Consider the following 72,089-nt stretch of genomic DNA (forward strand, 5'->3'; position numbering starts at 1 on the left):
AAAGAGAAAGAAAAAAGAATGATGACATTGAAATGAAAAGGCTGATAGCAGTGAGGGGCCTGAGTATCAGTGTTAAGAGATGGAGACTGTTTTTTTTTTTTTTAATCTTTCTTTAAATTTATTCTGTTGTTCTTTTTCTAATTTCTTTTTTTTTACATCTTTATTAGAGTATAATTGCTTTACAATGGTGTGTTAGTTGTTAAATTTTATTTTATGGTTATTATTTTATAATCTGAGTCTCTTTTTTAAGTCTCATTTTTTTTTTCTTTCTAGGTTTGGAAGCGTTCACGTAATGCTTGTCAAATTCTTATCTGAGAGTCCCAATTCTCTCTTTCTTCCTATTCCTCACAACTAGGAAGATTCACGTTCACCCACAATAGTGAATAAATGGCTTACTTACAACATGACAAGATTGTGCTCTTTTGCCCTGTCTCCTCTCTCTTCTCTGGTGCAAAGTCACTCTAGCCTCCTCCATCCCCTCTGCTCCATCTCACTTTCTGACCTGGCTGCACCTGGTACCCAGGAATTTATCTGACAATGTGTTGATGGATTTGATCATTCTGTGGAAACTTGCTGTTGTTCTGGAGGGACATTTTTTAGGAAAACTTCTGTTGTAGAAGTTTTGGTAGAATGATCATCTTTTTCCCCCCTATTTTAGGATTGTGTACTTTTATCCTTCACTTTCTAAATGACTCTCCCTTATGCACCCTGAAGCCATGCATTTGTTGCTAATTTATCAGGAAGGTCTCAACCAGCCAGCCTCAGCTGTGGTCATCACCATGTGAAAAATGGACCTGACATATTGAAAGACTCACTATGGTATCTGCTAAGAGTGAGTATAAATAAAACAGCTACAGGAGAAAGAAAATTTCTCGCAGCACTTATTACCCCTCATTGGTCTACAAGATTAAGAGTGATAATTCTTGTTTTCCTTTAGTACAGCTCTAATGTAATTTAGAAACAAATTTAAATCAAAGACAATCTATGTATCTATCTATCTATCTATCTATATCATAAATGCAATACATGTACTAGATAGGCAATTTGACATACATGTATTGACTGTCTCTGTGAGCCAGGATACGTGAAGGAGTTGGCAGTGACTCTAGCCCCAGAGAAGGTCCCCTCTGGTCAAGAACACACGTTTGTCAGGAAGTAACTCTATCACTTCATTCCATTTCTGAAATTTTAAAGATATAGTTTCTGATTTCAGAACACTGAGCAAGCACTCTGTGTCCACACTTTATAAAAATTTTTGTCAAAAGTAAACCACCCAAGTAATAAGTTAGAGTAGAATGTTGACTGTCTCTGAGAAATCAGGGCAGGGAGCCACCAACCCACCAAAGAGCCTGGAGAAAGAAATTGCCGATTTTAGGAAATCAGCACAAGACAGGTGAAGGAGCCTAGCTCTTGGAATTAGGAAGGACCGTGTTGGAATCCCTTTCCAACGTCTACTAGCTTTTAACGTTAGTTCAGTTAATGTCACTGACTTCATTTATGGCTTCTGTAAACTGGAAGCTGCACCATCTTTGTACTCCCAAGAGAATTACTGAAGGTAACATATGTAGAATGGCCAGCAGGACGTCATACCCTTTGCTTGAGCTGCTAACAATCACAAGGGACCACAGTTACTCTCTGAGGGGTCTGGTCTGTTTCCAAGTGTGTGTCTAAATTGCTCACCTTCGGAGGCACATCTGTATGTTACACCCTGCTCCAGCCTTCACCCCCGCACCCCCCGTGGGTGCCCTTCATCTGCAACTCGGTGATCACTGTACCCCTCGAAAGCTTGGTTTACCATCGAACCTTCCATTCTCAATTCCTAGTGACTTACTGTCGACACAGTGTTAATTTCTACATGGTTAAGTATTGATAACACTCATACAGAAAAATCCTTCGGAATTCCAATTGTTAAGAGTGCAAAGTGGTCCTGAGACCAGGAAGTTTGAACTGTTGATCTATTAGATCGGGTGTAAGCTTCGCTGGCCATCTGGACTGGGGATTCTTTCCTGTCCTTTATTCATTCTGTTATTTAGCAAAGCTAGCTGGAAATCTATTTTGTACAAATTATTTATCTGTATTTTGGGGGCACAGCAACCTCTTCGGGAGGCTGATGTGAGTTGCGGTGGACGGCCACCTGTCTGTTAGGAGATTGATGGCTTACTTTGCAGGGTGATGCTTAGCTCACAAAGCAGGCCCACAACCCCTCTGTCTTTCTAGGGAGCGGGCACGGCAGTTGAGGTGGTGACAAGGGTAACACACATGAGAGTAACTGCTGTTTCTGCTTTTCTACTTGTGGGGCTCCTTCGTGGAGGCCCTGGGTTAGCAGAGCCTTGCACAGAACGCCCACGGGTGTGCAGCCCTGCGATGCTGACCACTGACCACACTCCCAGCAGATAGCAATCTCCAGCCCCCCTCTACCTGGAACTAAAGTGAGCTCTGAACACATTTGGGTTCTGCGGTCTTAACTGGGTAACTGCTTTTCTACACTCTGCTCCTTTTCGAAACAAAGTCTTCTGGTGTTGGACCTTCAGAAGAATTGCCTCCCAAGACTGAGCTGTGCTCCTTTTACAAACCACTTCGGGTTCGAGAGGCCGCATGTGCTGTCGGAAAACTTCTCTTTTTACCCCTGGCTTGTTTTGTAGCCCCTTTCATTCTCATGTTGAATGCATGACCCAGTTTTCTTTCCTTTAAATTGGTAGCAAAGGGGAATAGGAACAAAGGGCATTTTCAATCATTTTATGAGGAAATTCAAGACTGATTGAAACTTCCTGTTGGTTTAGCCCATGGGACATTTCATCTTCTGTTGGTTTACACTGGATTTTCCAAGTAACTTCCAGGGCTTTAATATTTGCTTCCTTATTCAATAAGTGACATGATTTTACCCAAAATAGTTGTACACAGAAACAGATATGTTCTTGGGACCAGTTCTTACCTTCCATACTATTACTGTATCCTTTCGCAGGGAGAAGTCTTGTCTGATAAATATATTATTATATTATAGTAATTTACACATCCCTTCCCATTCTCAATAATAAGGATAAGAATAAGTTGCATTAAGGGTTTAGCAGTTTGCACATATGTCTTCAAAACTTTGAGTTTCATTTTACTTTGAAACCAGCACCAAAAATATAGCAAATCATATGATACCTCCTCCATGCCGGACTTGCTTAAAGCACTGTACTGATATTAATTCATTCACTCCTCATTGAAACCCTGTGAAGTAGAGTTTCTTCCCCCCATTTTACAGATGAGAAAACCGAGGCATGAGAGGTTAAATGACTTGTCCAGGTCACACAGCTGGTGCAGTGATGGAGCAAGATTTCTTTCCTCCGTCTACACCCCAAGCCCAGAGCATAACCATAAGGATTTGGAAGGGTCACCTAGTGGATCGCTGAGCACCTAGTGTCTTGTGGATCACCTAGAGGATCACGGATCCCTGAGTGGATCAGAGATCACCTCATGGATCATGGAGCCCCTGCAGAGCATCCCGCAGGCAGGGTCTGGGGGCGGCAGGTTAAATGTTTACTGGGAGCCGACAGCAAACAGGTCAGGATATTTACTTATTTTCAAGATCTTTCCCCTCACATGTACTGGGCTCTTCCCCTCCTCATTTATGAGCTAAAGTTGCTGAAACGATGAGGGTTCCCCCACGATGAGTTGGGTGGCGACAAGAAGAGGAAAGGTCCCCAGGGAAAGAGTGCTGGGAGAGGTCTCCCTTTCCCTGCACAGTATCCTCTGAACAGAGAGCTCACGGGCTCTGCTGATCACTGATTCTGGACGAACACTGGCCCCGGAGAGCTCAGCGAGGACCCCAGGTGCCAGGTCTCGAGCTGGGTGCAGGGAACCAGCCCTAACCACGAGGAAGGGCTCAGTTTTAGGGGCTGCAGGTGGGATTTTCCTTTCCTTTCTCACATCCCCTAATCGTAGAATAAAGAGAGCACGTGTGACATTTTTATTCTGTAAAACACTATATATTTAAAGGCCGCAATGGATGTGCTTGGCTGTGCAAACCAGAGCTGCGGCCTTTGGGCAGACCTGTATGCGGTGCACCCTCCGACGGCCCTGGTCACGGGGGCGCCTGCACAGCTGGGGCCACCTTCTCTGGTGAAGTCCTTCTGTGCGCACAGAAGTTCCTGGTCTGAGGCTCACGGTTTGTAGCTTGCTCTGCGTTTGCTGCATCATTTCTGGACTCCCCTGATTCCAGGGCACACGACGCCTCACCCGTCTGCTAGCTAAGAGCCTCAGCTGTCAGGGGCGCTTCCAACAGCTGCGCAGCCAAAACCAAGCTGGCTTTGCACCGTCACCTAGTAGACGCCCGCTCTCGCTCCCTCTTTGTTTATTTCGGCGCATCCACTCCCTTCTTTTTGATCAGGGACTCATGGTCCGGTGCAGAATGGCAACGCCTGGCCGCTGTGCGTCCGGATGCCGGGCTGCTAGGACAAGGGTGCCATGGACACCATGCTGGGCGTGGAGTGCCTGTGCTATCCTTGTCTATACACATGAGGAAGTCTAGGTCAAGCGAGGCTAAGTCTCTAAGATGTGGTCCCACAGCTAGCAGTTAAGTGGCAGAGTGAGGATTCCCATAAGCCCACACCTGGCGGTGGCACAGGGCAGCAGCCGGGTCCTTACGCGGGTGCTCCCAGAGCCAGCCCCTGTGGTTGGTGGTCGGAGCGAGGACCAGCGCCCTCTGGACTGCCCTCAGCACCCTGGGGGGCTGGTGCAGCCAAAGGAGCACAGGAAACTTGCAAAGAGGTTTTTCAGGATTGAAGTTGAGCTGGAACGTGGGCGGAAGTTCGTTTATCCAATTGGCAGCTCTGGGGTCCTCTGGTAACTCTGCATCTGAACCCTTGACTGCTGGTGCGGGAGGGGCAGGGGCCGCCAGCCACTCATCCCAGGCCTGTAGTAGGTGCTCAGGAAACACCTCTTCGACAAACCAGTTAATGAAGAGGGAAACCGGCGGCTGGCTTCCCTCCCAGGCCCGGGGATCCTGGACGGCGTGGAGGTGGCCGGGAGGGGCCCTGGCGGGGACGGCAGCCAGGGAGGATGCCTCCTCCAGCCACTGGGCACCCTCTGCTACTTCCGGTTGCCTGTCACCTTGCTCACCTGCATCTGTGCCCTGGGTTCAGTGCAGGCATCTAGTTTCAGAAAAAGGAGCCCTTGAGACAATGAGGCAGAAGGCTGGCAGAGCTGGAAATGTGGGTGTGGGTATGTGTTCAGTCCTCACGTGTCCACCCCTGAAAGAGAAGATGGGTGGTTTCTGGTCCACCTTCGACAAACAGGTGTTTCATTCCCTTGGGCGTTGGAGAGGTGACCCATCGCGGTAGCTTTTAGCCTGTTTGAGGGGCTGGTGAGAGCCATGGCAACTGTCTCTCCAAGAGAAAGACAGTCAGCACAATAATTTCAGAAGCCCTGTGGACCCCTGCACCCGTCTGGCTTTGGAAACTTTGCATTAAAGGCACGAAGTGAGGGGTTTACCGGAGGCCAGGTGAAACGAGCAACAGCTACACACAAGACTGTCAGGCTGTCGTCTTTTTAAAATTTGTATCGTTTAATGCAATTACGGTCTTCAGCATAAAAAAAAAGATCACGAGAATACCAGTACTTTCTACCAACAATTTTTTAATCCCTTTGGCCGAGCTAAAATTTACTTGGAAAAAAATTCTACACCCCTGATCTTAAAACCCATGAAAGGTCACCCAAAGGTCTCTTTGGTGGGAGGAGGTGACCAAGTGAGGTGGGGTCATGTCCCCTCACGCACGTCCCTTTTAGGGTCACGGGAGAGCAGCACATCTTCACTGAATTTCTTCAATTTCTTCCAGAAACCTGCCCGGTACCCCTGCTGATCATAGAACACCTCCGTGACTGTTCTTCAGAGATGTTTCTGAGGATTATCTAGATGCTTCTCAGCTAAGATAAAGGCTGGGGCTCAGAGACGCTGACTCACCCACAGAGCCACAGAGCCAGGCCAGGGCTTGGACATGGGACTTCCCAGAGCTGCCCCACGAAGCTGTGTCCATCCCTGGTCATTAGCCTTTCAGCAATAAGAAGTAATCAGGCAGCACAGCGCTGGCCCATGGATGGGTCAGGAGCTGCCGGGCTGGGCTCTGGCTGGTGGGAGCAGGGCTGTGATCCTTGCAGGGACGTTTGCCAGGCCACAGCTCTCCCCTACGCCTGCCATCTCACACGGAGTCTCTCTGTGGTCAGCTGTGGCCCTGAGGTCTGGCCAGCACCCCGGCCAGTGGGAAGGGCGGTGAGGACAGCCGGGCTGTGTGAACACACACCTGTGTTCTCCTCCCAGCTGTTGGCTTCACAACAGGGCTGCTGTTAGCGATTGCGAAACATTTTCACACCAGCCCCCCACCTATTCCCCACTGCTCTGTAACATGTGTTGGCACTCACCATCGGGGTTGAACCGCTTTATTTATTTTTATTTAAAAAGGGACACCAGAATTCTTTACGTCTGGGACTGAGCCAACCTGGCCCAGCGTTGAGTGCAGAAATATTCCATCTCCCTTCTGCGCCCAGAATTATTTTTATTTTCTTTGATACACAACCTAGATACGGCTACAGCAAGGAAATCAGTTGATTTGCGAAACCCAAACTCCTTTCCTGTTTATCAGCATAGAAAAAAAATTCCACTGTTGTCGATCGGCTCCAGTTTAGCTCTTGTGGGTGGTGTTGGATTCATTTTCTCTTTCATCTGCTGTGTGCTCCTAACATTGTACCAAAGGAAGTAGCTGTCCTATCTTCCGACCAAGATTAGTGAATGAACATGATTCTCAGGATTGATGCTAATCCCTGACACAGGAGGGATCTGGGAGTGGAAGGCACGCAGGCCTGGCATCCGCCCTGCTTGGTCCCTTGGGAGGGAAGTGCCACAGGTAGGGGGTCTGGACGAGCTCCCCGAGCCTCATGGGCTTCATTTGAAGGAAGCAGCGGGGACGCTCGGGCACGAGGGTGTTGGTCACCACCCTTCCTGACACTCAGTTGACTGCCTTCCTGTGTGTCATCTGCCCCTAGAATGTAAGCCCTGGAAGCCCAGGGCCTCCTGCCCTGTTCACTGCTGTATCCAGAGCATGGTGCGGACACAGAGCAGACACTCAGCAAATACTTGTTGAAGAAATGAATGGACGTGTGAATAAGTGAGTGAATACCAGCGTCTCTTTGGGAACGCAGCCTTCCTGAAGGGCGTTCTTTCCATCAGTAAAGCAAAGAGAACGCTTGAGGTCAAGTGTGCAGTGGGGGAAGTGGAAGTGCCCAGGTCTAGGAGGATTTGGTAACTCCCACCCTCTGCCACCTGCCTGACTGTTTATCCCGCTCCCTCTGATAAATGAGGCCATATGGGGGAGAGCCTGCCGCAGCAGAGGGCAGTGGAAGGTGCTGGAAAGGGCCCTGAATGCTTGCAGGCACCAAGGGCAAGGGTGCAAACGAGCGCTCACACGTGAACGATCTACATGTTTAAAACGATGTGTTTAGCTTATGAACTGTTGACTGGAGTAGTTTCTCTCCTCCTGCCTTGGATGGTCAGCTTCGAGTTTGGAATTCAGAGTCCGTGAGGCTCAGTGCCAGCACGTGGCAGCAGAGGGAGAGCAGCCCCCTGGCGCTCCCCCTCCGCATGCATACCCTCCCGTAGCACCTCCCAGGACCTCCCTCCGTCCCCCAGGGGCTCCCGTGAGTGTGGATGCGCCAGCCCTTGCATCCCAGCTCCTCTGTCCCCACCCGCAGGGGAGGCCTCAGCTTCCCTGGTCTCAGGGGTGGGCGTGCCACAGCGGATTTCCCCGAGGAGGACCTTAGCATCATCTTCTGGAAAATGGGGGTAACGACAACATTTACACCAGAGGATTGGTGAGCAAATTAAATGAAATAAGGTCAATGCAAGGCCCATGCAAAGCACACTGTGAATGTTAATTGTCATTTTGAGCTGCTCAAAACAAGCCGACCCTCTGTGACCCGATAGCTCTTAAATTTTTTTTTTTTTCTTGCCGTACGTGGGCCTCTCACCGCCGTGGCCTCTCCCGTTGTGGAGCACAGGCTCCGGACGCGCAGGCTCAGCGGCCATGGCCCACGGGTGCAGCCGCCCCGCGGCATGTGGGATCTTCCCGGACTGGGGCACGAGCCCGCGTCCCCTGCATCATCAGGTGGACTCTCAACCACTGTGCCACCAGGGAAGCCCTCTTAAAATACTTGATAATTGTTACCATATATTGAGTATCTTCCACACATCCAGATGTTGCCCACGCTCTCTCTCTTAACTCTGGCCTTTTACAGGAGAACATGAGGCTCCAGGGCAATCAGAAGGCAGATGTCTTGAGATGTCGTGCCCAAGCTGGTCCGATCTCAAAGTCCATACTCTCTCCACTACATGGGTTTGAACAACACTTTCATTCTTCCCTTTCTCCCAGAAACACCTGCCCCATCTTTTCACCACGAAATTTCTAGAGCTGACCTTTGAAGTGCAAAGAGGAAAGGACAGATGCTAACCCCAGGGAGTGGGTTTCACCAGGAGGGAAGGTGTGGACAGGGGCTGCAGGCAACCAAGAAGCCAGCTTACGGCAGGGGTTACCGCATAGAGCAGACCTCCCCTGAGGCGCCAAACAAGCAGAGGAAACTGACAAACTGAATTTAGCTTTGTTTGAAGGTGTCAAGAGAATGCCCGGCGCTGAGAGACATTTCCACCCAGCAAAAGACCTCGGGGGTGGGCAGCTTTCCTGATGCAGGAGGACGCAGACGCACTTCCCCTCTGAGATCACACGTCCTATGTGTTGGATGGTGTCTGGCAAGTGTGAGAAAGGCGGCCTTGAGAGAGTCCGATTGACATCTGGAGCGGGTGGGGTTGAGCCCCGCGTTCACGCCCTGCCGAGTGTCCTGTCGTGAAGCAGTGGAAGCACCGAGCGTTGATAGTTTTTCTTTTTGAGTTGATGAGGAAAGTGACTTCTTTCACCACCTCGGGTATGTGGGCACCTTGAGTGAGGTCGTGGCCTTCACTGTTGGCTCCTTTGGGGAAAGTGTGGCTTAGCTCCGTGCAATGCTCAGAGGTGACAGCCATCGAGGGGAACATCAGGACCCGCCAGACAGTTGTCAGGGTCATGAGGCTCTTTCATCATTATTAACCGGGCTAAGCTTGGCCGTGGTCTTCAAACATAGCACGGCATCCAGCCCACCTCTTGCAGCTTCGAGGAACATGCTTTCACTGGTGGCTGTAATAACATCTGGTGTTTTACCTATCTTTTTTTTTAAACACTTCATTGGGGTTGCTTGTTTAAATCACTCTTTAAGTAGCTTACTGAGATTTATGTCTCTTACTAAACTGAGATAACCAAAGGATATTTCCTGGACAGCTGTGGGTGGGACTTTGGAGGATGTGTGGAAGGTCTTTGTCAGCATAGGTAACACTATAGAGCAGAGTGAAATGCAGATGAAATTCCTAGTTGCAGTTTTTCAACTTCACTTTGGTATTTGCGGATTTTAGAAGTGGGATCATCCGGGTTCATCCTCAGAAAACTCCTTGTAATTGCAGATCTTTTGTTAAAAACTGTGCTTTTTTAAAAAATTAATAAAAGTGTACTTTGGTGCAAAAATATTTTGAAAACAGATCTGGATATGAATTTTGGTTTAGGTTTATAGTGGCAGTGGGACACCAGGTAAGGGAATTTCTGAGTTTCTATTTCCTCACCCATAAAAGGGGGGATACTAAAAGATACCTCAAAGGGTTACAAAGATCAGAGGTGATACGTGTGGAAAAGAGCAGAGAGCGCAGTTTCAATTAGTTTACTTTCACTGAGGCAGAACGGCTGGCGGGCCAGCGAAGAGTGAAGGCGAAGTAACAGGAAAGTAGGAGGCTGTGTTTTTACCTTAGAAGGAAGAATGAAGGCGCAAATCTGTCAGCGATGGATCAAATCACCCCGATGGTGAGAAACAAGATAAAAGCCCTGTGGGGCCCTGCGCTGATGTCTGGGGGCTTGGTTCAAAGAGAAGGACACCTGACGACATCTGAAGGAAACTGTACATTAGTAGCAGGCATGCATGCTAAGCAGGCTTCATCACTTAGACTCTGGATGGTAAATGCTTCTCTCCCCCCTGCAAATTCCAACTCACAACTGGGCATCACAGATGAAAGATACCTGCTTGTTCATTTTTACTAAGCCGACTGTTTAGCTTTCTGCCACCTCTCCTGAAGTGACATTGTTGGGGGACTTCCCTGGTGGTCCAGTGGTTAAGACTCCATGCTTCCACTGCAGAGGGCAGGGGTTCGATCCCTGGTGAGGGAACTAAGATCCCGTGTGCCGAGTGGCGTGGCCAAAAAAATTAAAAAGTGAAATCTTGGGTGGGTCTGGGAGTAAAAAGCTGTGGACGCCATTCTTGGCTCTCCCCAGATTCATCACTTCAGCCCTTGGGTTTATGTTTCCTCACTTGTGGGTGAGGGTTTGGAAGGGACGCTGCCTCAGTTCCTTCCTGCTCCAAGGGTCTAGCGTCTTCTACTCCAGGACCATCGCCCCCTTCACTGACTTCACCCAGTTATGAAGTCTTGCCATCAAAATGCATCCATTCTATTCCCTGTTACTAAGTAATTGCCAAAGTGAAGGAAATTAGCATCGATAAACATGCTTTTGAAAAATATAAAGACATCAGAAGAAACTGGGAGGGAGAAATTCATTATTCTTTTCACTAATAATAAGGGATGCTTAGTTTCCATGGGCAAGGTTCAGAAGCTGGTTAATACCATACACATACAGTATTTGATGGATATAAAGATTTCTGTTTACCTGTAGGCTGAAGATAATGATGTTAGCTTCAGACTTGGAGGTAAGACTTTTATTGTAAGAAAGCTCATGGACTTTTAAAAATTTGGTCAAGATTTTTAACTAATGACAATCCTGAAATTCAAAGTAAGATTCCCTAATGTTTGCTCATGGCTTTCAACGCTTTCACAGCACGTTCACAAACACAATCTTAGATCTTATTGCATTCCCCAACCTCGTGAGGCTGGGAGACTGGGGGAGTTCTACCCGTTTTATAGAATGTGATTCCCCTGAGTTAAAAAAAAATCTTGTCTATTTCATTCCCCATTTTGTTTTCAGCGGTTGGCATAGTGTCTGGAACATGGAAAGAACTTTGAAAATATGTTATATGAGTATGTGAATGCCTGACTGAATAAATGAATGAATGAGAAACTGAAGCACACACACAAAATTAAGTGATGTAGCCAAGATGATTTGGTATCAGTGCCAAGATTTTCATGAAAGAGACAAACATTTTGTACTCTTCAGAAATCAAACCTCAGAATGGTTCATGATCCTATTGCAACAATGAATGGTTAAACAGAACAGTTAAATAGTTTTGCCATTGTATTATTCCATTGTTGCCCAAATAATGCTGTAACAAACAGCTTTAAACTCTCAGTGGCTTGTAGCAAACACTGATGTGCTGCAGATGCGGGTCTGTGGGTTGGCTGAGGTTCTGCTGATCTTATTAGGTTGGCCAGGCTTGGTCCCAGGCTCAGGTCAGGCTCAGGCTTGCTCCATGGGTCTTATTCTGGGGCCCACGTTAAGGGGAAGTGACTATCTGGGCCATGTTCCCCTCATACTGCATCACAGGAGCACAAAAGGACAAACCAACCGGGCACGCTCATTGAAAACCTTTGCTCCCATCATGTTTGCTCACAGCCCATTGGAGAACAAGCAGCTGGCCGATTCCATAGTCAGTAGGGCAGGAACGTACGCTCTACTCCAAGAAGGAGGGGGAGTGACTATTTGCTAAACCATGATTCAATTTATCACTGTTAATCCGAAGCCAAGCAATTCAATTAAAAAAATTCTCAAGCTCTCCATCCGCTTTGTGGACCTCCAGTTCTTGTATCAAACATTCAAGGGAGCTCAGTCCTTCACAGGTAGGAACAGTCTGGTGCACCCCGGTCAGAGTTCAGGGCCAAGCGGGGACCGTTATCTGAGCTCTAGATTTAGCTGCTTGGTATTCACACATCCCTAATGATCTCGGAAAGTATAATGTGTTCTAACAGCTGTAAGGACAAGAGATTCTAACATGATCAACTGTATACCATATCCATGAAATTACATTGAAAAATGTAATGAAGTGCTGTGCTGTCATTAACACATTAAGAATACCTGATTTGCAAGGTTAATGAAATTGACAAACGTGTGAATCCTGCTACTATCATCAATATTACTTAATGACAAATCTCTTGCCTTCATTTATGGAATCATCTGAAAATGGAAGACCCTGTCACTATAACTATATTTTCCCCTAAATTAAAGAGTCTGCACAATATGTTTTGTTTTAATTTGAGTGTAGGTTTATAAAATATTTTATACTGTAGGTCTACGTGTAAATAATATATAATGTAATAAGACCATCATTATTTGAAATGGCCATTTTGTGGTTTTCCTGAGAAGGGTTACCCTTGCTAAGGGTGGGTATTTTTTTCCTTGGACAGATCAAAGACAGCATCAGGCCCAAAGACAACTGCTGTGGGGGAAAGAATCCTTAACAGCAGGTTGTGTTCCTGTGAAAAGACACTCCCATCTGGGTTAAAGGAAGTAGAGCTTTTCACCTTAAAACTGGGAAGAATGATATGAGGAGACTATTTCCTTTCTCTCCAGAACCCTGGGTAAGCTTTTAGTTTAAGTGATTGGTTTTAAGCAGTTGAATGTCTATAAATAAGCTAATGAATATCAAGAAAACTCAAACAGGCAGATGGGACCCACATTATTTTCATTCTCAGTATAGCAGCCCTCAAAGAATGAATATCATCTATGTTAAGATTTTCAAATAAAGAAAAATTTTAAATATATGTTGTTCCTCAGTGTGCAAGTTGCCTCTACGTCAGTAATAGGAATACGAATACAAATACTAATACTAGTACTACAAGCGCAACAAGAGCAATGACAGCATGGGTGCCTTTACACTATACGAAGCACTTTATATGCATAAGCGTTTGGTTCTTTGAGAAATCCAGTGAAATTATTGAGAAAACATTGCAACTCCACTTTGTCAATGGTGGAATGAGGTCTGGAAAGATTGTACGCGATTTACCTAAAGTATAATGGTCAAGATGTGGCAGGGCTGTGACTTGATAATTATGTGCTTTTCAAATTGTGCTTCGCAGCTTTGCCATCTCCAGGGTCTAGAAGCCGCGACTTCCTATTAGCCCTTTGTAGTTATATATCGTTTCTGTTTAAAATGATTATTATTTTTCTGACTACGAAAATGAAAAGTGGTCATTGTAGGAAATTTGAAAATATGGAGAGTTAAGGAAAAAATAATAGCCACCTTACTCCTGGAATCCAACCATGCAGGAAGAACACATGTTAACTCCATTCTATCTGGTGTGTGTGTGCGTGTATGTGTTTCTATGTGTGTGTGTGTGTGTGTGTGTGTGTGTGTGTGTGTGAACAAACTCCATTCTCCTTGGTTCTGCCACATGGTTGGATGTGACCAGTGAGAACCTTGGAGAGTACCAGGTCAGAAAACTGACCCCAAATCCTGAGCCTCATGGAATCGCAGAGTCTGGAGGTAGAAGAGACAAGATGTAGGAATTGTTGCAAAGTTCCAGGAAAATGGTCTTCCACCTTGAAAGCCCCAGATCGCGTGAAGCTTACTGGGAGTGGGCTGGCTGCCCCTCTCGTGGTTCTCAGGCAGCTATGAGGCTGCACTGTGGGTGGGGAAGGCTTCATGGAGGGTTCCGGACATTCCTTACTTATTCCTCAGACTCTCAGAGTCCCACTTCACAACAAATTTCAAGTCACGGAGCCCTTCCAAGCCTCTGCTTCTTCATCTATCACGTGGTGATATGAGCACAATTGATTAATACGTGGTCAGGACCTTGAATAGGACCCAACTGCAGTTCATCCTCAGTAAGTGTTAGTTGTTGTGACTGTGGTTCTCACGGTCAGTACTATTGTCACCAGCACCCTTTCATCCCCTGCCTGGCTCCTTTGGCATGAGCCGTGTTCACTTGTTCTCACTGGTCCCAGACATAGGACACACGTTGTACCTGCACATCTCATCCTGGTTCCTGTGGTTTCCACCCCAGAAGAGGTTCCTGGAAGACCTCCTTCCCCAGCCCGTCACCCACACAGAGGCGCCCTCTGCCCTCTCGGAGACTGTCACTCACCCTCAGGAACTCAGCTCCAACCATTTTGTCACAGGCATGCTGCCTCAGCTGGGAGACCAGTGGCCGGGGTGCGGGGGTGAGTCCAGTCCCTTAGAACTCTGCACTTTGGGAATATTTACTTAGCTCTGTGTGCCTCAGGGTTCTCATCTTAAACCAGAGACAATGCTTCTGGGAAGGTTGTTCTGAACACAAAACAAGACGAGATATTGCAGCTGTGTGTTGAATAACAGGCGTGTTCAGAAGACCGGTGGGTCGTTACCTCCTTCCAACACACTTCCCCACTTGGACCTCCCTGCAGCCTGGGAGGCAGGGATCACCACAGGTGAAAACACAGAGCTTTGGGGGAGAAGTGGCAGGCTCAAGGCCTCCCAGTTACTCAGGGACTGAACTCAACCTTGAATCTAGGACTTCAGACCTTCCATCCTACGTGTTATCTACTGTAAATTTGCAAGGGTATTGCTGCTTTATCTAGCAGGTTCTCAAACTTTCTCAAATTAAATCAAATCAGACAGCAAAATACTATTATATTCTGATTATTTATTTATCTAATTTATTTATTCTTATTGTATGTTGGGTTTTGGTTGTAAGGTTATCTGGAAAAATCATCAATACTTTTACTAGAAAGGAAAGAAATAGATGGATAGAGGAGTTGCTTTCTTGTAGCAGGGCACCAAAGGAAGCTTCCTAGGCAGCTTATGTTGGGGGGCCTTGAGACCCCAGATGTTGCAGCATATGCATTCAAAAGCTCAAAAAACAAAGTAGCCTCTTCTGACACGTTAATGATGTTTCCTGACACCAGAATCTGTGCATGAAAGAAACCACGATACATACATGTTGAAAAGTGCTTTACTCTGTATAGGATAACTTTTGCAGCTTGGCATGTTAGTTGATGTTAACCTGCCAGCAATACTGTGGGGTGTGTGTGTGTGCATGTGTGTGTGTGTGTGTGTGCAGTTTTCTGTCTCCAGCCGACCCTGGCTTTACCTTTCAGCCCAGTGGGGCTCTCTCCATCCCCAGATCTGGCGTCATAGCTCACCCTTCCACTTCCGAAATCACATCAGGTATGATTCTATCTCAAAGACTGAGGATCTGACTTGAAAAGGAGCCAGCTCTCGTAGCGTCATTCCTGACAGATTTCTTAATTAATTTGCTCAGATTGTCAATAATGTAATTCACTGTTGATTTAGAAACTAGTTATATGAGCACTGCTAGTGCCGTTGTGGGAAAACATCTGAATAATTCAGCTAATAGATGGGAAACTAACCCAGATTGCTGGGGCACAGGAAGAGAACAGCAAATCTGAATGAGATGAGCTCAAGCAGCGTGATTCCAGCAAATTCCAGGGAGCGGGGAGAGGTTGTCATATTACTGGGGGTGGCAGCTGCCTGGTTTAATTATTGTCATTTTGGTTTTTGGAAAAAAGAACATGTGCCTCACACTCTCTCAGGCAGAGGCCATTAACACGCCCTTGAGAAATACTGTGGAATTTCAGGGTAAAGTATGTGGTCTAGTTGATTATTAACTCTCACCTACACTTGTGCGTTAGAGGGTCTTATTCTTGCTATGCAATATTATTTTTGTATGATTCTCACTGAAATATGTGAATTTAGTAATAGGCATCATCAACGGAATATGAAAGTGACTTCTTTTTGTTTCTGGGGGATTCACGGTAATTCAGGTGTTTCCCAGAACTGGAGAGACATGCCTTGAGATTTTATGGTGATCACTCTTTTTACACCAAAACTTGAGGCTGTGTTGAAAATGAAGTTTATAGATTGGTGAGTCTAATTATGTGAAAAGTCTTACATAAACATAGAAACTCAATCACTTTTAGTTCTATACTTAACATTTCATTTTATTGAAAATAATAAAATTATATGGAGTTGGGCGGTTATACTAAATTTTTCTCTATTAGGATTGGGTTTGGCTGTCTGTGACAGAACACCCCGACTCACAGTGGCTCGAAAAAGATAAGGACTGTTTCTCTCTTCCTAAAGGAGTTGGTGCTGGCAGCCGAGGGCAGGGGTGGCCGCTCCACAGTCACAGTCACAGGGACCAGCCTCCTTCTGGCTTCCTGCTCCACCATCCCAGTACATGGTTTGCTTCAGTCTCATGGCAACCCCATGGTCAAGGTATCTGTGGGCGTTGGAGATATCACATCCATATTTCAAAGAGCAGAGAAGGGGAAGAGGATGAAAGGGCGGCCACTCCCTTCCCTTCTGCTTTTATTAAGCAGCCTTTCTGGAAGCTCTCCCTGGCCACACCTACACACATTTCATCTTGCACATCCTTGGCGGGGGCTCAGAGGACCACGCCTAGCTGCAGAGAGGCTGGCAAACGTTGTGCTTTCAGATGGGCATAAATAATACTGAAGTTGTGTTACAGGGAAGGAGGGGAACTGGATTTCTGATGATAGCCTGAAGCTAGCTTCTAAGACCTAACCGATTCCTGCAAAGAGTGGATGCTTCAGAACAAGCAGTTATGTTATCTTAGCTCTCATGAAAGCACAAATAAATGCTTCCTCTTTTTACCGAGTGCTAGAGTATTTTGAATTGAGAAAATAATTGGAAAAGACTAATGTTTAATGATAGCTTAAGAGAAGAGGACATGGATCATGGCTTGCTGTGACTTGCACTGTATACATTCCCAGCTCCTATCAGGGAGAGAAAGTGATGATAAATGCTCTCAGCTGTGGGTGGATGAGGTGGCAGGTCCCTGAGTTTCCTAATGACACTGGTTATTTGGAGAATGGTTGGTCTTTTACTGAGAAAAGCAATTTGTTGTTATTTATGTGTGTAACACTAGCATTCTCTGACCATATATTCCCAGGGAATCTAATTTGTAAATAATTACTTGACAGAATGGAACTGGCTGGAAAATTCTGAATATGCAGAGGCAGAGGCAGGCTCCCGAGAGGGGATTTTAGCTGAAAGGCCAAGCACCTGAATGGTCAAATCACAATTTCTCATCTTTCAGCAGTTAGCAGCTAATAAGGTCCCCAGTTAAAAAAAACAAAAATTCTCAGGCTGTAGACACAATGGATATAGGCAGTCATTAGCAGAGGTGCAGGGAGCAGCTGTCCCTCTGGGAGTGCTGATGAGATGCTTCTTCCCTTTCACCTCCCCACACCAGAGGATGGTGGCTGGGACAGCAGAGTTGTTCTTCATGTGTGTAGGGTTGGAAGTAGGGGGGTGTCTGGAGCGGTGGGGAAAGCGATGCTATAGACTGAATGTTTACATCCCCTTCAAATTCATACGTCAAAGCTCTAACCCCAGTGTGACTATATTTAGAAATGGGGCCTGTAAGTAAGTAATTAAGGTTAAATGAGGTCATAAGGGTGGGGCCCTGATCCAATAGGATTAGTGTCCTTAGAAGAAGAAGAAGAAGAGATACCAGAGCTCTCTGTTTGTGCATGCACCTAGGCAAGGTCACGTGAGGACACCATGAGGGGCTGGGAAGAGAGCCCTCACCAGAAATCTACCTGCCCAGACCATGGTCTTGCACTTCCAACCTCCAAAACTGAGAGAAAATAAATGTCTGTTGTTTATGCTGACCAGTCAGTGATTGGGTAGCAGCACAAGCAGACTAATGTGAGGTGGTGTAATCGAAGTGATGCCTCAGAAGGAAGATTCTGCACCATGGTCCTCCCCGGAGTTCTCCTGTGACTCCCCAGCACTAGTGCTCCTGTTCCTGCAGCTGTAAGCACAGCACCGGATGTGCTCTCTACAGGGAACGCTGGGCTTTCTCTTCCCTTCTTGATTCATTCTTTAGATTATTTATTTCAGCAGAGTCACTGAGCACCTACCAAGTCCCAACGTGGTGATACAACAGCAGGAAGAAAGAAACCGCCCAGTTCTCACGATGATCAGTCAAAGGGGTGAAAATAGGCAAGAGGGCCAGTGTTAGTGACCTCTTTGGGAGTGCTTGCTGTGGGCCAGGGGCTGTCGTAAGCACACAGGGCACACACGTAAAAACACTCAAGGCTCATAATAACCCTCTAAGTTAGAGGCTGGTATTTCCCTATTTTACAGGAAAGAAAGAGGCCCTGAAGGTGCAGTGGCTGCTCCATGGACACAAAGCTGGAAAGTGGCAGAGACAAGAGTCACAGCCAAGCAATCTGCACCAGCCCTACTACACTCAACCCTGCTGTAAAGACAGTTCCTTACCACTCAGTAGAGAGGTGCTTCCATGGCTCAAGCCCAGGACCCTGTGGGAGCACAATTGGGGGACCCTCTGAGCTCTGGAGGGGAAGGGAAAGTCTCCTTGAGGAAGTCATGTCCAAGCAGAGATCTCAAGGACCATAGGAGCAAAGGTGGTGCTTCCAGCAGCAGGGACGGGGGAACAGGGGAGCCGGGGGTGAGCTGTGAGTACGGCATGCAGGAGGTGGGGATGGCAGGGACCCCGTGGAGAGGCAGGGAGTTCACATTATGGAGGGAGCTGGAAACCGTAGAGAACCATCGGAGAGTTTTATTCAGGGGGTGACATGATCGCCCTGCATTTTAGATAGATTACTATGGCTACATAGAGGTAGGGAGCCTGGTTAGGGAGACAATGTAATAGCTCCCCCAGAGACAGGATGGCGGCTTGAACCCAGGTTGTAGAGGTACATGAAGGGATACCCCGGGGGTGTTCTGGAGAGCTGACTGTTAAATTTTCAGCAATTTTGGCATCTGGTTATTCAACACAGCCATTATTACAAATTAAAATATAAACATTTATCATTAAATGATTTATAGTAAAAACAAAGATAATAAATACTCAAATTCATCATTTTCTAATTACCTTTCTCTAGCCTCTTGAAGTTATCTGTGCCCCTTGCATCTATATGGTGGACATAACAGTGTGTCACACCCGCCATGTGTGAATTCCCAACTCTGTGTTCAGAGATGTCACTTCGGTGACTTGAAATTTGCAGTTATTCAGTAGGAGTATTTACACCAAGGACTCTGGCAAACAGTATAAATCAAGTTTTTTCTTTTCAACACACTCTGGATGTGTCATTACCTTTTCGAGGTAAAGAACCTCGAAGAACCCTCGAAGAATTTATCCTTCCAGGCTCCATCTGGAACCCTCTCCAGCCATTCTCTCCTCTGGGGCCCCCTGATGTGCTCTGCATGCCTTCCTCGTAGGTTTCATCTCTTGTAACTGTTACTTGTGTCTGCCTTTCCTTTCCTTCTGCAAGAATCTTGATTCTTCTGTAGAACAGAACTTAGCCCAGACTTGGAGCTCATTCTGCACTCATGAAATAATGGACTTGTGAGCAAGTGAGTAAGAGTGGCTCCCCCTCTCCTGCATTTGTGTCTGTTCTACCTTTGGGATGAGCCCTCCCTCCCTCACTAATGGGCAAAACATGGAGACAGCGATAATCCTGCCCTGCTTGCAGCCTCAGAAGCAGACCGATGGTTGAGGTGACATTTTATAAATGTGTGTACAACTTGATGCTGAAATATCTACTGAGAAACTCCTTGGAAAGGGTCACTTTTGAAAGCAACTACTTCCAAAACGACTTGATAGTCAGCTGAGCTGAGGAAAGTGTACCCAGGGACCTAGGAGGACACATCAAAGGCATTCTGCAGGACGATTTGAAAGGAGAGCCAAAATCCCGGATCACCTTGGGGAAAGTTTTCCTTGTAACTGATCTCAATCGAGGGCAGTAGCGCACAAGGACATCAGATTTGTTTGAAGAAAACAGCACGCTGTTACTCTTGGGAAATAATTACACAAAACCACCAAAGTGCCACTTCCTCCCCTCCCCCCACGCCCTCCTCACCAAGGAAGACGTCATGCATCAAAGATTCTTCGAGCCGGACATCTGCCTCGCATGTCAGCTCAGTTTACCATTTGCTGGCAGATGCTCAGAGTGTTGATTTGAGGGTTAGAAAGAGCCTCCTGCCCGTTCGCTAAGTCATGGGACCTCAGTTCCACTGCACCCTCTTCTCTGGGGCTCACCCACACCCCCAGCCTTGTTTTGGTAATTTTTCTAGATTCCGAGTCTGGAGAGCTGAGCTCATGGCCTGACTCCACCAGCTCCCAAGAGAGCTGGGCAGATCAGGCCGACCCACTGCCCCGTCTGCATGGTGAGGTCTTGCTGTTGGCTTGCCCACCCCAGGGAGCTCTGGGGAGACATCTAGACTCCACAGAGCTTTCAGCTGCTGGCCTTGGACTCCTTGCTGCCTGTATTAGTGTCTCAGTTCCCTCTCAGAGGCGTGAAGGACCTGACCAGGGCCCGCCCGGGGTCTCACTGGCGGATCTGGGGTGAGACCTGGGCGCCTTCTGCTTAGAATGTGTGACTTTCTGGGCGGCCTTTCTTATCAACTGTCACTCATCAGTCCTGCGGCGGTAAATAATCTAATAATAGAAAACAACGGCCACCCATTTGCTATGAATTTCCATCCCGGAATGCAGACACACCCCTATGCCCCCGCCCCTTGCTGCTTGGTTTTAGAATGCGAAAAAGTGCACCCCGGTAATGCTGCCACCATAGCGAGATGAGTGCATGCTCTCTCACCACCTAATAACACCATAAAATCAGGTTTCCCATGTCTTTAGTGTTATGTGCCCTTTATTACTGTATAAATAATAATAACGGCAACAACGGACATAGTGCTGACTATACCTGACTCTTCCTGGCAATTTGCATATAGTAGCTCATTGAATTCTCAGCTCTGTTATGTAGGTACTGTTGTTAGTCCCATTTTTCAAATGAGGAAACTGAGGTACAGAGAGACAGTGTAATTTGCTGAAGTCTCGCAGCTCGTATGTGACAGTCAGGATTGAACCCAAACAGCCCAGTTTCAAAATCTACGCATGTTACGCAAGGCTTTGTGATGCTTAGTACCCGAGACCACGTGTGCCGAGTGTTAGGGTGGTGTGGGGCTGTCAGGGTTCTGAGCAGCTAACTGCGGACACAATCCCCATTGCATTTTCCTTTCTTTCTTTTTTTTTTTTTCCGGTACGCGGGCCTCTTACCATTGTGGCCTCTCCCGTTGCGGAGCACAGGCTCCGGACGCGCAGGCTCAGCGGCCATGGCTCACGGGCCCAGATGCTCGACGGCATGTGGGATCTTCCCGGACCGGGGCACGAACCCGTGTCCCCTGCATCGGCAGGCGGACTCTCAGCCACTGCGCCACCAGGGAAGCCCTTCCTTTCTTTTTTTAATTGAAGTATAGTTGAGTTACAATGTTGTGTTAGTTTCAGGTGTACAGCAGAGTGATTCAGTTGTACACACACACACACACACACACACACACACACACATTATCTATCTATCTATCTATCTATCTATATCTCTCTTCTTTTTTAGATTCTTTTCCATTACAGGTTATTACAGATGATAATACAGTGAATACAGTTCCTTGTGCTATACAGTAGGTTCTTGTTTATCTCTTTTATATACAGTAGTGTGTATCTGTTATTCCCAAACTCCTAACTGTATTTTCATAAGCCTGACCGCAGAACAGTAGCTAATCCCAGGAGGCTGGGAAAAGACAAAACGAATCAGGCATGCATGTCCTCGGCCCTGGCTGGGGATTTCAGTCCCGAGCTGTGTCTGGACCTCTCCCCTCCCAGGTTTGTGTAGCTATTTCCCTCTATTGCTCTGGCCGTTGTTTGGCCTCTTTTTCACTGTCCTGTTCCTTCTGTGTATTGTGCCCTTGGGATCACAGCTCTTTGGCCACCTTGGTGACCTGGCCCTACACTGATCTCAGCTACCCCCCTATTCCAAGGCAGCCAGTCTCCTCAGCTTCTAGCCCTTTTCCCTGGGGAAGAGTGTCATTTCCATGTTAAGACCTTCCTAAGCATCTCCCAAGCTTGGAGGTGACCGTATTGGCACTTGCTGGGCTCCCTTGCATGCTGAGAGGTTCAGGAAGGAGGGCAATGATTGCAGTGCACTCCAGTGAGTGCTTGGGGTGGCGGCAAGCCTTTCAATGGGGGCCAAGCCTGGAAATGTCCCTGTCCCCTGACACCGCACCCTGTGCATCCCACTGTCCTTTGGTCCAGCAACAGAGCTGGCCCTCAGTAAATATTCATTGAATGAATGCATTCTTGAGTCTTCCCTTCCTTGTCAGTTTTGCTCATTCATTCAATTAGTCTTCATTCAACTTTTATCATGTGCCACCTCTGTGTGAGGCACTGAGCTAAGTCCTGAGAGTACAGAGACCACTTAGATACACACCTGCCTCATAGAACCTCACTCCAACGAAGGAGGTGAGAATATACACACGTAATCCTTTTGCAGTGAAGTGAGAGCAACAGGGGGAAACATGACAAGGCACTGGTGAGAGCAGGGCCTGGTGGACGGGAAGGCAGGCTGTATGAGGGGTGCAGGAGGGGTCCAGGGAAGATGCCCAGGAGGAGGGAGGCTGGGAGAGCCAGAGCCCGGGGTTGGCAGCAGATGGCTCCCGGGGATCCACGGCCAGCGATCTTTTCAGGACAGATGATGTCTCCTCTCTCTGCATTAGTTTTCTACCAAATTTTCTTGTTCTGTCTTCTGGGTGACACTTGGACCAGGGGGAAGACCAGAGCTCCTGAGTTCAACACCTGACCCTCTTCCCTTCTTTCTCCTCTTTCTGCCTTTCTTTCCTTTGTCAGCAACTTTCAAGTGGGCTTGGGAAAGTAGGTCTGTAAATCTCTGCCTTTGTGCCTCAGAATCCACGGTCCAATTACTGTAATTTGCTCAGAGCACTGCTCCTTGCAGAAGTCATTTCATTACCCCGTGGACTTCAATAATCGCCGGTTCTTCCGGAGGCAAAGTGCCCTTCAGAGCAGCTTTAAAGTGCAGTCCTCGGATAGAACAGTTTTCCAAGGCTTTAGAATGCAGTGGGTCTCCTGAGTGGGTCTCGGTTCCACATAAATCAGAAGCCATTCAGAAACAGCAAAGCCTTCAGCTAGCATGCAGAACTATACCCTAGTATATAGGTATATAGCTATACCTGTACCCTGAAAAATTGCCTTTTCTTTACATCCCCTTTGATGAAAAGAAACATTTAGAATGGGTGATCTCAGGGTGAGTTCCTTCTGAGGCTGGGTTCTTGGTAACAAGCTCACAGAGAAGCATAAAGCCAAAGGGGTCTTGCACTTCACATTTGGTACAAACTCTTGATTTTATAGATAAGGAAACTGAGGTCAGGGAAGGTCACGGAAGTTCCTGAGTTAAAGCAGCTGGTGAGTGTTCTTGCTACCACAGAGCATTCATAGGCAATAACTTAATTCAATTGATCAAACAGCTATGATCACCTATGGGACAAGCACTGGACAGGTGTCCTGGGGAGACACCAATGAAGAATGCAGAATCTTGATCCCTAAGTATATTACACTCTAGTAGAGGACAAACTCCTGTATGGTAACCTCACCTTCAATGCCAAATGACATCATCGCTAAATAGAGAGGAACAAGGAGCTCCAAACACCAAAATTTTCCTTTGAAAAATAGTATTTGAACAGGACAAATAGTCCAAACTGAGAGATGGCTGAAGAAATGGCGGTAAATTTATGGTAAACTGTGTCTCTGGAAATATACTTGGAAACAACTCTCAAAATCACTACTTCAACTACAATTTTGACAATTATTCTTGCATTTATTTCTAAATGAAATAGAAGTTTTGGATTCCTTTTTCTTCTTCTTTTCTGTTTTCTTGGAATGGGTGGTTTTGTTTTAAGTTGTGAGCATGCACACACACCCTCACATACACACTCACACACACACATGTACACACGCATTCTCACACACACACACACACACACACACACACACACACACACACACACGGAGCTGTCCTTTCAGGAAAGAGCAGCTGCATTCAACATGGAGAATTCTCCCCTATAAACTTTTCTCCAGCTAGATTATATGTGGGACAAGCACTGACTTTCAATTTGTACCTCTGACATGAGTCACTGAGTGCTCTGATTCTTAGTTTATTTGTTCTGTCTGCAGTAAAATGGATTGAATGTAGGGTTATCCAACCATGATGTGGTGCCTTGATGCCTCCAATATGGGGCTGATGAACTCTGAGTGCCTGGCACTATCTTACAGAAATATAAAAATTTGATTTGGTCCTTAGCCAGCTTCCCTCCAGCTTTGGAACATGGGTGGAACATCTGGGGAAAACATGCAACTCATTAACTGCAGCCTCGGACATTTGCATAATACCTGATCTATCAGAATCTGACACACTTCCAGTTGGCCTCAGATATAGCTTTCATAGCTTATCACAATAATGAATCTTGCTTTAATATCTTGCATCTTTTAATTTTTTGATGTACTATCCAGAATTGTGGCTCAGTTTTTGAAAACTCAGAATGAGGTAGCTATATTTATTTCTAAACTAAAATTTCAGATTGCCATACTTCTCCAGCTGCTGTATCTTTTGCTTCTTTTTCAGAGACATAGTCTTTAGAGATCTCTTCCTAAAGCCAGACGTTTTAAGCCCATTCTCCACAATTGGCTCCAGGGGTTCTCTGAATCCTCTCTCACACTCTATCCATAAACTGTGTGTTTATGAAGCTTTGTGTATATTTCTAAAGAGAAGACCCATGTTTTCATCAGATACTTATAGTGACCCGTGGTCCCAAGGGGTTAAAAAGCTATTTTTAAAAGGGGTTTTAGAGTGATTTCCCATCATTTTGAAACTAGAAAGGATCTGAGATGCCATTTAATGTAAACTCTGATTTTACAGATGGGGAAACTGAGCCCCAGAAAGATATAATTATTTTTCCCAGGCCAATGCAACAAGATAGTGACAAAATAGCTTGAGAATCCAGCAGCAGAACTTTGATTTTCTTTTAGCTTGTAAGTCTGAGCAACCGTCTGTGCTTCTTCATCTCATCTAAGACTTAGTAATCTGTGTTCCTAGGGAGTTAGGATGGTAGATGTATGTTAAACGGATCATTTTCCTCATTTACGTTTTTTGGTAATTTATTCTGGCACCTGGTGGGTATCTTATCCCACAGTCCCGTCCAGAAAATCTCGTTCACAATGTTAAAGCACCCACCCAGGCAAATAGCCAGTGCTGTTTTTCTTGGCCATTAAGAATTGTCAAACCTCAGGCAGTACTCCACCGTGTGTGTGTGTGTGTGTGTGCCCTTGCACACACGTGTGTATACATGTGCTAATGCAATTGCAGAGCAAACAGCAAATGCCTATAATAGGGAATCAAGAGAAAAATCTCAAAGTTTGCTTTTGATTAACACTTGTCTTCTGAGAGGTTTTTAAAGAAGGAATATGTTTAGGGGATGTCTTCTTAAGTCTGGATGGGTGCCCTTACAGATGAGAGTGTGGACTCGACTTTGCTTTTTGTTGTGAGCTGTAAGCCTGGTGAAATTCAAGCACATCGGAAATTTACTCATCAGCTGTAATCACAGCAAGGGATATAAACACTCTCTAAGGGTGGCTTCCGCATGGGGAGGATGCCATGAGTGGCTTGGAAAGGCTGAGGTTGGTCTCAGGGAGACTAACTTCATGCATGGACAAGCCAGCTCCATCATAGACTGTGTTTTATGAAAGCACAGCCTCAGGAACTGTTAGATGGGAACACAGTTCAGAGAACAAGAAGCAAGAAGCTTGCATTTTACCAGCTGAGGAAACTGAGACCCCCAGAGAAGCGACTGGCTCAGTGGCAGGTTGGAGATGAAAACCCCAGCCGGGGGTCTTGCTCTTGTGTGGTGTCGTTTAGTACCGTTTGGCTGTGTTAGGTGACATCCCAAAGTGAGCTCCCGACGTATACGTTAATCATCTACTCAGTATTGCAATGCTGCAAAAAACCTGCAAAACTTACACAATAATAAAGTAACGGGCAGCATGGAGGCCAATGTGCTAAGCACTTTACAAGAACGGCCCTATTTAATCTTTACAACAATACTGTGAGGAAGATAGCACCGTTATCATTGTCATTTTACAGGTGAGGAAACTGAGGTTCTGAGAGGTTAAGAAGCTTGTTCAAACGGCATAATTAGTGAGTGGCCAATCTGGAACGTACAATGAAGAGTTTGTAAAGATCATGCTCTATAAGATTCCCTTGCCTACCTGTCTGCTTTGTTTTCCCCTAGAGCATTACTCAAACTTCTCTGAGTTACCTATCTCATGGAGCAGGATGTCAAGGGCTTTCATTTGCACTGGGCAGAAACTTGAGTCGATCTACACTAAGCCTAGATTCCCGAGATGTGACATGCCCTGGGCAGGTGAGTCCATCCCAGGCAGGACAGGGTTTGACCTACAGGTTCTTTATCTCCTCCATTGGCCACCTGCTCTTCTGGAATCCCCTTCCAGCAGGAAGTTGAGCTCTTGGACCAGAGGCCTTTTATAGCAATCTATAAATTGCTTTATAGCAATTACACCATTATCCTTTCCAATAATTTGCATTTTATTTCTAAACAAAATAACAGTTTGGGATCCCTTTTACTTCTTTTCCTTTTTTGGTTCACAGTCAACTCGATTCCGATTTTGTTGTGACAAGTTCACTGACTCCTTGCTTACTTTCATTCATCCTTCTATTCATTGAACAAGCAGTTCCTGAGCACCTCCTACTCCAAGGCACCCAGGGCTCATGGCTCAGCACAGGTGAGGTTTTTCTTTCCCTTCCTTTGACTCTTAACAACACAAATGGTATTTTAATAAATATCTTGATTTAGACTCAACCACCCAAATGTCTGTGGTTGATTGCTTCTGTTTGTCCTTCATTACTCCTTGGATGCAATTCTCTGACTTACCCATGAGGGCTTCTCTCTGGGAAGAGTCAACAGTGGTTTGGCAGAAAGGGGAGAATTCTTCATGAATTCAATGTGTGCTGTGTGCCAGGCCCTGAAGAGGTAGAGGCGAACATGACAGCCCTGACCTCTTGGCAGTCTCTGTCACTCACATGCATCTTGCATTTACTTTGATTCCTGCCTCATGGGTGGGAGGGGACCTGTTGACCTGATAAATAAGCTGCCAGTTATTTCTCCAGTAAAAATGAGTTTATTAATGATCAGCAAAGAATTGCAATATGGGGTCTGCAGCTATGGCAAGCCATGTGTAAGAATACACTCAACAAGGGAAGGAGAATGCTTTTATAGAGAAAAAAGGAAGTTGGAAGGGCAACAGCAAATGGAGTTCATGGCTTTTCATGGGCTGAGTTGTTGCCAGGAAAGAAGAGGAGTCTTTCTTCTTCCTGTTGGGCTCCACTATCATTGCAGGTCTTGAGAGCTCCCCTCTTCTGGTCTTCCAACTTTTTTTAATGGAGGTTTCTGTTTATTAACTTTTTTACATTTCCCCCTTTTGCTCAAGATTTGTTTCTGAAAGCATCACTGATCAAGAGTATGGTTTTCCAAATTCAGCAGCTTTTAGTCCCTCAATGTCTGAAAGGATCTTTCCTGGGTGTAGTGTCCAGGAGAAAAAGTGAACAGATTAAAAGCCTATTGAAATGACATTCAAATCTTTTTAATACAAGCAATTAGATCTTTGCAATATTGGAATATCTCTTCTTTTATCAGTTGTGGGTCAATAAAGGCAGGAACCAAGTGCATTGGGTGTCCTATGACTATTTCAAAGGGCAAGAGTTTATGAATTCCAAGAGGAGGAGGATATAAGATTTAGAAGGACAAATGGCAATGCTTTTGGCCAAGATATTTTGAGGGCCTCTACAAATTTTGCCAATTGAGTGTTAATAATGCTGTTACTGTGTTTGACTAAACCAGAGGACTGAGCATGGTAAGCACAGTGAAAGTGTTGTAAAACTGGCCAAACAGTGCAGACTTGTTGAAGTACTTGGCCAGTAAAATGGAGTCCTTGTTCACTATAAAGTTTGAGAGGAGTTCCTGAGATAGGGTTAATCTTTTCTAAAAGGACTTTACAGACAAAAGAGTCAGTAGCTTGTCTGCAAGCAAAGGCTTTAGTCCAGTGTGAAAACATACAGACCATGACTAAAACATATTTATATTCACAAGATGGAGAAATTGTATGAAACCCATACAATTGCCAGACCTTGAATGGTCCAGTAGGCAGTTTAAAATGTCCATCAGTGTTAGATAGTCCGAAGGATTTTGTTGATAACAGAGGGGAGAAAATATCAGGGTTAAGGTTATTATAATGTAAAGGTGTTATGTGAGTAGCAATTAACAAAAGGACTTCATAGGAGGTGAGGTGGCTGACTGAGAAATGTTGATTGTGATAAGAATTCAGGAGGCCCTCTATGACATGAGGCACAAAAATGGTTAAAGGGGACCCCACAACTAGTTTGTCAGTGGCCTTAACCAAAAGGGCAGTGGCTATAATGGCTCTCAGGCAAAGGGAATGTCCCCATGCTTCAGGGTCCATTTGTTGGCTCTAATGGTCAATGGTAGTCCATGTGTATTGGGGTGAGTACCCCAAGGGCATTCTCTTCCTTTTCATATAGAAAAAGGAAAAGGGGAATCTGATAATTGGGATGTCCAATGGCAGGTGGGCTCATCAAACTCCCATTTAAGGCCTTAAAGTTTATGTCCTCTGGTTCTTCCTATAAAATTAAGTCAGGGCTACTGTTTAGTAAAACATACAGAGGTTGGTTGGAAGAGAGAAATTTGGAAATCAGTTTCAGTAATAACCAAATAGCTCAAGAAAACCTTGTAGCTGGTGTTTAGTTTTGGATTTTGGGAGACTTAGGATGCTAGGAAGCTGTCTGGATGTAGGGGTAGCTCTTGTTCTGATATCAGATGCCCTAAGTATTGAACCTGGGTTTGGGAAAAGTGCAATTTTTCTTTGGTGACTTTATGTCCCTTTAAGGCTAAAAGTTTTAGGAAGTGGATGCTGTCTTCCTGTGAGGAGGCTTGAGAAGGAGAGCAAAGAAGCAAATCGTCCACATACTGCAACAATGTAGAGCCCCTAGGGAACTTCATATCATCTAGATAAGCCTTCAGAGTTTGTGAGAAATAAGGACTCTCAGTAAAACCCTGAGGCATTACTGTCCAGGTGAATTGCTTTTCTTCCCAAGTGAAAGCAAAATAGATATTGGCTAGTTTCATCATTGAAATACATCATTGAAATACATCATTGAAAGAATGCACTGCATAAATCAATTACAGTAAAGAATTTGCTTCCAGTGAGAATGGATGTTAGTAATGTATGAGGGTTAGAAACAACAGGCTGTCCAGGTTTAACACTGTTGTTTATTACTCAGAAGTTCTGGTAAAATCTCCAACCTTGGCTGTTAGGTATTACAGGGGCCAGTCCAAGGGATAATGAGGCCTTGAGTTTGGTCATCTTCTATTATGGGCTTCATGCGTTGAAGGGTTTCTTTGCTGAAAGGAGATTGATTAATTCTGGGAAGAGGTTTTGAGGATCTACTTGAATCTTGATGGGAGATGCACACTGAATTTTACCAACATCAGTCAGAGATTTGCCCATAAGGGGGGTGTTAGCTGATTCAACAGGGACAAATAATGAGTGTTTCCAGAATCAGCTTATTACCCTCAGAGATGAAACAAATAAAAGATGTCAAAGGGTTACTTAATTCACCTGCTTGGCTGCTTTGATGACTACTATCAATTTCTAGAATTATTTCCCCATTTTAGGAGAAAGAAATTCTGGCATGATACTTCTTTAAGAAGTCTTGGCCTAATAAATATATAGGGAGGAGGAACTAAGGAGAAAAGAGTACGCTAACTCTCAAAGGGCCTAAACAAAAGGGAATAGGCTCAGAGAAAGGAACCTCTTGAGGTTTATTAGAGATCCACAGTAACGTGAACTTTTAGTACCCCAAGGCAGGGGATTGAGCACCGAGACTGTGGCTTTGTATCAGATAGATTCATCCACAGTCTGGAGAAATGTTTCTCCAAGCCGAGTGAGAGGGAGGATTGGGAAGAACCCCTGTAGCTCCTCGGAGCCCACCATTGAGAATGGGGAGGATGATGCAGAAGCTGGTTAGAAGGCTGAAAGGGACTGATGTGCTGAAATTTCTAACAGTTTCACTTCTATTGTCCTGGATCTTTGCAATAATGGCTGAAAATAGAAGGCTTTTGGTTTTGTTTAGGGTCTTCACTTGCTGGAGTCAAAGACTGAGAATTTTAGTGGCTTTAGGCGACTCATCTAGAGTATGAGAGAGCTGGTCTGCCAGATTAACTAAATCTGGAGTGGACATAGTTTCCCATTCCATCCTGGTCCTTTTTACAAGAAGGGAAAGGTCTCAGTTCAGCCCGTTAATAAACATAGAATTAAAAGCTACCTAGGTGGAACTAACATCTGAAGGAAGACCAGAATTTTCTTTACAAATAATCTGAAGTTGATTTTAAGATTCATGAACAGATTCAACAGATTTTTGAGTGCAAGACTGAATTTTGTTTCAATCAACAGGCTTTGAAAAAACCCTAGGAATTGCCTGATGAAGTTGCCTAGTGATTGCCTGAGCCTGATCATATAATTAGTAGGCTAGTCTCCCCATTGTCATTCTAGAGACCTTTCAGGATTTCCCTAATTAGTGGTTTTCATCCAGTGCTGAGCCTAGCCTTCACTGACGAACATATGAACTAGCTGATATAAATCAGAGAGACCAGGTTGATAAGTTTGAATGACTGTATTCAATTCCTCAGCAGATCTGCGAGAATCTTTAGTTACTTTGGGAATATTTTTGACTATGGCCCACAGTTCAGCTTTAGTCCAGTGCATATAAGAAATTAAGGGCTTAGCTTCTGGATCCTCAGAACACTTGATCTTAAAGGCACAGTTTCTGATAAGTTCAAAGGAAAAGGGAGTGGGGAGAGTTTCAGGGAAAAAGTAAAATTTGGTAAGAGAATTAATACGGTGGAACTGCGGGTATGGAGGAGGGGTACACAGCATAGAAGGAAAAGAGGAAGAGGTGGATCTTGGGACAAAAAAGCCAAGGAGGAGGAGCATAAAGATTTGGAAGCCATTTTATCTTTCCTTAATTGTCTGTTTGCCTCAGTTAATCTTAAAATTTTGCAGAGAAACAATTTTACGTTCCTGATAATGTTTGGAAGCCTCAAAATACCAATTGAAATAGGCGTTCCATTCAGTTTTGGAAATTTTTGAACTATGGTAGTCCAATTCAGTATTAAGAAAAGTAAGTTTGAGGATTTCAAAAGTTCCCCATACAGGCCATTGATATTCTAAGTTGCCTTTGGTTAGATTGGTCCATTTAGTTAGAAATGCACATGGGGAAGGGCTATGGTTTTTAAACAAAAAATCAGCTGGCATCTCTTTAGGGTGGGCATCCTCAAAGTATTTAGATATCTGGGATCCCATTTCTCAGAAGTTTTTCTGTGGAGTAAAAGAATAATTTTTGAATAACCTAAAAAGCTCAAGTAGCTTACAGCTTAAGCTTCTTGCAGCTCAAACAGCCTGCAGGCCTAATACCAGCCGGTTCTAAGGGGACAGCTTGGTCTCAGAGAAGTCAGGACAAAGGCTTTTCAGCACCATTCCCGTATAACAGCCTCTGTTCCAAAGGAATGGGCTGAAGGATGAACCAGCACAGTTCCAATGAAACAGCCTGTGTTCCTGAAGGAATGTGCTGAAGGCTAGCCCATTCCATTTGAAACCATCTGATTTCAAATCAGACAAAAGTACCAAACAAGTACTCACATACAGAACAAAGCCTTAACCAGAAAGGATGAAACCTTCAAATAGATCCTGAATAAAGCCTGGAGGGCTTCAAAACACAAAGAGGTCATAAGCGTGAGTCCAGGAGAAAGTCATACCTTCAAAACTCAGGGTTGGTGAGAAAAGCAGTGAGCAACAGTGGCTTCAAAGTGAGTAGAGCACTTGTTTGCTCACTAGCTCCAGAATTGTTGGGGGTCTTTTCTGGATCCCTTTATGGGCACCAAAATATTGACCTTAAGCAAATTGAATGCCAGATATTTCTACAGCAAAAATGTTTATTCACATCAGTAGAGTTTTGCAATTCAGGATCTGCAACCATGGTGAGCCCTGTGCAAGTCCCCACACAACAAGTCCCCTTTTATAGAGGGGAAAGGAAGCAGGGAGGGCTGTAAACAAAGAGTCTCTGGCTTTTCATTGGCTGAGCCCTTGCCAGGAAAGAAGAGGAGTCTTTCTTCTTCCTGTTGGGCTCTGCTATCTTTGCAGGGCATGAGAGCTCCCCTTTCTGGTTTTCCAACTCTATTTAATTGAGGTTTCTGTTTATTAATTTTTTAGAGACCAAACACTGGGAGGAACAGAAACCAGAGATTGGGGCTCAGCAGGCCCCTCCCTGTTAACCTCAGAACTGCTGGGCATCTTCTTGTTTCCTGTCACTCACCATAAGAAAGAGGGCTTGAACTGGTTTCTTGATGGGTCAGATGAAGTGGCCCTTTGGGTGGGTCTGACCTCTGTTGACTCAGCGGGGACTGTGCCCATTGTTTGGGCCGTTTTTGCACAAGCCCTAGGGGCTGTTCAGTGCAAAGGAAGGTCAGGGCTGCCTGGTAGAACTTATCCTACTTTGGTGACAACAGTAAGGCAGAGGGGTGAGTGGCGATGGGAGGTGTCCAGCCTTGCAGGGAGGCTGGGTCTCCAGGAAGGACGCATCTCACAACGTGGGCTTCATTGTCAGGGCTGCAGGGGTATCACTCTTCTCACCCCTCAGCCCCGGCTTGAGGCCTCTAGGTTGGGCACACACGTGCCCAGGCTGCCCTGGAGAAGCCTCACTTTTTAGCCCAGGGCCCGGCTGGCCAGGGAGGGTGCACACAAACAGGGTGAGGGGTGGGCAGGTGATTTCAGCCCAGAGTTACTGCCATCTACAGTATTTAGAATTTTTTCTCTTAAAGCAAAATCAAATACCAGCAAAAATCAAGGCTTTTTGGTAGCTAATGATAGAGAACATGACCTTTTAGTTTAAATGTGTCACAGAAAATGACATGCTTACACGTTGGAGAAAAAAAAGAAAAAATATGTAATAATAAAAAATAGTGACCTATTGATTAACAGCTAGCATTTTTTGGAAGGATCTCAGAACATTAAAATGAATTCAGAGTTTCTGTTGTTCTGCAGTAACAGATGATTTCTCAATGCTCTCTATAGTTTGGTCCTTATAACAGATTCACGAGGCAAGCAGCTGTAAGGAGTTCAGATAAAAGGTTCCCCAGCCAGAAATCAGCGGGGCCAGGAGCGAAGCACAACTGCTGCTCTCACTGGCGTGTGATGGGTCCTCAGGTCCCTGTTCCCAGCTTCCCTCCCTTGGAGAACCCTTCTGAGCAGCAGCCCTGCAAGGGAACTCTCTGCCCCAGCAGGGGAGTAGGTGTTAGCAGCTGTCCTGTGGGCGGCAGCTGTGTGTTCAGCTGACAGCATACACACATCTCTCATTTGACCTGCCTGAGGACCCTGAGGGACAGAGCGTATCACTTTCATGATCCTGCTTTGCAGATACGGAACTGAGCCTCAGAGGGTGGAGTAACTGCCCCCAGCGAGGCCAGTTCCTTGGTCTTCACTCTGTGGCTCCACAGCAGAGCCTGCTGGTTCCCAGCCAGGGCTCTTCCCACCTACCCGCACTGCCCAGGCTTGGGGGTAGCTGCTGACTTGCTGCACTGAGCATATGTGGCTGTGTTTTCATCTTCAATGTTATTCCCTTGTATCATGTTTGCCATATCTCTCCTGCTCTTGTTTTAGAAAATAGCATGGTCTTTTTAGATCTTCACCTCAAATAGGTGTACTGTATGGTACTGGGGCCATTTTCCTTGGACACAGAACCACAAAACAGGCCATAAAACTGACCCTGTGACCCACAGTAAGGAATCTGGAGGAATCTGAACGACTTGCTTGATGATTTCATTTATTCATTCAACACTTATTGGCACTGCCGTGTGAAGCACGGAGGGTCCTGGGATGTGCAGGACCATCAGAGCCCTTGAGACGCTTCAGTGTGATGGGAAAGAGAGTGTGTACAAAAGAGTGAACCATTTCCTAGGAGTGCACAGAAGGGGATGGGCAATTCTTAGCAAACTGCGCAGTTGGTCCGGTGGGATAGTGTTTTGAAACGTGAATTGTAGTTTCCTCTTTCACCCCGGATTTCTGTGTTCCCTTTGCTGTCCCTCCCCGTCAGATAGGACCTTTCTCTGCTCCTTATCTTAGGTCGGGGGTGAGAGCAGGAAGAAGAGAACAGAAAGCAGGCCCACTTTGGCTGAAGTGGCACTGGAGGGTCTCCAGGGCGGAGCACCCACCTCCCTTGCTGGGAATGATGGCTCACGACTGAGCGGCTCACTGGATATCACCTTGGGCTTCGGAACTGCCCATGCAGGGCTACCTATGACCTGTGACGGGCAGGAATACAAAGGCTCGGTCCCCTGCACACATTCTGAGCCAACTCTGATAGGCCATTTCAGCCCCAGGCCCCCGCAAGTCTTGGCTGGAGGTGGCCTCCTTTGCAGCCTCATTTTGAGTCAGCTTCTCCTACTACAAAATCCTGTCTTTCTTCTTTCTTTACAGATTAATCCCCCAAAAACACTCTGAGGTAAACCTTCTGCCTGCAGTTTTCCATCTCAGACTCTGTTTCCAGGGAACCTCAAGGCAGTCGACATGGGAAGTGTTGTCAGAAGTGGCCTCTAAGTGGAAAATTGGAGCTGGAGCCCACAGGCGCTGGCAGTGTGGATCCTGTCAGTGGGGGTGAGTGGAACGTGGTTGGCGCTGGAGAAGCATTAGGGAAACAGTGACTAGAAGGTCTGTGGAATGGGGTGGCTGTGGCCGATTTGTTGGAAAGTGACAGGCTCGGGGTGACTCATCACCTGTTTAAGGCAAAGTACCTCCTTGGCAGCATCTAAGCAAATCCCAATGTTCTGCAGCTGGAAGGCCGGTCTTAATCCTAAGAATAACAGAGTTTTGGAGAAAGTTAAGTTCTCGGGCCTCCAAGGTCAGGGTCCTATAGAGAAGAGGTAGGACCCCAGTTCTTGGGGTGGGTTACCTGCACAGTTGAGATCCTTGTTCCCCTGGATCCCCTGAGCCTACAGAAGTGGTCCCCTCCACTTTTGCAGAAGGCTGTTGATTCTTCTTTCTTAACGATCCCGCAGAAGCCTCAAACAAGGCAGGCTCTTATAAGACAATGGTTGCCCCCTTAAGCTCTAGCTCCATCTTCCTCCCTGGCAAAAAGATGAATGAGGAGGGCCAGATCTCAGCACAGCCTGACTGGGGCTGAGCTGGGCCAGAAAGGGAAAGTAAAATTTCTGTGGCAAAGAAACTGCAGGATCAAGCTAATATGTTCCAGAAGGACCCAGGGGAATATTCATGGGATCAGGACAAAGGGTATAGACTCTAGAGTTGAATAAGGGAGACTTTAGTGATGGGGGGCACTCTACTTTGGTTCAGGATTTCACATTTTGACCAGGATCCCTGGAGACAATGCTAACACTTGAAAGCCTGGAGGAAGCAAGGGTCCACACTCAGCAAGACAGTGGAGGAATGGACACAGTGGCTCAGAGAAATGGACATGCTGGAGTGGATGTGCTCCCAAGAAAGCCTGGAGGGCTTCCTGTGCCCAAAGCCATGCGCTAGAGGGAGTGGCCCCAGCATCACCAAGAAGCTCAGGAATGGCTACACTCTGTGGGTTAAGCTGATGACAGATGATAAAATTACAGAGCTGGTTCTTGGGAGCAATGGGGATGATAGGACCCTGAGATGATAGAGGCCAGGTGGTGTGCTCCCCAGCAGAAGCACTGAGGAGACGACGACCACAGTAAGAGGCAGGATCAGTGGACCCCAGGCGGTAACCTGCCCTGAAGAGAGCTAACGCTCCTAGAAGGGACCAGGATGGACAGCCAATGAGGGTAACGCTTGATTTATACAATTAAAGGAAAGCAAGTACGGACAATCAAGAGGATGAACAAAGCCACCTCTGACAACAGTCAGGACCTCTTGCCTTGTTTCTTGACTTGAGTTAACTCTAAGATTCAGAACCCATGGACTGAAGGAGGAGTAGAGTTCCTCCCAGGAAGGACCCAAAAACAGTACAGCAAGCATATTCAGCACTACTTTCCCCAGTTCTTCCCCAACGGGATGCAGCTCCTTTGCTAGACAAAGATGCATTGGGGAGAGAGCAGTACCTCAGCTTTCCAAGGATTACTGAACTTATATGGGACCCAAAGTGTCACCATGGCTCTCCTGTTAGAGTGCAGACCAGGGTGTCAGGTAGTAAATGGAATCCTCGCTCAGGTCCAGCTCACAGTGAGGCCCCTGGGTCCATGGAGGCACTCGTTGTCATTTGCCTGGAGCACAAGTACAATGGGGAACAGAGGCACTTGGTCTTTGACAGAATCTATCCACTGGTTCCTTTACCTGGAGGAAAGAAATATGGTTGCGGGGCAGACCCTTTCCCCCACAAGATGATAGACCATAAACAGGATCGCATCTCATGTTGGGACAGGGTGCAGAATCCTGAGAGACGGAGAATGCGGGGATGTAGTCCTTGTCAGAGCCCTCATTCAATTCACCATCTGACCCCACAGAAACCAGGTGAACCTCGGCGGAGGACAGAGGACCTCCACAAAGTGAATCAAGTAGCAGCTCCCTTGCAGCTGCTCTGCCAGATGTGGCATTTTTGGCTAAAAGAGTTCCACACAGTCTCTGGCCTGGGGAAGGAAGTGTTGATTTGGGGAATGTGTTCTCTTCCATCTCCGAGAAAAGGAGGGTCAGAAGCAGTTCAGATTTACCTAAAACAGACAAAGAATACTTTTACAGTCCTGCTACAGGTCAGTGTTGACTCTCCCACTCTTTGCCATTTAGTCTGAAGTCACCTGGACTCTCTGGACATTCCAAAGAATGTCACGTTCATCCACTACATCCATGTGTCACTCGACTTGGACTAGATGAGCAAGGAGTGATAAGAAGTGTCAACTGAAAGAAACACCAACAACCTAAAAGCTGAGAATTGTTTTATCTGGTGGACTTTCTGAGGACTCAAGCCCGGGAGGATGCCTCTCAGAGAGCTCTGAGGGACGGCTCCAAAGAGGTAAGGGAGGGGCCAGGCTATATAGGGGTTTTTGCACAAAGACCAGGTAGTCGGAACATCAAAAGATTACTGTTCATTAAAGAAAACCAGACATCTCAAGTTAAGAAATTTAGCACTTTTCTATGTATGGGAAGACGCAAGAGTCTGGGCTCACTGAAATCATTCCTTTGATGTACACTTCAGCTATCTGGGGCCAGTGTCCTGCTTTTCTCCATCCTGAGACCACTCGGTGCACAGCTGGGGGCAGCTGCAGTGGCTGCTGACTTGCTGGCTGCAACATCCTTAGTTTACTGATACGGCAGGTGACATTTTTCATCCACGGCCTGTTGAAGGCCTTAGTAAGACACAACAATATCAAAGGCTGTGTGGTCAGCCCTATGAAGACTCAGAGGCCTGCCATATCAGTGACATTTTTAGGAATCCAGAGACTTGGGCTGGCTGGGATCGTCCCTCCAAATAAGGAATGATTGCATTTCATACCTTCCACCACTAAAAAGAAACACAACCCTTAGCAGGCATCTTTGGGTTCTAGAGGCAGCATATTCCATCCCTGTGAATACTGCTTCAACCCATTTTCTGGGTGACATGGAAGGCTGTCATCTTTGAGCAGGACCCAGAGAGGAAAAGGGTCTGCAGCAGGTAGTGTGGTGGTGCAAGCGGTCGTGCCGTTTGTGCCGTATGACCTGGGCAACCCTTTGGTAGACGTGGTGTAGCATGGTAACTCTCTAGAGAGATGTGTGATGGGGAAGGACACCACGCAGAGCTTATGGCAAGCCTGGGAGAGTCACACGGTAACTCCTGGCATTCTGGAGAAAGGCCGTGTCCTCATCAGCAGAGAAGTATACGTCACCGAAGTGTGGCTCCTGGCCCACTTCTTGACCCTGGTAGATTTGGAGCACTGCTCCACGGGATGACAAGTGACCACATGGCCAGGCTGGTCTCTGTCAGACACATTGCCTTATGAGATTGTGTGGACTCATCATAAGGGGAAGTGAAAGATCCAGGACTGGGGCATCTCTGGCTTGAGTGGGGTCAGAGAGAATGCGGAAGATGCATGAACAGTTGGCTGGACCCCATATAATCCAATCCACCACGGGCTGACAGAAGAAGAGGATGACACCACTCAGGGATGGCCTTGCAAGACAGCATTGAGGGGAAATCCCCCAGGGGACACGTATCTGGGTGGGTCATCTGGTCATCCACTTTGTAGGGAAAGGGAAGTGGCCTGAGATAAGAATAGATGCCATGTGACACTTATGGCCAAGCTCATGGACAAGGGTGAATGTTCTGGAAAGAGAAAGATTGGCATATGGGAGACAAGGAGGTCTGGGTAAGAGACCTGTGGATGGACATCTAGGAGTGAACCCAGAGTGTGAAGATCGATGGATCACAAGGCAACGCCCAGCAAAGTGCGTTCCCTGTGGATCACGGTAGAGGTAGTGAAGAACGAACTAGAATGACTGGGCCTGTTGACATCAGCCAGCCTGTCATTAGCATCCCCCCGGCCCCCAATGCAGTTACAATTGATGCCACGACCAGAGATGGAGGCTGCACATGAACCCCTTGGTAGGATTTCCACTCACCAGGGTGATCTAAATGCTGCTGATGTCGAATCTGCTAGCAGCAGAGACCAAGAACGCTGAGAAGGGCACACGTTCAATTGCTGGCTGCTATGTGGGCACAAAGGCCCGGTCCCCATGCCTCAGCATGGGATGGACCCGAGGGGCAGTCTCCAGCTCCAGAGCCCCCTGCAGGAGGCTGGGGTCTCAGGTGCAGCCTTGTTGAGAGTCACCTTCCCACGCCCAATTCTACCTTCCTCCCTTCCTTGGTGATGTGTCTTCTGAGAACACTCCCCAGTAAATCTTCTTGGTACAGTTTTGCATCTCAGACTCTGTTTCCAGGGAATATAAACTGGCTTTTGAGTTCCAAGGCCTTTAGGATATTGGAAGACGTCATGGAATACATAAGGTTTGGGGGAAAAAAATCATGTGTAAGGGTAACAATAGCTCTCTCCCTGACAAAGACAAAACAAAACAAAACAAAACAAAACAAAACAAATTAGGGAAAAAAGTTCCCCAGTGAAATTTCTTTTATTATTATGTTGTAACCCTCTTTATCCTTAATGATACTTTTGCTTTAAAATCTGCTTTTCCCCCTGATATTAATATAACTATTCCAGTTTTGTTGGTTTTATTGGTAGCATCTGGAAAGTCCAAAAACCTTTAATGTATGAATTTTGTTTTCATTAATGTTAATTTGGGTAGAAAGCTTATTTTTCATCACAAATTCCCAGCTCCCAACCCAGTCTTTTCAGCACCGACACCATCTGCGGGGGGCCTGAGCGCGAGGTTTGCATCCCTTACCCCTCACAGTGGGGCTGGAGTCCTGGAGTCCTCTGGACCCCAGGTCTGCGTAACAGGACCTGGGTAGTTCCATAAAGGCCATGAAAATGAAAGTTCATCATATCTGCTCTCAAGGCAAAAATGATTTCATTGCTGTTCTTACTTCTGTTTTTTCCAACTTAGCTTTTGGCTTGACAATTCCTTGTGATGTCATAAAGATATTTTTGAGAATGGAAAAAAATTATTCATAATTTTTAGCTATTTTCAGTGTTTAGTTTGAACACATAGCCTCTAGGAAACAGAACTCCTAGAGGTCAATATTTAAAGAAAGAAGTTACTGATGATGGTGAAATTTCACCATCCACTCACTCTGCACATACACAGAACTTGTTTAGCTGATGGGATGTAAATATCTACTCTGAATTTGTCAGGATGGACTACAGGACTCTAAAGCTCCATCGTGTTCATTTTAATCAATTGCATGAGAGAGAGAGAGAGAGAGAGAGAGTGAGAGAGCGAGAGAGAGAGAGAGAGAGAGAGAGAGAGAGAGACTCTTCACTATTTATTGGATGGATGCATGCTACCAAACAATTTCAACAGTTGATTTGCATTATACTGCTGAGACAATAAAATTGAAAATAAATTAAAGCCATTTAAACAAGTGTTTTGTGGAACAAATATGTAAGATTTGAATATTTATGATGGTAAGTCAGATTAAGTTGCTGAACGATTTTTTTTCTAATCTGTCATCAATGATGCAAAGCTCTCAGGAGTAAGTTATCAAGTTTTTGTAATGTGTTTTGATTAAATATAAATAAACTAATCACATTTTCACGCTTATAAAATAGTTCAGCAAATGGAGGAAGCAATGAAAACAGCCTCTCCTCCAGAAACGCGAGGTTAGCAATGCAGACTTAGCAAGGTGGTGCTGCACTTCAACATCTCGATTAAATAAAATCTCCAGAGCCTAAGAAATGATAACATATTTTATGTAGCTGATGATAAAGCTTCATGAACCATGTTTCAAAAATGTCCCAAAAGAACTATGAGTTTATTGTGGTTGCTAATTCCTTGGGACTGTCCTGTCTGCTGGTCAAAATTCTAGAAAGAGTCTTTACCTTTGGGATTCTCTTCTTTTTCACCAAAAGGTGAAAGGTAAAACATTTAGGACAACTTGTAAGTTTATTTTTGCTAGGAAACAAAAGAAAACCCACCTTTTCTTTTATTCTCCTTGTGCCTTGGATTACAGATGCTTCCATTTTGAAGTGGATTCTGCACTAAGGACACACTTAGTTGAAGATGGACATGAGTGAAGTTGAGGAAGTAGAAACTCAGTGAGTCCTCGATCTGACACCTGGTTGGTGGTGGGTCACATTTCTTCTCTGCCAAATGACACTTTCAACAATGTCTTTGTTCTCCCCCAACCTCCAGATCCTCCTTCCCTTATTCTGGCCATCATGTCTTTGAATGAAGCTCTATAATATTCCTTATAAATGTTTTATAAATATTTTGTTAGATTATTTTTAGGTACCTCACATTTTGTTGTTATTGAAGAAGATGGGATAATACTTTCTTTTGAAACTTAAAAAACTTGTATTGGTTATTGCTGGTATTGATTTTTAAATTGATTTTGTATTCCTACAGCCTCATATCTAATAACTTATTTTAGATTTTCTAGGATTTTTTCTAACATCTTGTCCATTGCTTTCCACTCATTACATTTCTTTTCAAAAATATCTGTACAGTAATAATAGTCATTCAAATTTCTAGAGGGTTTTTTATGTGTTAGATTCTCTTCTAGCACTTTGTATGTCTTAAGTCGTCATCCTCATGACAACTCTATGAGGTAAATATTATTATTCCTATTTTACTGGTAGTGTTTGAGAAAAAAAAATATTCTGACATGTTAAAATGGTAAGGAAGACAATTTGGGACAATTGTAATAGGTGTCAAGACTATTGCAATAGGTGAGAGAGATTGTACTCAACTCCAGAAATAGCAAGAACAAGTGGGGATTTATAGCCAAGGATCTATGGATGGGAAATTACTAAGAGGGCACATCAGGGGTCAGGGGATTCTTGCTAAACTAACTTAACAGGATTCTTGCTGAAGGCAGGTCAATGATTTAGACATCAAAGGTGGAGGTAAAGAACTTGATCAGACTAGACAATGATCAGATATCAAGGGTGGGGGGAAGCTCCCTAAACTGACTTAGCAAAATGTGTTCTACAACTGGACTAGGCTGGCCCAAGACAGTACCCAAGAATGAGGCTGAGATGAGAAGCAGGCTCATAGGAGCCTGACTAAAGTTTATTCAGGGAGACTCTTTGTCAGTAGGCAATTGAGACTCTTTGCCAGTAGGCAATTGCGTGTGAAGCCCTGATCATTTGGTTCTAGGGTCATTGCTTCCCATCCCTCTGATATGATGGGCAGTAGAGCTGGCTGTGGGGAGTCTTGTCTTCTTCCTGATATTAATGGGAATGAGGCTCAGTCTGCACTATTTAGTGTGATATTGATATTTGCTGAAAGTTTCGCTAAATACCGTTTATGTAGTTAAGGAAATTCTTGTATATTGCTGAGAAGTTTATTTTTTCTTAATTTGAAAGGAATTTTAAATTTTATTTAATAATGTTTCTACATCCATTGAGCTAATCTTATGACGTTTTTCCCTTAATTCTGTTAACGTGGTAAATGACACTGATAGATTTTCTGATACTGAACCATCCTCGTATACTTAGGAAAAACCCTAATGGGCCATAGTAGAAATACATTTATTATAAATCCTAAATATCTTAACCTAGTTTTGATTTATGAAACATGTTTCCAAGTTTTTTGTTTTGTTTTCCTTCAAGAAAAGGAAAACAAAACTTGAGAAGCTGTTGACCAAGTATTTTTGTGACTGCAAGGCACTAATCTATCCTTATCCATTGCTTAGAAAGGTCAGAAAAAAAGTCATTGATTATTTACAATTTAATGCTAAGATAATATTTAGTGTTAATCTATGTTGATTTTGTATTTTATCACCATCAATTTGAGTAAAAAGGCAAAGAGCTTTCCTCTAATGTTTAAAGATTTGCTTGATTAGTTCCCACGTCTGTTGATGGTAATGTGGGAACTTGAGGGTGCTTTTGTCATTTTCTTTGTAGAAATTGTACAAGCACACTGAGTTTGTAGGTCCTGACAATATATTAAGGTCTGAAGGTCTGTTGCTTTGTGTCACTTCTTGGAGAGGTTCCTGTAGCGGGGGGCCAGGAGTCCTACAGTCTGGGGTTTAGGAGACCTGGATTAGAGGCTTCTTTGTCAAAACAATGAACTATGTGTAATCTGGTGTAACCTCGAGCACCCAGCACTGTTGGCTGTAAAGTGAGCACAGCAGCGATCACCGCCCAGCCCAATGCGTGGCATGTTGCTAGGAGATCAGCACGTACCTAAAAGCCCTTCTAAACTCCCTCTTCAAATGTTAGATGCCGCCTTTACCTTGGACATGCTCAACAGGAGGAAAAGCCAGCAGCCTGATGACCGAGGATCAGGTGAACAGACAAGAACCCTCCCGTCCACATTCCTACTGACCGCTCTCTGCAGCTCGCTCCCTGCTGCAGAATCCCTGCTCCTGGGCAGTCAGGGGGTTGAGACGTTTCATTCATTTTGCAAAAAGGGTCCTGAGATTGAAATTCTGGTCCAACTCTGTTTGCTCTTCTGGCTGGATTCAGATCCTATGAATTGAGTGGATCAGTTTCCATACCCGATGATTACCTTTCCTCTCCCCGATTCTCTTTCTTTTCTCCTCCTAAGGCTCATTTGAGGGGTGCATGTGGCCCCGTTCACAGGAAGTTCCGCCTTTGAGCTGCCTTCCCCGGGGGCCCCAACCCTTCCTAGGTCCTATTCCTGTCATCTGAAAATGTCCCACTCTGATCTGCCAGCCGGGACTCTTATAAAGGGGCTAAATTGTATTAATTCCCATGCTCTGGTCTTGTTTGTCCAAAGGGAAAAAAATGAAAAGAAACTCACTTTCCAGTCAAAAAGCACGACAAGACACGGAGTCCAGAAGCCCTTGGCGCACAGCAAACTTTCCATCTCCGTTTAGGTGTACGTAGACCAGCCTTCTCTCCACTCACCGCCATGCCTGTCACTTTCCAATGGCTAGAATACTCTTCCCAGAAGGCTGCCGTGATGGAGAGTTACCTTGTGAGCCTTCTCCTGATGGTTTTTATGATGGCTGATGTCATCACAGTACCCATGTGTTTTAACGGGGACGTTTGTCTTCTCGCCGTTTGTCTACATCACAGATCTGAAGGGGAAATTACAGAAGGAGAAGGACGCATGTCTTTACAAGTGTGTTTGGAGCCAAACCAAGTGGTGCATTTCTCTTCGGATACTTTCGGAGGGGGTGGCCTGGATAATCTAAATTAACGAACAGCCTAGAATACATTCTACTTTCCCCCCTAAATTCGTCAGGATTGCTGTTCTAATTCTACTACATGGGGCTAATATTGAAGCGATCATGAAAGTTGACTTTGGGGAGAGCAGGACACTAGCACAGGGAAGAGAGGCCATGCCTGCCAGGTATGCATTCGGTACCTTACCTTGTTAGCTTTTTGAAATGTCACAAATACCTGTGAGGAAGATACCAGTAACCATAGTATAGATGAGGAAACAGGTGCAGAGCTGAACGACTGTTCAAGGTCATTTCCTAGAAATTAGTAGAATAAGTGGTTCTATGTTCCTCAGTGCAACCCACGTGCTGAACAGAAGATATGTTTTAATGTAAATTGCAATGTGCTTTACTCTTGCGAAAATTGTGTAAATTCTCTTCTGACTGTATGCTGTTTTCTTTTGAAGCAAAATTCTTCTGTGGGATCACAGCATGGCTTGGAAGAAAACAGCAAAACAGAGATAAAAGTACACTATTTTGCACAACAAAGAGATTATTGAGGCTGGGGGCTGGGGTGAGGCAGAGAGGTCTATGCAGGTGAGGACACCGCAGTTTTTATTACAGGCTCCATAGGACTTTTGAGAACAAAGGCATCTAAGATGTCAGCGTTTATGTTACCAGCAGGGAAGTTCTCTGAGGTCACAAAGCATCCTTCACCCTAAATCGGCAGCAAAGTGTGCCAGGCACAAATACCCGGCGTCGGTGGAGACAGTGGGTTTGCCCTGAGCAGAGGACCCTGGGAGGTCCGATGAGGCAAGGAGTGGACAATAGCTGCGCGCGAGTCAGGCTTCTCTGGAGAAACAGAGCTGATAGGGGGTCGGTATATATATGGAGGTCTCCTATGAAGAATCGGCTCACGTGATTATAGAGGCTGAGAAGTCTCACCATCTGCTGTCTGCACGTGGGAGGCCAAGGAGAGCTGATAGCGTGGTCCGTTCTGAGCCCAAAGGCCTGAGAAATGGGCGGAGCGGTGATGGGGTGAGTCCCAGTCTGAGGGCAGGAGGAGAGGGGAGGAGACATCCTGGCCAAAGCAGGGAGGCAGGAAAACAGTAGCAAACTCCTCCTTCCCCAACCTCCTGTCTTACTCAGGCCCTCAGTGGATTGGACGATGCCCACCCACGCCTGGGAGGGCCATCCGCTTTAGGGAGCCCACCCATTCACACGTTCATCTCACCCGAAACACAGACACATCCAGAATAACGTCTAACCTGGGCGTCCGTGGCCAGTCATGTTGACACACACAATGAACCATCCCAAGCCGCCTGTGGGAGAGCCCCAGGGAGTTAGGAGATGCTGCAAAGAAGGCTCAGCTACCGTCTGGGCTGGCAAGAGTGAGGCCAGGGCGCCTTCCTGTAAATCTTCCTGGGCAGCGTGAATTCGGCAGGCACATGGCCTACACAGTACAGACAGCCTGACAAAGTGACGGGTTACCTGTAGTTACCCCCTTACTTTCAGCCAGTAGATTTAGAGCCACGTAGATACCACCCTAGTGCATCCTAAAACCTCACTACCTCAAGTGTGGTCCCTTGGCCAGAGCAGGGGAACCATCTGGGAGCTCGTTAGAAGTGCAGGATCTCAGACCTACCGAACCTGAATCTTCATGCAAACACATCCACTGAATATCCCCAGATAACTCATCTGCGCATGAAAGTCTGGCGGGGAACACGCAAATGTTGGGGTGAGATGTGGCGAGGGGTGAGTGGAAGGTTGGAGTGAAGGTCACGGGCGGGGGACAGGAGTTGAATTGGGGTTTTAAACATTTGCTGGGTATCCCCTCTGGTACTTAGGCATTACTCAGAGCTGAGGGTGGAAGATGCAGCCCCTGAGTCCAGCCAAGCACAGCCCTGCGTGTTCACCTTTCCCTTGTCCTGAGCTCCCTGCCTCTGGACTAAAGCCCTCACTCCAGGCTGGTCCGCGTCTGGATTCCCTCTCTCCCTGCACTCCTCTCCAGCAGCCCAGCCTGCGGGGGGACATATTTGTCTTCTTTCTTCCCTCTCTTCGGCACCTTTGCATTCAAAGTGTATCTGTGTGGTCACGTGTACTGTTTAGCTCACGTCGTGTCATGTCAGGGGAAGTCAGGGGGGTGAGCGCTACCCGGGGAGAGTGGACTCTCTGATGCTAGAATAGTGGGGATGGGACGTTGCCTCGCGACCTACTTGGCTTTCCTCCATCAGGGAGGGGAGTGTTGCCATCACTGTTTCACGTTTGGTAGAGGTACCCCTGAATGCACGGGAGAAGGTTGTGTGGTGTGGGTGTTGTGTTCTGTTTCCCATGTAGCACAACGATAAGAAGCGCTTGACTAAATTTTGGGGTGCTTCCTTATTTGGGGGGAGGTTTCATGGGGCACCGAGGATAGGCCTGTCCTAGATGACCCTCTTCCTCTGAGCAAGGCCAATTCGCCCTGACCTTATCTGGGGCACGCGCCCCTCTTGAGGGAGGTGAACCGCGGAACAAGAGGCCCTTTGGGATGATTGCGCCAAGCACACCCATCACGTGATATGACTTCTGTCTGTACAGCCATCGGGGCAGGATGATAGTTGAGAAAATCATAGTGGACCCTTTGTGTGCCAAATAGACTGGGAGCTGCATTTTCCATTCAAGACCTAGTTCTGGGGCTTCCCTGGTGGCGCAGCGGTTGAGAATCTGCCTGCTGATGCAGGGGACACGGGTTCGAGCCCTGGTCTGGGAGGATCCCACATGCTGCGGAGCAACTAGGCCTGTGAGCCACAACTACTGAGCCTGCGCGTCTGGAGCCTGTGCTTCGCAACAAGAGAGGCCGTGATAGTGAGAGGCCCGTGCACCGCGATGAAGAGTGGCCCCCGCTCGCCGCAACTAGAAAAAGCCCTCACACAGAAATGAAGACCCAACACAGCAAAAATAAATAAATTAATTAATAAACTCCTACCCCCAACATCTTCTTTAAAAAAAAAAATGTGTAAAAAAAAAGACATAGTTCTGGAACATTTACTGCGAGCTAGTTCCTGTGCTAGAACCCAGATCTGACTTTTGCTCTTCGGGAAGCTACTGTCCAGTGAGGAGGATGGACATTGATAGAAAACCACTGAAACTGACAGGCACACTGAGTGATATGAAAGGAAGGGTGCACAGAGCTATGAAGGGTATAAAAAGGGGAGTGAGCCCGCAGGGAGACCAAGGAAGGATCCCTGAGGAGGTGACAGCTGAACTCGGTCTGGGGGCTGAGTGGGAGTGTCCTGGCCTGGACGTGTGGGCGGGGCTGCAGCGGGGGCGGGTCTCTGTGTATCAGAAGGCGGGACCGCTGGGGCCAAAGCCCAGACAGCCCAGGGCAGTCAGTGGGAAGGCATTGGGATGGCAGGTGGGGCTGTGTTAAGGACTTTTTAAAAGCAGCAAGTGGTGGCTAGTGGTGACGGGTCAGATTTGTCCTGAGCTGGGGAGGATTAGGAAGAAATAAGTAACTAAATATATAGGCTAGTTTTAAAGATCAAGGCAAAAGTGTGTGGTAACTAGAGGCAGCACTCACCTGGGGTGTTTATTGCTAGAAACACACTTTACACAGGGGCGGAAGGAGGAAACGCTATGAGCTGCTGGTACAGGCTCCTAAAAGGCAAGTGAATAGAGCTTTCAGTGAGAGATGGAGTTTTCAATGTTAGCAAGATCACAGCTATATGAGGTGCATTATTCTTTTTTTTTCAAGTAAAATGGGAAGAAATTTTCTTTTGCCAGGGGATTCACAACTTCATTTTTCTAAGCAAAAGTCAAGGTTTGATCGTCGTTTCAGGATGATTATTTACGGCTTAGCAGACAAGCCTGCAGTGCCCTTGGCTCCGGCATTGCCTCTGTGCTATCTCTGGCTGTCTCCTGAAGTTATTGATTTCATTAGAAGATAAGAATCACAAGAATGGCCTCTAATACTGGGGAGAAATGTAAAACCATTAGCAGGTCCTTGTTGAAGTCAGGACGTGCCCTGGTAAGGTTCTTAGGAAACCAGTGGCAGCCAATGATACAGGGATTAAGTTGGCTCTGTGTGTGTGTGTGTCTGTGTGTCTGTACAGGCCATGCACTAGGCCTGCCTTGAAGGACTTGTGTAGGATAAGTCGTGACACCGAAGGGATGGGTCCATGGGTTATTGACACAAACAATAACTTTTTCCTTGCCTTTCCTCTTTCTTTCTTCCTAAGTTTGAGGTTCCAGATGCGTCTGTCGGACGTGAGGCTGTGTTTCGGTGGGCAGGGGAGGGGGATCTGCCAGCTTGGCCTCTGCTTACCAGCTGGGGTCACAGGGTGTCCTGGGAGTGACTACTGGCTGTTCCTGCCCGGTCCGCCCGGGGACCAGTTGGTGGCACAGTGGGCTGCAATGTGGCCTCTGAGAGGTTGCCTCCAACGCTGTCCCCTCAGAGCAGCAACTGTGTCTTCACCTGGTGGACAGAACAAGAGAGCTCTCTGGAGTCTCTTCATGGGGCACTGACCCCATTGCTCGGTCTCTCCTGACCTTTCCTCATGGGACAAGATGGGGAGGCAGGCTAACAAGTGTGGAGTTAGTCACTGTTAAGTCCTGGGAACGTAAGACTTTAGAGCTGTTAAGAACCGTTAAGCCCTTAAACAATAGAGAAGTGATTTTTTGTCAGCACTGAAGGTGATTGGCGCTTGTGGTGAGGTTGGAGAACAGGAAGGGGACTTCTCCTCGTGTCTCTCATTCTTGTGCATTCCTCTTGGTGTCGGCAGTGTGACAGGTTGCTAGTACCTCACTTGGATGCTTCAGAAGGTCATGAGGTGGAGGGACTTTAAACGACTGTCTGATGCAAAAGTGTGGAGCTGTTATGCTCAGCAGGGGGTGGGCAGCTGCTCGCTCCTGTTTCTGAGGACGGGACAAGAAGGAACAGACCCGCAAGGACGGCAACCAAAGACGGAGCCCTCATGCAGAAGGTGCATAAGGGGCATCTGCCTCAGTCAGCTCGGGGCTGCGACAACAAAAACACCAAGTGGCTTACACAGCGTTCATTTCTCAGTTCTGAGGCTGGAAGTCCGAGATCAAGGCTCCCACAGATTCGGAGTCTGGTGAGAGCTTGCTTCCTGGTTCACAGAGGGCTTCTTCTTGCTGTGTCTTCCCCTGGTGGGAAGGGCAAGAGAGCTCTCTGGGCCCTCTTTATAGGGGCACGGATCCCATTCACGGGGGCTCCACTCTCATGACCTAATAAACCCCGCCTCCTAATACCATCGCTTTTGGGGTGAGGCTTCAACATGAATTTGGGGGATACCAACCTTTAGTCCAAAGTACACACATGGAATCCTGGCTGGGGACTCCTTGGTCCGCCTCCCTCCTCACCTTCCTGAGTGAGGCCAGCTGAATGCAGGGCCAGGATCCCAGCTTTCTGAAGACCTGCCTTTCCATAGGCTGTGATTTTATAAAAGAGGATTAGTTTAATTATTCAGCTCACCACTCATTCACTGGCATTTTTAAATTGCAGACTTTAGATATGAGAGATTGAAAGCTAAGAATAAACCTCCACCATAGCAGCACTGAGGACACATCAGCACAGAAGCTGAATTATGTGGCTCCCAACCCTGACCTTTGCCATGGGATCTTCGGTAATTACCACTGTGAGTGCTTGTCTTGCCTGCCTGCAAACTGAGTAATACCAAGCCCTTTTCTCCTATGTGGTGGTTATGAGAACCAAGACATCACAGCCTCTAAAATGCACTGAAAAATCTCCGGTGCAGTGCCAGGCTGGACAGAGAGACTTACTGTTAGGCAGTTAGGAAGAGCCATTTTCTGGAGGTCTAGAAACTCATCTGTCTTTATCTTTTGCACTGTGGACCTTCTGCCAGTTAGTCCTGTTGCATAAGTGACTCTTGCAGGAAAACTGAGCACAAGAGCCAAATCTAATGGAATAATTCGTAGGCACTACCTAGGAATTTGCTCTTAATAACGTAAGACAGCTCTAGTCTTCAGTTTGGGATAGGATGATTTACTTAGAATAGGGCAGACAGAAAAAATGCAGAGGGCCAGTTAACTCTGAATTTCAAATACACAACATAATATTTCAGTGTAAGTGTGTCCCATGCAATATTTGAGATATACTTACATTAAAAAATTTTTATTTATCTAAAATTCAAATGTAAATGGTTTCCTGGATTTGGTAAGTCTGGCCACCTTATCCTGGAGATACGGCTTCCAGCAGACATACAAGGGTGAAATTCCCTTCCCGTATAAACTAAGTTTTAGACTTTTAGTTTTTTTGTTTTTTAACATAAATAGGGATTCCTGAAGTAACAGCTGCATGTTAGGTAATTTCCTTAAACCTCTCTTTTTTCATCTGTAAAATGGAGAGAATGGGAAGATGTGGGCCGTATGGGGTCAGTCGGGGTGGGCAGTGGTCAGTGGGATGTAAGGTCCCCGTAGCAGGAATCTCATCATCTTACTCCACTTGCTCAGTGTTGTATCCTCTGTGCCAGGAGCATAATAGGAGCTCAATCAATGGTGCTGGTTGAAAGACTGCATGGAAAAAATAAAGGGAAAGCACAACAGCGGCAGCGTGGCCTGGCGGGACAGGCAGCGTGGTGAAAGCAGTGCTGTCCAGCCCTGTGCTGACCTCAGGTGCTGCTGGACAAATCGTGGCCCCTTCGAGGTCTGTTTCTCTTCTCTTGAATGGAGGGCCTGGCCTCCTAGCGCTAAAGTCCACTGAGAATGAAATTCTTCTATTCCTGAGTGAGTCAGTGACTTTCTTATTGAGACTGCACGTCCTTGGTGGAAACTCCCTTGGAGCATGTTGGTGTTTCAGTGAGTTCTGGAAGCCGGGCCCCAGACTGCAGAGTCACGGTTGCTTGCCGGGGCAGCTGGAGGAATCTCAGCCCACCTGAGTCAGGTGTCCCCGAATGGGCAGTGGATGGACCCGATTCCCAAGAGTCATTTCTGGGGTGTAGGTAAAAGCGGGGTGCTGGTGGGGAGGGGTCTGGGGACACCCTGGGCAGCCGAGGGGCTCCCGCTGGGCTCTTGTCTCAGCTGCTGGGACTCGGTGCTGTGGTTCCCAGCAAGCTGTTTCGTCTGCCTGCATCTTAGTCTCCTTAGTTGTAAAATGAGGCATTAGTGTTAACTCTACAGACCATTTTCAGCTTTCAACTGCTATGATTACATACTGTGATCTTGGGTTTCTTTTATCTTTATCTCTGTGTACCTTCGTTTCTGGAAGACCCGGGCCCTGATGACTTTTTTCCCTGCCCTGTGCCTGCAGAGAAGAGGGTGGGAAAGCTGACTTTGCTCCTCCGTGGGTCCTGAGACTTTTACTCAGAAAGAAGGGAAAGCTGGATGGGTTGTTTTCTTTTTTTCTTTCTTTCTCTTCTTTAACAGATATTTTTAGCTTTTCTAAAAGCTTCTCACTCTGAGCCTTAAAAAGAAATAAGAACCTCTTCCAAAAATGCAAATGCTCTGGCCAGAAGCTAGAGGGGTGTTTTCAATCTTCCCCGAACAATTGTTTTCTCCTCCATGGACGCTCACAGTGTAAAGGGGTGAAGCCTGGGGGTGCAGAGGGAGAGGTGTCAGGGTGTTGTGACAACCACAGTGACACCGGGGCCAGCAGGAGCCCTTTCTGGGGGCTGCCCAACGGTGTGTGTGCTCCGGACGGCTTCCCTCAATCAGAGGTTTGTTCAAATCGCTCCTGAACCCTTCTGGGCTGCCTAGTGGGCTGCTGTCTATGTTCAGAATGCTGTGAGTCCTGGCAGCCCTGCAATGTGGAGGGTTCTTCCTCCCCAGCCAGCCCCCAGCCCGACACAGGCTTAGGAAGTCAGCAGGAGCTGTTGGTGATGCCCCAAAGGGGAAATGAGAGCAAAGCAGAGCTCCGGTTGACTTTGTTTGCGTCCTCAGCTTTCAGTGTTCCTCACTTGAACCCCATGGTGTCCCTCTGGCTATCTGAGGTCTCTTGTCCCCCACTGTGCCTTTTCTTCCTTTGTCTCTCCTAGCACAGGGTTCACAGCACAGAAGAATACCAGTTGAGGAAGAAATGTTGAGTTGTAGCCCATCTATTTCCCAAGGGGAGGAAAGAACAGGGATGAGGTGTTGAACACTCTAATTTGGTGAATACTCTGCTAAGCACCTTGAAGTCTGTTGCTTCACTTTCCCTTTACGATAAGCTTCAGTTATGCCTAATTCATATTTTTGATTCCCTGGCATAGCTTAGAGTATATACTCACTATCTGTTCAGTTGTCTGATCTAAGACTTTTTATTTATATCTTTCGGAGCTAATTCAGTTTGCTTATGTTCTGAAATAATGAACTGGCCCAAAACAGTGTTGAAAAAACACCCAGTTTGGTTCTGCTTATGTTAAATTCACAGGACATTTGTGAAGGCAGCCTCTTTAAGGGGACATTCAATATACTCCAGTTTGCAATGGGATTTTGCAGAAAGTGATTACATTGACATAATGATCTGAAAACGAAGGGTACACCCTCCACTCCTTCCACACTCAGTCATGAGTCCCAGGATGTTAATGGTAGGGGTAGAAAGCATCTGAGTAGGGAAGTAGGCAACGTGGCCACTTTTGTATACAGCAGCCTCTGGAAGCACAGCTCAGCTTGCCTGTAACTGAACCACAGGCCTAAGGTCCATGGCCAGAGAATCATGGGTGAATCAGGAAAAGCACACAAGAACTTAGACTTTTCACTAGTTTTCTTAGAGAGCCTGGTGCCCCACTATTACAACAAAGAAACTGATGGCCCCAGGAGGAAAGTGATGACTCAGATATTAATGTTGTCTTGGCTTCTTTGTGGCTGGGACCAGAGCTCCTATTTCCTCTCTTCTGTCTTCTGCTCTGCCCACCGTCATTCCCTGGCCCTGCCATTGACTTGGATAGATCATGTTGAATTGATCTCCCCGGTACTGCTGACTTCTAATGTATTAAAAGGCTCTGAGAAGACAGACATGAACCCAGTCATCTCTGAGTACCCAATATGAGTTGAACCAACTCTCCCTCAATAATCTGGAGGCATAATGGACAAAGATGTTATAATCATGCTGGGTGACACACAGATCTTTTGTTTCTGTCAGCAGTGCCATCATTAAATTGGAAAGGAGCCATGAGAAAGAACACAGTAACATTCAAACACTGATTCCTTCTTTTTTTTTAAAAAAGTGTACTTCCATAATGTGACACCATAGTGTCCTAAATAATGATGTGTGTAGAAAATGAACATTGACTAGTGGGAAAGAAACACTGGCTAGATGGGATGAGAATAAGTAATGGAATTGGAAATAGAGTCAAAAGTATGTATTGGACATTGATTGAACAGGTACTGTGAACCAGACAGGCTTTTATGCATGAGCTCATTAATCCTCTCATGACTGAGGGGTGTGATGCTGTTATACCCATTGTACAGGTAAGGAAACTGAGGCTCAGAAAAGTTGAACATCTTCCTCAAGGTCATGAAATTAGTGTCGGACTCACAATTGGAATCTAGCTCAATCTGACACCAAAGTCTGAGCTCCTTCTACACCTGAAGAGAAATAGTCTGGTGTTCCCATGGGCACTCACCTTGATCAACGAGGTTAACCTTAGCTCATCACAGGGCCAAGCACTTTGGGGCTCCAGGAAGTACAAAGCATTGTCCATGGCCTCAGGGAGCACAATTGTGACCTAGCGGAAAGTGGGCTAGATCCACATGACACATTCAGTTGTAGTTTATCCAGGTCATCATTAAATGCTAAATTTTGGGTCCCAGACAGTGGGTTCAGAGAGGTTCATGGAAATCCCAGTCAGGAGATGTGGCCTTCATTTGTTGGTATAATTAGGGTCTGGATCTGGACAGGTGGGTGGTGGAAGTGATCCTTCTAAATGGGCAGTGAGACCAACCCAAAGAAAGGAAGCGGTGGCTAAAAATAGGGCTTTTATTCAACAGAAGACCCCCAGATTTGTTCAACAACTGCTAGGTGCTGGCTGTTTGGAAGGCATGGGGGGAGAAATGGAAACATGCGGCTCCTGAAACAGCGCAGTGTGTGTCTACAGCCCTGGACGCCTCACATTTAGATGAGAAAAGAAAACCCGTGGCAAGAGTTATTCCTCATCTTCCTTGAGTCACAGGAACACACTCAGAAACTGTAAACTGCTGTGAAGGTCAGTCTTCCGATGACTGCTATCATCACAGTATCATTACTATCATTTCATGGTAGTTAAAGCCACATCACTTTGCCTTTTGGGACTGTATTTTACCCATGAGAAATTTAGGGGAATAAGAGATTTCATTTTCTTTCTGTGATTATCCAGACTTTGATCAGTCTTAACAGTTGTATATTGTTTAAATTGTGTATCGCTACTAGAAAATTATTTTTGAACAAAGGATCCTATATACGTATAATACTTTATTTATAACTTATATGCTATATCATTGTGTTAATATATAATGCTTTTAAAATATAGGCCAAAATAGAAGTCTTAAACTAATGAGATACAAAGGAGTCCTAGAGCTTTCTTCCTCGACCTCAATGAGTCTCCATGTGCATCTTTGGAGAATATGGGTCTAGACCCTAGGCCCTGGGAGGACGTCTTCTGAAGTGGCAAAGCTGGTGCGCTGGTGTTCTAGACCGCCATAACAAAGTGCCACAGAATGAGTGTCTTAAAGTACAGAAATACATGGTTTCACAGTTCTGGAGGCTGGAAGCCTGCGATCAGTGTGTAGGTGGGGTTGGTGCTTCTGAAGGATGTGAGGGAGAATCTGTTCCAGGCTGTTCCCATGCCTTCTGGTGGTTTGCGAGCAATCTTTGGTGATCCTTGGCTTGTAGAAGCATCATCCTGATCTCTGCCTTCCTCTCCCCGTGGGGTTCTCCCTGTGTCTTTTCACAGTCTTCCCTCTGTGCACCTCTGTACCTGTCCAGATTTCCCCTTTTTATAAAGACATACTGCGTTGGAGCCCACCCTAATGACCTCATTTTAACTTGATGACGTCTATAAAGACCCTATTTCCAAAGAAGGTCACATTCTGAGTCCTAACTAGGGGCTAGGACTCCCACATATCTTCTGGGGGAACATAATTCAAAATCTGTAACACCTGGTAAACCTATACTTTGTTTTAAGCAGTTAAGTTGTGCCTGAAAAAGTTGTATGCAATTTATGTATTTACAATCACGTGCTAGTGTAAATCACGGACGTGTTCTTAGAAGCATTATTTATAATACGGTCTCTGTGAAGCCACTCCAATTTCTTTTCCAGTGAGAATTAATTGTTTCTTCCTCTACCTGTCTACAGAAAGTGTCTTAAACTTTTCCCTAGCTCGTATTTATTTTACCTTTATAACGGTTGCCATGGCGGATTCTCATATAAAATTGAAAGCTTATCAGGGAAGGAATGCTTTCATTGACATTTTTGTCCATTTCCTTCTATAACAACTTCCTACCTTCCCACTTGCTAGCTCCAAACATTTTTTTTAGAATCTTCTTAGACAGGGTGGATGATCAATAAACACATCTTGAGTTACATTGACCTTTGTGTGAAGTGTGAAATCCTTGTATAAAGTTAAGGGTAAATTCCTGATCAATTATCTTTGTGCAAATCATTGAAATTCATCAACTGCCTTCCAGTCAAGCAGGTTGTGAGTGGACAATCCCTCCCCCACGTCTATCTTCTTTTCCCCACAGTTTTTAAAGGAGAACTGAAAGCATTTGCTAGTACGTGTTCAGGCTCACAGAACTTTACTTAATTAAGCAGAACTTGGCTAACATCTGGGGTGGAGACACGTCTTCCCCACAGAAAATTGCCTTGTTCCCTCTGGATGAGTCATGCCCCTAGGTCTTGGCCCGGGAGCGGGTGTTCAAGGGAGTTGTGTCCTGGCCTCCAGCGACCATGAAATGCTTTTTCTGTAAGTGGCAGAGTTTCTGGATGATGCAGAAGCACCTGCATTTCTTTACCAGCTTTAGAGGAAGTTGTATTTTCCTGAGTGTCATGGAGACTTTTCGTTTAAACCTTTAGAGTTCCTGCTTATCTGCTGACATGGCTACAAGGCAGTGAGAGAATATGTGATGAGTACCTATGCTTTTTGTTGGTATTATTATTTATTTTGGCTTTATTAAATAACTCTGGTTGCTGCTCTGGAAGAGGCTCCAATTTTCTAGCCCACTATTGATTAACTGTTTTGCTAGACATCTGCCTTCAATCAACTCTAGCAGATGTCTGTTGCTATGTATATTATTAAAGGTTAAACCAGTAAAGGTCAGTTTCTTTCAATCTGTTACTTCTATGTCACCCATCAGCTGGATTCACTACATAATCTGGTCACCCCAAAGTCATTTTGCTCTCTTTGAGGACAAGGTAAGTCAATGAGCCCTTCTGATCTATGGACTTTCACCATGGGAATTACCCCTGCCTTTTGATTCTGAAATAACTTGTCCTAGAGAGTTGGCCAAGGAAAGTCACTCTCCATTTTTGATCAACCAAGATTTTCCATGGGCAGTGTAGCAGTGTGAGAAAGCTACTTGGACCTTCACTTCTTTTTCAGTAAATTGGGTACAAATAGCATTGTTCTTACCAAAAAGTGGCTGCTTGATAATTGGCTGAAATACTTTGAGACACCAAATAAGTATCTAGCAAAGTACCCAACTTTTGTGTCAGACACTTCACAATTATCTCATTTAATAATTATCCTTACAATGAGCCTTAAAAAAATATTTCATGAATAAGGAAATTGCACTGAAAGGTTAAGTAACTTGCCATAGGTCGCACAGCTTTGAGGGGCACACCCCCAGATCAGAAGCCAGGGACGACCAAATCTAGAACTCTTTCTCTTTGCTCTATTCTAGTGCCCACAGACTTTTAGCAGATTTTGCTCCCCTCTGCCCATTTCAAGAATTTAGGAGTTTGCCCAGCACGTTGGAATTTCAAAATGGATTGAGTCTGATGTAAATAAAGATTGCCAGCCTGCCTCATGGCACAAGGCTCATCTCTGTAATGTACTACCACATGCTGGAGGAGTTGCTTCACACAATGACATGATGGAAATATTCTATTTCCCTTCAACAGTGACCTTTTATTAGTCTGAGAGAGCGGCTTACATATCAGTGATTCAGGATCGAAAAGCAGAATTATCTGTTTCTGAGAAGACTCACCACCCACCTGCATGTTCCCTTCCGCTAACCCCCCTCCCTCAGACTTCAGACAGCGAGTTGCAGGGAATAAAACATACGGCCCGTGTTAATTGCAAATTAATAGTGCCAGGAATCCATGCAGATGGCACCTGAAGTCAGCTGCTGACGGCGTCATATTCTGGTTATATTTTTCTTTCCTGTAAGGCAACTGAGCACCCAGCAAAGGCAGAGTGGCCTCAGATTCTTGTTTTGTTCTGTGCTTCTGAAGGATGGAATAGTGTTCCTGGCCGGCCACTGTTTGTATCTTACGCACTCAGTGGTTTTTGCTTTTATTTACTCATTAATTGTAACCAGTTCCAGGCTTTGGTGGTCACAGGACACAGATGTGACTCTGGACAAACATTCTGTACATATTAGACTACACTTGCTTAGCTGGTAAATGTTGTGCTGTGTTCCTTCGTTTATTCTCCAGCAATCCAGAGGGAACCTCCAGTGTTGTAACAGGTCCATAGGGAACATTTGCGCTTTGGTTGGCACTTAGGTTAAATTCATCAAATAATCTTTTTTTTTGCAAGGTTTACATTTCAGTACAATTTTTTAAAGGTTGCATGCCAACTGCCAAACTCAATTAAGCAAAGGCAAAACCCAAAATGTGTTGGGGAGAGCGGTCGATCACTGTTGTAAACTAGATGACCTGTGGTGACGTAAATCATCCTCCTGACTTCCTTCAACTGGACGGGAAGAACAGTTTTAAACTCGTACTTTGACTTATATATTTAGGACGAGTGGTAGCACAGCTTATGATACTGTGACAGACCTTGGGTAGGTGGCTGGACCCTAGACCACCCTGAGCTTCTTAAGTATCCAGCTGTCTTCTCAATCTTTGTGATTAGATCCTTCTAGAGAAAAAGAGTGCAGGGACGTCAGACCCATGTCTGTCTGGCTATAAAATCTTAGCTCCGGAGGGACAGTTGAAATATCCTATTATGGTAACCCCTTCTTTTCTAGGGAAGCAGAAGTCCCTGCCCGGCACCCCGATTCTTCAGCTTCATGACCACGTGCCAGCCTAGGAACGGGCGCAGGTGCTAATCAAGGCCAGCTTGGTCCTCCGTTGTGGCTGGAAGCAACAAGACTGGCCAAAGCAATGGGCAGTAGGTTGGAAATCTGAAGACAGGGAAGGTTTGGATCCCACTTACTGGCACTGCCTGAACCATCCATGCCCGCCTCTCAGGATGTTAAAAATGGAACCAGTAATGATGCCCTATGGGCGTTCATTTCTTGTTGCATTGCTGTAATTAAAAGTGCTACCCAAACTCTGAATAGCGGCAGGAACAGAAATTTAAATTCTGGGCTTTCCTCCAGCTGGGGGCTCCACAAACACCCTTTCCACATCTTCTCCTCCAAGGCCCCTTTCCAGGGTGTCTCTCCTTTTGCTGTGTGGGTGTATCCTTCCCGACCATCCACACTCTGCAGGAGCTGATTACAATGGTGGGAATCAGCCCTGGGCTCAGGTCCACGAGAGGCATTTGTGGGCAGGAAGCCTTTGGCCCATCTAGATAACCAACCACCAGCCTGCACCGTGAATAGACACAGAGCTCTCCTCCCTGAGCAGGGCTGTGCTCAGAGGGAGGGAGGGGAATCCAGGGAGACAGTGCAGCCCATGTCGGGTGGGAGGAGTAGCACGGTTGTCCTGCTTGATAAAGCAATGCATGCGCCGTCTTCTTGTTTGAACAATGCTCCTACGTTGTCCTTGCAGGACATTGATTAGCAAGACCTCATGGGATTAAGGCCGCAGAAAGGAAGGGATGAAAGCAGGATGGGGCAGAGAGAGAAGCAGATCTGGATGGGGGCCCAGGGAAGGTTCAGCTGAGCTCCTGGAGGGCAGTGGACCTGGGCTGGCCCTTCAGAAAAGTCCTGAGTTGCAGCCACTGGCAGGGTCTGGCGTTGATTAGATGTTGGATCCAGACTGTCCTGGGAAGAAGGCATGAACGTGAGAGAGGCGTGTTTGGCTGTCGCCATACACACTAAGTGTAGTGCAGTCTGGGTGCCTTACTCCGGGGCTGAGTTGCTTTCTGGGTATCTTACCAACAAGTGAAATTCAATTAGCATTAACTGGACATTTACTATCTGTGAGAACTCTGTCAAATGCTGAAGGGCATATTTTTTAATAAGTAGGAAATACAGGCTATGCAGGGTGGGTAGGACTTAGGTGGGAAAGGGGCGGCCAAGGACATTCCAAACAGAAGGAATGGTGCGTGCAATGGCACCAATATTGGAGAATATGGAATACGCTTGTAAGAATGTGGGCTGTGCCTGCGTGTCAGGAGGAGGGGATGGACAATAGCTTAGTTTGGCCAAATAATTAGGTAAGAAAGTAATAGGGCAGTGGTAGGGCCAGTTCATCTCTTTCTTCCTCCCATCTCCTTCCCCTGCTGGCCCCTAATTCCAAACTGAATGTCCTCAAAGACTGTCTTATTGATCCTGCACCAGACAAGAAGGGGGCAAACACCTGCTGATTCCACTCTATCAGTGGGCTTTAGTACCTTTCTCTAAATCACAGAAAAAGTAGACGGGACTTGAAATATCTGTCCCGTTGCTTCCCTACTGCCCTTGGGCTCTTTTTGACCCTATCCTCCTCCAATAAGAGAATAAAAAATTTTTTTAAAGCAGCCTCTGCTGAATCCTCCAGCTATTTGTAAAAGGAATCTGAAATAAAGCGCCAACTTCACACACCTGGGAGAAGTCAACATTCTCAGTTTCTTCCAGGCTCTTCAAGGAAAGATTGCCACACGGGCCTGAGACCTCGGGCTGTGTAACTGCGGACTGGTCCCTCACCCTCTGAGGGCTGGTTTCCTGAGCTATAGCATTAAGGACGGTAATCCTCCAGCAGACCATTGTTGTGCAATTTAACGGAAAAAAACGTGTGCTAATGTGTACATAAGGGACTTCAGAAATGCAAGTTTATGGCTGGAAAACAAATGCCAATAGTAAAGACACTTCATTACTTTATTACTAGGGGATACCAGTTTCCTGAGTCACATCCTTCCAGAAGACAAAGGAGCATGCCTACGGGCCACCAAATCAGTCCCGCGAATGGTTGAGTCCTATTACAGTGTTTAGCTGGTGCAATGGTCACACCTTGGTGACTTCCATGTGCTTCTGACAGTCTGTCAGTAACCAGGCAGAAGCTCATCCGTGGTGGGACAGCAGCCAGCCAGCAGAGAAAGCTATCTCTGGCCGGATCCAGGCCCTCATAGCAGAGGACGCTGTGCAGTCCTTGCGGGGAGGTCCAGCATGGCGGCGATGCTGAGCCCTGACTCTATATTCACCTTGGTCCTTTTGACCACAACTTCTCCACCCAGGTGTCCAGAGAAAAGACGTACTGTTATTCGTGTGCAGGCATTTGGTCGACAATTTAAAAAGCTGGAATCTGTATCAAATACCACACAAGAAACCTTTAGGAAGGATATAAATACTCCTCCCATCACCAAGACTGCCAAACAGAGGGATATCAATATTTAACCATTAAATGAGTGAGTTTAGAATTGGGGGAGTGGAGATTGGGCAGGAATGATCAGGAGAGGCTCTTTGGAGGAGGTAGAGCCTGCACAGTTGCCGAGAGATGGAAAGAATTTGGGTGAGGCAGCGAGAAGCGTAGCCTTGCTGCACAAGCGCTGCTGACTCTAGAGCTGGGGCAGCTGGGAGATGGACTAAAGGAGGGTCCTATGTTCATTTCAAGCCTTTGGGGGATTTCCCAGGCAGCAGGGAGCTGGGCAGGTCTCTATGGAGATAAGGAAGGAGCTTTTGCTTAGGGAAGACTGTTCTGTAAATAGTGCACTTCATAGACTGGAGTCAAGAAAGGTCAGAGGAATCTGATGTGAATTCTCAGTTTATGGTGTTTTCTGCCACACATGGGGGTCCCAAAGCATGGAGCTGGAAGACAGTCCAGAAGTGCCCAGATGTTAGTCTTATCTTATCGACTCTATGACCCATTTGTCTCGAGAACTTCCAAGGGCTCCCCCCCCCCCCCCCCCCCCCCCCCCCTTTTTATGCTGGAGATTTTCCAAACAGATGGGCTTTGTTGTTTTCACCTTTGAGGAGAGAGCAACTAGCTGACATCCCCAGGGTTCACTCTCCCCTTCTATGGAGGGCTTTGTGCCCAGATGACTTTGCTTCCAGTTTACAAAACGCCTTTGTTGAGTGCTGGCAGGTCATTTAATCTCTTTGTCTTCAGTTTTTCACCATCAACAAAATGTACCTGCCTCCTAGGATTGGATGGGGTCACGGTGATCATTGATATAATATGCTGTTAGCCCATGTCAAGAACAACTTTTCAGGCAACAAAAGGGATCCTTTCCTTTGAAGATGCTTTCCCGGTTTGTTCTTTGAAGTGCTCTTTGCCATGACTTTGAGTGTGCCCTTTCAAGGGGATCTCAAGGTGGCTTGGGATGCACCTTTGAGAGGGAATTCCTTTAGATCCCTGTGTGTAGCTGAAGGTGTGAAGGTAGTCAAGGAGGGAAGGGACACTGTGAGAAGATTCTTTTGCAGAGATGAGCTGAGTACAGAGCAGGAGGAAGGGGAGGGAAATCTATCTGTGTTTGTTGAGTCTCTGGGCCCCTGGCACTTTAGGGATGGGACCCTGTTTAAAAGTAGCTCTCTCATTGATCCAGGAGAGCCTGTAGAGCTAGTGTCACCACCATTGTAAACCATGAACAAATATGTCTGCTTTCCTGACGGTTATGGTCAAAGACATTTGGGAAGTGCTTTCAAATATATGAAATCATTTTTATTGTTATCACATTTTGATCCTTTCAACGGCCCTTTGGGAGTGTTTCTGGAGATTAAACCATTTATACCTCTAAACAAACCTGGACAGCAGACACTGTAATGACCCCTATCTTCAGATTCGAAAACGGAGGATTAAGAAATGACAGCACGGAGCCTAAGGTCGGTTGCACAATTAGCATGAGGCTGTCAGGTTGGACTTGTCTTCCAGGGAGCCTGCCGGGGGGCGGTGGGGAGAGCAGGGTACCCACCCCCCCAGCCTTCTTGGTTGCAGGTCAGCGGGAGAGGGTGCCCTGCCACAGGGACGGGAGACACAACTACTTACTCTTCCTGATGCCTAATTAGATTCTGGAGGAAGAGACTGGGGCAGGACCGAAAAGTCTAGAAACTTCTCTCTCTCCCTGCCAGCACCTCCTGGCAACCTGAGAGCAGTTTGGTCTTGGCCTTCTTTTCTCGGGGCTCGTTGGAGCAGCGCTCAGCATCCAGCTCTTTTCTGGGCACACAGGCAGGTGTGGACCAGACCTGGGGAAGCACTGTGTCCCTGGATGTAAGCCTGAGCATGGGCTGCTCAGAGCTGACAGCACAAATAAGGCACAGCCTTCAAACACTCCCTGAGCAGCATTCCTCTGCACTCAGTGCCCTAAAATCCCTTTACAGAGGCAAGACCTGAGTATAATACAACCTCACTCCAGAATGTCCTGGAATTTTCCCCAATCCAATAGAGAATAATTATACTGTTAGGCTGCAATTCAGCTGCTGATAAGGCCAAGCCCTGTGCGGGTCAGGTAGTCTTTTCCTCCAGTAGTTATAGAAAATCCTAAGAGCACTGCCTGCACGGACTGCTTTAAGCCTGGCAAATGGAGCGATAAAATCCTTAGCATAAAGTTCAATTTTGTCCTTTACCGCCTTTCCACAGTCAAATTAAACTTGAAAGGGCTTTTTCTCACCGTGAGGAGGAAAAGTGCCATTGAAAAAAAAATAATCTCACTGACAAATTAACAGATAAGGGTCTACCCTGCTGACGCAGTGTCAAGCAGAGGTAAAAATTCAATCTCTTTATCACAGAAAAAGTCATTTTTCCTAAATCGGGGAAATAAGTGTAGGTCAGAATATATGAACGGTTTCTCCCTCTCGACGTCTTTTCGAGTTTGAGGTCTAAACCTGAAATGGAAATTGGCATTTGTTTGTAAATGACAACCCTATTTTCCTTCAGACGACACCACATTTATTAAATTTTCTATGAGAATTTATAACTTTGCCCAAGGAATAAAAGCTATGCCCATGATAGCCAAGCAGAACTGTGGGCTCTTTCTAAACAGCACATTCAGCATGATAATTGTTGCTTAGATAAAGTCCTATCTCTTCAGGGCCTCTGGGTTTAACATCAGAGCCGGCAAATTAATACAGTCATTATACAGCCAAAGCTGTATCGCTTACCGGTTCATTATTGTTCGAATCAAAATTCATACTTTTCTGGATCTCCCCAGGGTTAGGCACTAGATAGGGAAGTTTATCATTCCGCAAAATAATCCTTCCTGGTTCTCTCTCCACCGTGCTAAGAGAAACAGCCAATCATGTTTTTACCTTAATTTTCATATTAATGGATCTTGTGCTGACAAGCTAGGAGAGGCTCCTTCTTTCCTGGTTCCATCCAGCACCCCTTCTCCGACTCTGCCACCTGCACGGAGAGGAAGAGTGGAATCTCTGATTTCTTGCCCGTCCCCAAATCTCACGTCAGGGTCACGGAATTTGCTCAGCATCCTTGAGAGTCAAAATACCGAGCTATTTTCTAATTTTCAGGTTGTGGCTTCTCAAAAGAAGAGGCAATCTTGCAAACGTGGGCCTTGATGAGGGAGCTGCCCTGCCGGGCAGGTGCCCGTCTAAAGGACGCTGACCAAGCCCTCTGGACAGCGTGGGTTTGCAGGCTCTGTAGACAGAGGGAGACTGGGAAGCTATTAAAGACGGTAAATGCCAGTTTTTCACAGACTAGGACATTTTCAGTCGAACATAGCTTCCCAGGTCATGTAACCAATTTACTCTTTTTTAAAATTAATTTTTATTGGAGTGTAGTTGCTTTACAGTGTTGTGTTAGTTTCTGCTGCACAGCAGAGTGAATCAGCTATACGTATACATACATATATCTGCTCTTTTTGGATTTCCTTCCCATTCAGGTCATCACAGAGCATTGAGTAGAGTTCCCTGTGCTATACAGTAGGTGCTCATTAGTTATCTATTGATATTTTATACATAGTAGTGTATATATGTCAACCCCAATCGCCCAGTTCATCCCACCCCCCTTCCCCCACTAGTATCCATACATCCATTCTCTACATCTGTGTCTCTGTTTCTGCTTTGCAAATAAGTCCATCTGTATCATTTTTCTAGATTCCACATATAAGCAATATTATACAATGCTTGTTTTTCTCTTTCTGACTTAAGACGTGGATGGACCTAGGGACTGTCATACCAATTTCCTCTTATTCTAATATTTCGCTTTTAATAATTTTGATTAAATGTTTTATCTGAACAAATAATGTTGCCCACTTGAGGTCAAAATCAGATTTCTTTTTTCTTTAGAATTATGAACTAGGAGAGAGACTTCTTTTTTTTTTAACATCTTTATTGGAATACAATTGCTTTACAGCACTGTGTTAATTTCTGCTGTATAACAAATTGAATCACCTTTATGCATACGTATATCCCCATATCCCCTCCCTCTTGCATCTCCCTCCCACCCTCTTTAGACCACCACTCTGAAAGAGAAAAACAAATACCGTATGCTAACACATATATATGGGATCTAAAAAAAAAAGAAATGGTCCTGATGAACCTAAGGGCAGGGCAGGAATAAAGACACAGATGTAGAGAATGGACTTGAGGACATGGGGAAGGGGAAGGGGAAGCTGGGACGAAGTGAGAGAGCAGCATGGACATATATACACCACCAAATGTAAAATAGATAGCTAGTGGGAAGCAGCTGCATAGCACAGGAGAGGGACTGCTTGATTTCCAAGTAGATTCTACTGTGTCTGAATCCCTGAGCGGCACCCCCTTTCTCTTTTTTTTCTGTTATTTCTTCTTCTTGCTAGCATTTGCTGTCTCCTTTTGTACCTGATGCCCACAGGACGTTTAGAGAAGCATGACTGTGGAAGGACAGATTCAAATCACAAGAAACACATGCTTCAGATGGAGCATTTTTTTCCGCCAGAATTTTTCAGCAGCCGGAGAAACAATATGGTCATTTCACTCCTACCACCCAGTGAGGGGCAGCCGTGGAAAGTTCCAGAGAAGGTGCTACTGGCTCAGTATGCAGGAACCCTAGCTGACGTGTGTTTTGGGGACAGAATCTTCACACCTTTCTGAAGCCAGCATGTAGTTTTCTTAGCTGTGAACACATGATGCTCAGATGCTTCATTTGATCAGGACTCCTCGTTCTGGGACACCACCTACATTTCCGCATATGATTTACGGAATTGAATCATCAATGTGCTCCCAGAACTCTCAGCATCACCTGAGTTTCAGAATCCATGTTTCTTATTTTGACAATCCATGATTTCCTCCATCGCTTTTATAGTAAACTTTTTTTTTTTTTTTTGCTGTACGCGGGCCTCTCACTGTCGTGGCCTCTCCCGCTGCGGAGCACAGCCTCCGGACGCGCAGGCTCAGCGGCCATGGCTCACGGGCCCAGCCGCTCCGCGGCATGTGGGATCTTCCCGGACTGGGGCACGAACCCGCGTCCCCTGCATCGGCAGGCGGACTCTCAACCACTGCGCCACCAGGGAAGACCTATAGTAAACTTTTTGTATCAAACACTTCATTGTATGAGTTCCTTTTCTAGAAAGGCAATGAGTATGAAGACCCTTTCCATAAAAGCTATTCCAGGGGCAGATATGCTGTCAGAGACCATGAGCATGCCACCCCACAGGGACAAGTTATAATGACTTAAATCAGTCTACTTGGCATCATTTTCAAATTTATCCAAATGGCAAAACATTCTTTTTAAGATGAGACAGGATTCAACTCAGCCACCCAAGCTGGCGTCAACGTGCCGAGGCTCCATTTGATAGTTCTCTGTAAATGAAAGTATTTATAACTTCTCTGAGCTTTCTGCCCCCAGTTACAAGACATGAAATTCCACTTGGGTTTCTCAGTGCTGTGGTCGCTCCTTTGCAGTGTAGAATGGCTGCTGGGCTGCGTAGGGATAATAACTTTGCTGAGGAGTTTATACTGATGCAGGATTCTCCTGCCCACATCAACTCTGGGGCATTGGAGCACAGCCAAACATATTTTTTCTGCTACGTGTTTTGTTATGAAGAAGTCTCCTTTTCAGAGATCTGTTCTGATGGGCGCTATTATTTTTATTTACATGTGGAATGAGAATCAACTCAAGTGAAGGTCCAGCAAGATGCATATGGTATTGGTAAAAATGTAGATCTGGACTAAATTCGTTTTAAAATTGAATTGGATGTTTTCTTTATGGACTGGCCTGGAATGCACTTGATTGAATCACTCATTTTCTAAAAGTGTTTTTTCTTATTTTAGTGGAGATGGAAGCAGGGGCGCCATGAGGGATCAGAGAGTGGTGCATTTTGTGGCGTTTCATGTGCTTGGAAGGGACAAAAAATAATTGGCAAGAATGGACACAGGTCTCTCTTCTTTGGTGCTGCCACTGCTGCAGAATCAGATCATACAAACCAAAATTGTCTTCACGTCCCCTCTCTTGTTGATAAAAGGGAAGAGGGCACGGCAGATGGTTTTATGCAAGTAGATCCATTAGTGAAAACACTCACTAGCTTCATTAGCCTGGACTTAGTTTCTTCAACCATTTAAATGGGGATAAAATAAAAATTAGGCCTCATAGGGTTGCTGTAAGACTAGTTGATGGATGTAAAGAGTTTGGAACAGTCCCTGGCACGTGGTTAGCATAAGTGTCTGCTAACTCCATGCTGTTATGGTGACTAATCATCACTATTATTAATCAGACTTAGACCCCTTTTTGGCAGCTAGAGGTATTTCGACAGAGGCTGAAGAAATTCATGACTCCAAGTGCATGTCTAGTCGGATGGCTTTCACTCCTGCCTTCCTGGCTCTGTGATTTGGGGCAACTTAAGCTCTGTCAACCTCGGTTTCTTCAGCCATAAATGGAGATAAGGACATGGAGATAAGGACATAAATGGAGATGAGCCCCACTTCATGGGGCTGTTGGACTTTTACCCGATTGAGCACATCAAGACTTGTGTCCACGTGGATTACCTGTGATGGTTCTGGGCGTTATTCCATTCACATTGGGACCACTTGCCATCCCCTGCCATTCTGTAGCTCCTACTGTGATTCACTCCAGACATAACTTAGAGTCTCTTGTTTGTGGCAGACACTTTGCCTGCCTCATTTCCTGCCAGTTTCTGACCTAGACCTACACCTTGACATTTACCTGAGATTTTATAAATCGGAGTGAAGCCAAGATAGGATGAAGAATTTTCCATATCCATGGTGTAGTAATTAACTATAATTAATTAACTATAATGGCCATGTTCATGCTTCTGAATTTAAGAGTGACAATTGGCTTCTTTTGTTTGGTCATCATGACTGATTATCCCCACAAAATTTAACATGGTGACATGCTTCTTTTCCTGTAAGGATGCTAGGAGTTAAGAGTTGGGACTTACAGGAGAAAAGCAGAAGAGATAGGTTAACTGTTCCAAGGGTAGCCTTGGGCAAAAGGCCATCCCCTCGACTGAGTGGTGAGTGTGAGCGATGCCTCTTGGTGTCTGTTGATGGCCCTGATTAGAGAGACTGAAAATTATAATTCTTGAAGTCATTCATATGCCTCCTTCTAACCTGTTGCTAAAGCAGGGAGACATAGTAGAGACCTAGCACGGGGCAAGAAGCGGTGCTCATGAATGTTTGCCGAACAGGCATTGCATACTCTAATCAGAGTTTTGTTTCTAGGGATTCATTTCAGAAGACGTAGCATGACTTTCAGGATAAATCCAAATCCCCGTCATAATAAGTTTGGCAACTTTTGCTTCTATCTCCTCATCCATCTCCTTTATTTAAAAATAGGTGCCTTGAAGCTTTGGAATCTCTGACCAAGAAGGCAAATGGACCAGATCCTATTCCTGGCTCTGCTGCCCCAGCACTGCAGTTGGCTGTTCACTTGACCTTTCTTCCCTTCTCTCCCCTTAGGGACGATGCCTGCTGAGTACAGACCCCATGGGGACGTTGGGAGGGTTTCAAGAGTGAATACAACCATCTCGGGTTATAATACGATGCTGCCAGCTACTTTGGGCCCTGGGATGAAAGATGCTGCATGAAACAGCATTGTTATTACATTTTGTTAAAAATATGGATCAAAGGCTGGCTATACAGTAAGTGCTAAATGTTAATTATTGTTATAATATCATAACAAAGCAGACGCCAGAATGCGAGATTCCATGAGAAAACCTATTATAATAAAAGCCAGTGTGAAATGTACATGTTACAAAGGTATTTGGCAAGGAAGCAGATTTGGTTTTCAAATCTCCATGAACAATTAAGCAGAATTAAAAAATAACTTTTAATGCTATGAAAAATATAACTGTCTTGACAACTCTTTAACATAAAAATAAGAAGCTGCCTTTTCCTCATAGAAAAGAGGGAGCGTTATTGCTTTTTTTGCCCCCAGAACAGAAGATATATTTGTAGCATTTTTGGATACAGAAAAAAAGCAACATTCTTCCTTACAATGACCCCTAAAATAACTCTCTTTGTGACAAAGATGAATTGGGAGAAAATTCTCTTAGTTTATAATAGAGCGATGAGTAAATCTAATTTTTTTAAACTGCAAATGAGTTTATGTTCATGTACTGCCTGTTTCTCTTTCCTCCTCCAAATGCTTGTTCTCTTTGGTGACATTAGAGGATGGACTTCTGCAAGCATTTATAAATGCCACCAGCTTCTCTTAGCCCAAGCTTTTCACGTATTTTCAGATCTAGAAAGCAGAGTACATCATGTAATACCAGCTGGGAAAAGGAGGAGAGGGAGGGAGGAAAGACATAGAAATATGGGTTTGGAAGGAGAGCACTGTCCTAAAAACCTCAAGGTCAAGAGAAAGTAATTTCTATGTCCTCACGCTCTCTACGAATGGACCGTGTGTGAAGCCACCTAGCACACTCAACCTGTTTTCCAGAACATTGTGAGAGGCGAGTAACCAACTCTCAGGGGAAAGTCAAAGCATATCTTTATACTGGGAATTTTTACCTTTGGGGAAGAGAGGGAGAATGGAGGCGGACTGCACAGCTCAGAACAAGCTTACAGCAGTCAGTGCACCCTCAGCTGATCGCATGGTGGCCAGACTGCAGTTCAGTTATCTTGGTTCCACCTCCGTGTTTATCTGCTCTCACACACACCCAGCCACCTGCCAGCTATTAATCCATTCAACACTAGCTCCAGTTTTTCCTTTAAACTTTTTTTTCCTGTTACTCTAACTTTTAAAAATGCATCTGTTAGAAATAAACAGGCGCCCTATCTGTTGGTACATTGGGTCATGCATTCTTTTGTCTGCAGGGGAGAAGGGGAGAAATCACAGGTAGTAAAAGGAACTGATTTGGGTTTGGGGTTGAAATGTGAACTAATCTAGACTTTGCCATTAAAAAATTTCAAGATGACTTGCCTTAGACCCCAAGGAAAACCCCTGTGCCCATGAATTTCAAAGGGAACCAGCCTCTAAAATACACCAGTCCTTGGAAGGAGGTCGCCATGCCCAGCAGATGTGCACTCCAGCTGGCCTGCCTGGGGCTTGGGGAGCAAGGACATCTTGCTTTACTCAGGACACAGTTGTTGTTTTCCCAGCCCTGTGATGTCAAGGAGCTTTCATGAGAGTGCTGCGGCAGCTGCTTGTTAAAAAATAACTGGAGGCTGGAATGACAACCTGTCATCAGGATTTTAGAGAGTGAAGCAGGTATGAGAGCAGGGCAAGGTGAGGTGTGCAAGCAGATAAGGAGAAACAGGAGGTCAGGCTGGGAGGGGCTCCCTCATCTCATCTGGCATTTTCCATTGGATCTCAGCCTTTTCTGGGCAGGTAATTCCAGAGAAAATAGCCTGGAGTTACTGGATAGCAGAGAGTAAAAGCCATTGAAATATCCTTTGTGTCTCTACCATTTAAAACTCTATCTCTCTGCTCAGCAATTGGTTTAAAAATTAGGGATTTTTTTGAATGACAATTTTAAGTTTTGATTCTTAAAGTATTTCATTCCTTTTATAACCAATGTAGTCTGTGATAGAGCATCTACCATGTGCCAGGTAGAAAGGATAAAAGTTAGGTAAGACCCAGCACTGTCCTTGATCTGCTGAAGGCTTAAAGGGATATAGAAAATCAGTAACTGCAGAAAGGTTCCGAGGTCCTGAAACAAGAGAGAATGGGATGGGTTAATTGTACTTGGAAGGCTGGAGGTCAAAGAGGAATGACTTTTGAACTAGGTCTTACAAGATGAGTAGGTGAGTTTATCAGGTGTATCAGGTCCTATGATGGACGTTATGAGCTGAATTGTGTCCCCTCAACTTCATATGTTGAAATCCTAACCCCAGTAGCTCAGAATGTGCCTGTATTTGGAGATAGGGTCTTTACGAGATGGAAGGAATTTAAGATGAGGTCTTTAAGGTGGGACCTGATCAAATATGACTGATGTCTTTATAAGAAGGGGACATTTAGACACAGAGACATGCACAGAAGGAAGATGATGTGAAGAGACACAGGGAGAAGATAATCATCTCCAAGGCAAGGACAGACAGATCTTTCCCTCACAGCCCTCAGAAGGAACCAACCCTGCTGACACCTTGATCTTGTACTTCTGGCCTGCAGAACTGTGAGATGATAAGTTTCTTTTGTGTAAATCACCCAGTTTGTGCTACTTTGTTAGGGCAGCCCCAGGAAACCAGTGCAAGGGGACCAAACAGTTTGGGCTTCTCACATATTAATTTGTGTCTATACCACCTGGATGGCATCTGATAAAACTTAAGTCTGGACTTAGTAGGTCTCGGGTGGAGTTCAGACTATATTAATAACAAAGCCCCAGGTGATGTCTATGCTGCATATCTGAGACCACACTGAGGAACAAGGCCACAGACCTATGGGTCTAAAATTAAGCTTCGCATTAGGATCTTCTGGTGACCTTTTAAGAAGTTCCAATGCAGGCCTCTACCAAGTCCAATGAGACACAGGCCTCCACCAAGACCAAGGAGACATGGGCCTCCAAAAAGACCAGGGAGACATGGGCCTCCACCAAGACCAAGGAGACACGGGCTTCCAACAAGACCAAGGAGACACGGGCCTCCAAAAAGACCAATGAGACATGGCCTCCTCCAAGACCCATGAGACACAGGAGTCCCCTGAAGACCAACCAGACGTAAGACTCCACTGAAGACTAATATCATGAAAAATAGACTAGAGGCTGGGCCCCACTCGTTCCCTTTCAAGCCTGCTGGGGCATCTAATGCACAGAGGTGAGACTTAGTTGACTTGGGGAATCACCGAAGGCTGCTGGTTAACAGAAGAGACAGGCGCAGAGCTGTGTTCTAGGTGTGTCACCTGGAGTCTGGCTGTGTGGGTGAATGGCAGGGACAGCAGATGGTTCGTACTTTCTAGCCTTCCTGTTTCACCTCAGAGAAAAAACATAAACTAACAAACTCGAAAACAAAGGACACCACTTTAAGGAAATCGATTAGGTATAGACACAAATTAATGTGAAAGAAGGGGAAGGAAAACAATAATAGCTATGCCCCTGGGAAGGCACAGAAACACCACAGTCCAAGACCCAGACCCAGGCTGGATCCTGAGGAGGTTAAGAAAAGGGAACCGTTGTGCACTGTTGGTGGGAAAGCAAGCTGGTGATGCTACTACAGAAGATAGTATGGAGGTTCCTCAAAAATTTCAAAATAGAACTAGCACATGATCCAGCAATCCCACTTCTGGGTAGACATCCAAAAGAAATAAAAATTGGACCTCAAAGAGATAACTATACTCCAGGTTCATAGCAGCATTATTCACAATAGCCAAGATATGGAAACAACCTAAGTGTCCATCAACAGATGAATGGATAGAGAAGATATGGCCTATGTACAATGGAATATTATTCAACCATGAGAAAGAAGGAAATCCTACCATTTTCCACAACATGGATGAACCTGTAGGGTGTCAATGCTAAGTGAAGTGAGACAGACAAATACTGTATGATATGTGTCACTTATATGTGGAATCTAAAAAAAAATTTTTGAAACTCATAGAAACAGAGAGTAGAAAAGTGGTTGCCAGCATTGGCATGGGGGAAATAGAGAAAGGGTGGTCAAAGAGTACATACTTTCAGCTCTAGGATGATTAAGGTCTGAGGATGTAATACAAAACATGGTGACTATAGATGATGACATTACTGTGTAACTGAAATTTACTAAGAGAGCAGAACTTAAACACTGAGAAAAAGATTATAGAACGTGCCCCTCCC

Source organism: Aethalodelphis obliquidens, unplaced genomic scaffold, assembly GCF_003676395.1.
Source record: "Aethalodelphis obliquidens isolate GAN/ISIS:26980383/991018 unplaced genomic scaffold, ASM367639v1 scaffold12, whole genome shotgun sequence".
Lineage (NCBI taxonomy): Eukaryota > Metazoa > Chordata > Mammalia > Artiodactyla > Delphinidae > Aethalodelphis > Aethalodelphis obliquidens.